This window comes from Lactuca virosa, chromosome 8, assembly GCF_052849685.1.
Source record: "Lactuca virosa cultivar CGN04683 chromosome 8, Lactuca_virosa_CGN04683_v6, whole genome shotgun sequence".
Taxonomy (NCBI): domain Eukaryota; kingdom Viridiplantae; phylum Streptophyta; class Magnoliopsida; order Asterales; family Asteraceae; genus Lactuca; species Lactuca virosa.
Window position 1 is genome coordinate 259,850,063 of NC_136433.1, and position 58,924 is coordinate 259,908,986.

Below are 58,924 nucleotides of genomic sequence, written 5' to 3' on the forward strand. Positions count from 1 at the left end.
CGCGACAATTTTGCCCCTTCCCACCGAATCTACGACGACAACATGTCGTCTGCTTAGCTTTTCCGGTCAAAGAAATAGGGTCAAAGTTGGAAAATACTGTGCTGCCGACGACATGTCGTCTGGATAGCTGGACTTTTGCCGACGACATATGTGGTCGGGATAGGTGTCGTCTGTACATATTGTTAATCTTGTAGTGATAATGAACTTTTTGAGATCAAGCTAAAAACAAACATTACGTATATATGACATTTTTGAATAAAAATATTGTAAAATAAAATATTTTGAGTTAAAATTTGAAAACAAGTTATTGTTGGAAAAATGCTAAAAGAAAATGACACTCTCGTATACGAAAGATGTGGAGTTGGATAGTAAAAGTAAGATTTACAAAAATAAATATGCTCCAAATATTAATAACTCTGGAAGGAAATTTGTGAACCAAATTTGTTGAAATCTGAACCACATTTCTTATTGGCTTAGTATGGCATGGCATGGGTGATGGGTGCATGAGGCTTGATTGATAGAAATAGATACCGCCAAAACTGAAATCTTGAAACTAAGCTTGACCAATAACAGAGATAATATGGATATTATACCCACGTCTCCATATCCATACATAACCTATATAACACTACACTAACTTCCCAATTCCTACACCAACTCTTCTTCTCATTTGCTCAACTACACAAATACAACTCAATCTTTTGTTCATAAATACATGGCTGCTTCAACAATGGCTCTCTCATCTCCTTCATTTGCCGGGCAGGCAATCAAGGTTGCTCCATCTACCTCAGAGTTTTCTGGTGATGGAAGGGTGACAATGAGAAAGACAGCAGCAAAGCCCAAGACCGCTTCATCAGGAAGCCCATGGTACGGACCTGACAGAGTGAAGTACTTGGGGCCATTCTCGGGTGAGGCTCCATCATATCTAACCGGAGAATTCCCTGCAGACTACGGGTGGGACACAGCCGGGCTCTCAGCAGATCCTGAGACTTTTGCCAAGAACCGTGAGCTTGAGGTCATCCATTGTAGGTGGGCCATGCTAGGAGCTTTGGGATGTGTTTTCCCGGAGCTTCTAGCCCGCAATGGCGTCAAGTTCGGTGAAGCTGTGTGGTTCAAGGCAGGATCCCAAATCTTTAGTGAGGGTGGGCTTGACTATCTGGGCAACCCCAACTTGGTCCACGCACAGAGCATATTGGCAATTTGGGCTACACAAGTGATCTTGATGGGTGCTGTTGAAGGTTATAGAGTTGCCGGTGGGCCTCTTGGGGAGATAGTTGACCCATTGTACCCTGGAGGAAGCTTTGACCCGCTGGGATTAGCTGAAGATCCGGAGGCTTTTGCAGAGTTGAAGGTGAAGGAGATTAAGAACGGAAGATTAGCTATGTTTTCAATGTTTGGGTTCTTTGTTCAAGCCATAGTCACCGGAAAAGGTCCATTAGAAAACCTTGCAGACCACATTGCCGATCCAGTTACCAACAACGCATGGGCTTATGCCACCAACTTCGTCCCTGGAAACTAAAACTGGCCGGGAAGAATATAATGTCCATGAAAGAAAAACAGCTTGCGACATTGTAAATTTCACCAGCATAAGGTCGAAAATGAGAGGTCTTGATTCATGGAGTTAAATCCACCATATCCATATTTTTGTAAATTGATTAATTAGCTGTGCAAATATGAATGAACATTTACAAAGCTTACCGGATATAAACGGTCATTTCCACATTCTAATCTTCAGTACCATATTTATAAATAGCTGATCACATCACTTTATTACCACTGAGAGTATGATAATGTAGTTCATTTTTTGAAAGGGGCCCTTCTAATTTCTATAGGATGGAACAACGGATATGTGTACTTAAATAGGAAATCATGCCTCTTGACCGAATCAATTAGTCAATCACCATTATCATTCAAACCACGCTGATATGCATAACTATGTAGGAATTCTACGAATTCATGCCTCATAACAAAAACAATCAATCGTCATTTTCATTCAAACTGCTATGATATGTATAACTTTTAATTTAAAACTTCTAAAATTGGATTTTATGCTTCTAGAGTATTGATCGGAATGTGTATTTTGGATTTTTCGAGATTTCCGTTCATTCCTATTCCAATGGTTGATTTTGAAACATGGTTTGTCTATTATAATTGACACTAGAGAAAAACCTGTCTTATCTATAATATAATGGTTCCATAGAGAAAAAAAAGCGTACAAAATAGCAACGGAAGTCCATTGCAAAACTATCCAAAACTAGCTCGGAAACCCTTCAACCACACACACAAACCAATCCCTAGTCGCCAATCCGTCACGAGCAAAGCGTGTAGCGAATGTTTCGGTAACGTAGCCCATCTTTGGTTCTTGACTAATACTAATGTGACCTTCGAAATAGTATGTTTATATATAAGAATCGAATTATGCTAAAAACCAATATACAAGAATCAAGTGACATATTATTTATTTAAATAATGAAAATCTAAAACAAAATAAAGATATATGCATATACTGAATTCTTTGAATGAAAGTAAACTTCAATATTAACAATATTTAAGGATTAGGAAGGACTAGTTAAAACTCGATTTTACAGATCATGAATAGTTAAGTTCGAACAATACAACCAGGAAGGGCTTGTTAAACCATTACAATGCCTCAATATCCACATGTCATCTATGTATCCTAACCCCCGATCCCACCTACAAGATATTCATGACCTCAACTATGTAACCTATCTCCCACTCCCACATACAAGATATCCGGGACCTCAACTGGCGACATGTTATACATGATGAGTACCATGTTCGTATCTTGAATAGGACATGGACTCTTGTATGACGACTCCAATGGGTTAATATTGTACGCTACATGTGGCTCTTTCATCATAGTTTCAATGTAGGTATCTCTCTTTATAATGTCAACCTTGTAGCCAACAGTCGCTTCCAAAACCGAAGAATTGATTGTGATGAGATATTCAACGCCATTTTGATATGGGACATCATCCGTATAACCCTCAAAATATTATCTATTGATACCGGTCTATTTATCAGCTTATTTTAAACCATGCAAAAATTGACTTTTCTCACGGTCACCTTTAGGTTAGTATACATGCATCAACCACAGGGTTTCTATGATCCCAATTTCAGGGTCACGTCTTCCGTCCTCAAAAATCCTTATAAAACCTCAAGCATGCTCCTAGAAGGTGGTATCACCGATTTTCATAGTACGCCACTACCTAGGGTTCCAAAAGTATAATGTTGTTATTAACAAAAGTATCATAATTGTGTTAATAATAACATCATACTTTAGTTTATTTTCTTTTATAGCATCATACTTTTAATATTATATTACATAATATTATGGTTTAAAAAATATACCATTTAATTTGATTTTATAGTTAATTTATTTTGATTTTATAATTAATTTAATTTGGTTATAAAATTAACTTAATTTGATTTTTTAATTAATTTAATATTTTCTTTTTTTATTAGTTTTTTAAATTAATTTAATTTGATTTTATAATTAATTTTATTTGATTTTAATATTAATATTAATTTGATTTTATAATTAATTTAATTTTATTTTAAACTTAATTTGATTTTATAATTAATTTAATATTTTATTTTTCATTATTAGTTTTTTTAAATTAATTTAATTTGATTTTGTTATAGTTTTAATATTAATTTGATTTTATAATTTATTTTATTATATTTGAATAATTATATTAATTGATGTTATAATTAATTTAATTGTTTTTTAAATTAACTTAATTGGATTTTATAATTAGTTTAATATTTTCTTTTTTGTTAATAGTTTTTTTTTTAATTTTTTTAATTTGATTTTATAATTAATTTAATTTCATTTTAATATTAATATTAATTTGATTTTAAAACTAATTTATTTTGATTTTACCATTAACTTAATATTTCTTTTTCGTTATTGATTTTTTAAAAATTAATTTAACTTTATTTTATAATTAATTTAAAATTACTAATAGTACGTAGCTATTAATAACCTAATTAAGCTAAGTCGTAATGACCAACATTAAGTCACTGCCAAAATTAAGCACTTTGAAACCGTATTAACAAGAAAATAAAAACATAATAAACATATAATACAATCATACATGTAAATACAAACACTTCAACTTATCAAACACTTTAACTTATCAATTAAGCACTTTACAATACAAAGAATAGCATCTAAATACAAAAACCATAACTTATCAATTAAGAACTTTGTCACTTCATCTTAAATACACTCAAACTATTAAACCTAAATATCACATAATCATATATGTATACAATACATTCAATTCTAATTTTCATTTCATTTTATACATACAATACCACTTTCATATTCCAATTTCATACAATTAAGCATACATTACATCCAAATCAAATTTCAATTTCAAACAATTAAGCAATACATCCAATTTCATACAATCATACCTTATAACAGCTAACGTTTTAGACATCTAATTTCAATTTCATACAAATGTATACATCTAAATACAAAATCAAACAAATCATGCCTAATTTCATTTGCATGCCAATACACCACAATACACCACAGTGAGCATAAACATAAATCAATTATACAGTAGGTTGCATAAACACACTTTCATGCCAAAAAATGAAAAAAGAAATCAAAAACTTACCTCAAAAGTGGTGGTGAAGGTAGCCGAATGACCATAAATAAGTTTCTTCGGCGGTGGTGAAGGCTGTTGTCGGAGGATACTTCGACAATGGTGAAGGCTGTGAATTAGGGACTCCAACAATCGGAAAAAAATCCCCCAACATTGGAGTTAAAACTCAAGCTATCACAAATTAAGAAGAAAACAAGGACCAAGAACCATACCTTTTAGTCGCCGATGAACGGGAGTGGCCGGAGGATGGTCTGCATCGCCGACATCGCAAGAAAGAAAACAGAAAAGCATCGACTGCAAAATGAACGCAGGTCCCTCTTTGTTATAACTAAACCCTATGCCGACGACACTTCGTCGGTATAGGCCAACAAAAACTACGTCGTTTCCATTTTATGTCATTAAAAAAAAACAGTTTTACAGACGACATATTGTCTGGAAAGATATTTCACGCGGATCGACCCATCTTTTTGTAGACGGAATGTCGCCGGCATAAGATTACGAAAACGACACCGTTTTTATTTTCCGCGACACCGAATAAAAATAAATCGAAATTGTTTTTTTAATACCTTCTACCGACGACATATCGTCTGTATAAGCTGATGAAAAAGACACCGTTTTTATTTTCTACGACACCGAATATAAGTAAATCGAAATTAATTTTATAATACCCTATACCGACATGTCGTTGGTATAGGTTTTCAAAATACCGCGAAAATTTTGCCCCTTCCCACCGAATCTACGACGACAACATGTCGTCTGCTTAGCTTTTCCGGTCAAAGAAATAGGGTCAAAGTTGGAAAATACTGTGCTGCCGACGACATGTCGTCTGGATAGCTGGACTTTTGCCGACGACATATGTGGTCGGGATAGGTGTCGTCTGTACACATTGTTATTCTTGTAGTGATAATGAACTTTTTGAGATCAAGCTAAAAACAAACATTACGTATATATGACATTTTTGAATAAAAATATTGTAAAATAAAATATTTTGAGTTAAAATTTGAAAACAAGTTATTGTTGGAAAAATGCTAAAAGAAAATGACACTCTCGTATACGAAAGATGTGGAGTTGGATAGTAAAAGTAAGATTTACAAAAATAAATATGCTCCAAATATTAATAACTCTGGAAGGAAATTTGTGAACCAAATTTGTTGAAATCTGAACCACATTTCTTATTGGCTTAGTATGGCATGGCATGGGTGATGGGTGCATGAGGCTTGATTGATAGAAATAGATACCGCCAAAACTGAAATCTTGAAACTAAGCTTGACCAATAACAGAGATAATATGGATATTATACCCACGTCTCCATATCCATACATAACCTATATAACACTACACTAACTTCCCAATTCCTACACCAACTCTTCTTCTCATTTGCTCAACTACACAAATACAACTCAATCTTTTGTTCATAAATACATGGCTGCTTCAACAATGGCTCTCTCATCTCCTTCATTTGCCGGGCAGGCAATCAAGGTTGCTCCATCTACCTCAGAGTTTTCTGGTGATGGAAGGGTGACAATGAGAAAGACAGCAGCAAAGCCCAAGACCGCTTCATCAGGAAGCCCATGGTACGGACCTGACAGAGTGAAGTACTTGGGGCCATTCTCGGGTGAGGCTCCATCATATCTAACCGGAGAATTCCCTGGAGACTACGGGTGGGACACAGCCGGGCTCTCAGCAGATCCTGAGACTTTTGCCAAGAACCGTGAGCTTGAGGTCATCCATTGTAGGTGGGCCATGCTAGGAGCTTTGGGATGTGTTTTCCCGGAGCTTCTAGCCCGCAATGGCGTCAAGTTCGGTGAAGCTGTGTGGTTCAAGGCAGGATCCCAAATCTTTAGTGAGGGTGGGCTTGACTATCTGGGCAACCCCAACTTGGTCCACGCACAGAGCATATTGGCAATTTGGGCTACACAAGTGATCTTGATGGGTGCTGTTGAAGGTTATAGAGTTGCCGGTGGGCCTCTTGGGGAGATAGTTGACCCATTGTACCCTGGAGGAAGCTTTGACCCGCTGGGATTAGCTGAAGATCCGGAGGCTTTTGCAGAGTTGAAGGTGAAGGAGATTAAGAACGGAAGATTAGCTATGTTTTCAATGTTTGGGTTCTTTGTTCAAGCCATAGTCACCGGAAAAGGTCCATTAGAAAACCTTGCAGACCACATTGCCGATCCAGTTACCAACAACGCATGGGCTTATGCCACCAACTTCGTCCCTGGAAACTAAAACTGTCCGGGAAGAATATAATGTCCATGAAAGAAAAACAGCTTGCGACATTGTAAATTTCACCAGCATAAGGTCGAAAATGAGAGGTCTTGATTCATGGAGTTAAATCCACCATATCCATATTTTTGTAAATTGATTAATTAGCTGTGCAAATATGAATGAACATTTACAAAGCTTACCAGATATAAACGGTCATTTCCACATTCTAATCTTCAGTACCATATTTATAAATAGCTGATCACATCACTTTATTACCACTGAGAGTATGATAATGTAGTTCATTTTATGAAAGGGGCCCTTCTAATTTCTATAGGATGGAACAACGGATATGTGTACTTAAATACGAAATCATGCCTCTTGACCGAATCAATTAGTCAATCACCATTATCATTCAAACCACGCTGATATGCATAACTATGTAGGAATTCTACGAATTCATGCCTCATAACAAAAACAATCAATCGTCATTTTCATTCAAACTGCTATGATATGTATAACTTTTAATTTAAAACTTCTAAAATTGGATTTTATGCTTCTAGAGTATTGATCGGAATGTGTATTTTGGATTTTTCGAGATTTCCGTTCATTCCTATTCCAATGGTTGATTTTGAAACATGGTTTGTCTATTATAAGTGACACTAGAGAAAAACCTGTCTTATCTATAATATAATGGTTCCATAGAGAATAAAAAGCGTACAAAATAGCAACGGAAGTCCATTGCAAAACTAGCTCGGAAACCCTTCAACCACACACACACAAACCAATCCCTAGTCGCCAATCCGTCACGAGCAAAGCGTGTAGCGAATGTTTCGGTAACGTAGCCCATCTTTGGTTCTTTACTAATACTAATGTGACCTTCGAAATAGTATGTTTATATATAAGAATCGAATTATGCTAAAAACCAATATACAAGAATCAAGTGACATATTATTTATTTAAATAATGAAAATCTAAAACAAAATAAAGATATATGCATATACTGAATTCTTTGAATGAAAGTAAACTTCAATATTAACAATATTTAAGGATTAGGAAGGACTAGTTAAAACTCGATTTTACAGATCATGAATAGTTAAGTTCGAACAATACAACCAGGAAGGGCTTGTTAAACCATTACAATGCCTCAATATCCACATGTCATCTATGTATCCTAACCCCCGATCCCACCTACAAGATATTCATGACCTCAACTATGTAACCTATCTCCCAATCCCACATACAAGATATCCGGGACCTCAACTGGCGACATGTTATACATGATGAGTACCATGTTCGTATCTTGAATAGGACATGGACTCTTGTATGACGACTCCAATGGGTTAATATTGTACGCTACATGTGGCTCTTTCATCATAGTTTCAATGTAGGTATCTCTCTTTATAATGTCAACCTTGTAGCCAACAGTCGCTTCCAAAACCGAAGAATTGATTGTGATGAGATTTTCAACGCCATTTTCATATGGGACATCATCCGTATAACCCTCAAAATATTATCTATTGATACCGGTCTATTTATCAGCTTATTTTAAACCATGCAAAAATTGACTTTTCTCACGGTCACCTTTAGGTTAGTATACATGCATCAACCACAGGGTTTCTATGATCCCAATTTCAGGGTCACGTCTTCCGTCCTCAAAAATCCTTATAAAACCTCAAGCATGCTCCTAGAAGGTGGTATCACCGATTTTCATAGTACGCCACTACCTAGGGTTCCAAAAGTATAATGTTGTAATTAACAAAAGTATCATAATTGTGTTAATTATAACATCATACTTTAGTTTATTTTCTTTTATAGCATCATACTTTTAATATTATATTACATAATATTATGGTTTAAAAAATATACCGTTTAATTTGATTTTATAGTTATTTTAATTTTGATTTTATAATTAATTTAATTTGATTATAAAATTAACTTAATTTGATTTTTTAATTAATCTAATATTTTCTTTTTTTATTAGTTTTTTAAATTAATTTAATTTTATTTTATAATTAATTTTATTTGATTTTAATATTAATATTAATTTGATTTTATAATCAATTTAATTTTATTTTAAACTTAATTTGATTTTATAATTAATTTAATATTTTATTTTTTGTTATTAGTTTTTTTAAATTAATTTAATTTGATTTTGTTATAGTTTTAATATTAATTTGATTTTGTAATTTATTTTATTATATTTGAATAATTATATTAATTTGATGTTATAATTAATTTAATTTTTTTTAAAATTAACTTAATTGGATTTTATAATTAGTTTAATATTTTCTTTTTTTTAATAGTTTTTTTTAATTTTTTTAATTTGATTTTATAATTAATTTAATTTCATTTTAATATTAATATTAATTTGATTTTTAAACTAATTTATTTTGATTTTACCATTAACTTAATATTTTCTTTTTCGTTATTGATTTTTTAAAAATTAATTTAACTTTATTTTATAATTAATTTAAAATTACTAATAGTACGTAGCTATTAATAACCTAATTAAGCTAAGTCGTAATGACCAACATTAAGTCACTACCAAAATTAAGCACTTTGAAACCGTATTAACAAGAAAATAAAAACATAATAAACATATAATACAATCATACATGTAAATACAAACACTTCAACTTATCAAACACTTTAACTTATCAATTAAGCACTTTACAATACAAAGAATAACATCTAAATACAAAAACCATAACTTATCAATTAAGAACTTTGTCACTTCATCTTAAATACACTCAAACTATTAAACCTAAATATCACATAATCATATATGTATACAATACATTCAATTCTAATTTTCATTTCATTTTAGACATACAATACCACTTTCATATTCCAATTTCATACAATTAAGCATACATTACATCCAAATCAAATTTCAATTTCAAACAATTAAGCAATACATCCAATTTCATACAATCATACCTTATAACAGCTAACGTTTTAGACATCTAATTTCAATTTCATACAAATGTATACATCTAAATACAAAATCAAACAAATCATGCCTAATTTCATTTTCATGCCAATACACCACAATACACCACAGTGAGCATAAACATAAATCAATTATACAGTAGTTTGCATAAACACACTTTCATGCCAAAAAATGAAAAAAGAAATCAAAAACTTACCTCAAAATTGGTGATGAAGGTAGCCGAATCACCATAAATAAGTTTCTTCAGCGGTGGTGAAGGCTGTTGTCGGAGGATACTTCGACAATGGTGAAGGCTGTGAATTAGGGACTCCAACAATCGGAAAAAAATCCCCCAACATTGGAGTTAAAACTCAAGCTATCACAAATTAAGAAGAAAACAAGGACCAAGAACCATACCTTTTAGTCGCCGATGAACGGGAGTGGCCGGAGGATGGTCTGCATCGCCGACATCGCGAGAAAGAAAACAGAAAAGCATCGACTGCAAAATGAACGCAGGTCCCTCTTTGTTATAACTAAACCCTATGCCGACGACACTTCGTCGGTATAGGCCAACAAAAACTACGTCGTTTCCTTTTTATGTCATTAAAAAAAAACAGTTTTACAGACGACATATTGTCTGGAAAGATATTTCACGCGGATCGACCCATCTTTTTGCAGACGGAATGTCGCCGGCATAAGATTACGAAAACGACACCGTTTTTATTTTCCGTGACACGGAATAAAAATAAATCGAAATTATTTTTTTAATACCTTATACCGACGACATATCGTCTGTATAAGCTGATGAAAAAGACACCGTTTTTATTTTCTACGACACCGAATATAAGTAAATCGAAATTAATTTTATAATACCCTATACCGACATGTCGTTGGTATAGGTTTTCAAAATACCGCGAAAATTTTGCCCCTTCCCACCGAATCTACGACGACAACATGTCGTCTGCTTAGCTTTTCCGGTCAAAGAAATAGGGTCAAAGTTGGAAAATACTGTGCTGCCGACGACATGTCGTCTGGATAGCTGGACTTTTGCCGACGACATATGTGGTCGGGATAGGTGTCGTCTGTACACATTGTTATTCTTGTAGTGATAATGAACTTTTTGAGATCAAGCTAAAAACAAACATTACGTATATATGACATTTTTGAATAAAAATATTGTAAAATAAAATATTTTGAGTTAAAATTTGAAAACAAGTTATTGTTGGAAAAATGCTAAAAGAAAATGACACTCTCGTATACGAAAGATGTGGAGTTGGATAGTAAAAGTAAGATTTACAAAAATAAATATGCTCCAAATATTAATAACTCTGGAAGGAAATTTGTGAACCAAATTTGTTGAAATCTGAACCACATTTCTTATTGGCTTAGTATGGCATGGCATGGGTGATGGGTGCATGAGGCTTGATTGATAGAAATAGATACCGCCAAAACTGAAATCTTGAAACTAAGCTTGACCAATAACAGAGATAATATGGATATTATACCCACGTCTCCATATCCATACATAACCTATATAACACTACACTAACTTCCCAATTCCTACACCAACTCTTCTTCTCATTTGCTCAACTACACAAATACAACTCAATCTTTTGTTCATAAATACATGGCTGCTTCAACAATGGCTCTCTCATCTCCTTCATTTGCCGGGCAGGCAATCAAGGTTGCTCCATCTACCTCAGAGTTTTCTGGTGATGGAAGGGTGACAATGAGAAAGACAGCAGCAAAGCCCAAGACCGCTTCATCAGGAAGCCCATGGTACGGACCTGACAGAGTGAAGTACTTGGGGCCATTCTCGGGTGAGGCTCCATCATATCTAACCGGAGAATTCCCTGGAGACTACGGGTGGGACACAGCCGGGCTCTCAGCAGATCCTGAGACTTTTGCCAAGAACCGTGAGCTTGAGGTCATCCATTGTAGGTGGGCCATGCTAGGAGCTTTGGGATGTGTTTTCCCGGAGCTTCTAGCCCGCAATGGCGTCAAGTTCGGTGAAGCTGTGTGGTTCAAGGCAGGATCCCAAATCTTTAGTGAGGGTGGGCTTGACTATCTGGGCAACCCCAACTTGGTCCACGCACAGAGCATATTGGCAATTTGGGCTACACAAGTGATCTTGATGGGTGCTGTTGAAGGTTATAGAGTTGCCGGTGGGCCTCTTGGGGAGATAGTTGACCCATTGTACCCTGGAGGAAGCTTTGACCCGCTGGGATTAGCTGAAGATCCGGAGGCTTTTGCAGAGTTGAAGGTGAAGGAGATTAAGAACGGAAGATTAGCTATGTTTTCAATGTTTGGGTTCTTTGTTCAAGCCATAGTCACCGGAAAAGGTCCATTAGAAAACCTTGCAGACCACATTGCCGATCCAGTTACCAACAACGCATGGGCTTATGCCACCAACTTCGTCCCTGGAAACTAAAACTGGCCGGGAAGAATATAATGTCCACGAAAGAAAAACAGCTTGCGACATTGTAAATTTCACCAGCATAAGGTCGAAAATGAGAGGTCTTGATTCATGGAGTTAAATCCACCATATCCATATTTTTGTAAATTGATTAATTAGCTGTGCAAATATGAATGAATATTTACAAAGCTTACCGGATATAAACGGTCATTTCCACATTCTAATCTTCAGTACCATATTTATAAATAGCTGATCACATCATTTTTGTTACCACTGAGAGTATGATAATGTAGTTCATTTTATGAAAGGGGCCCTTCTAATTTCTATAGGATGGAACAACGGATATGTGTACTTAAATAGGAAATCATGCCTCTTGACCGAATCAATTAGTCAATCACCATTATCATTCAAACCACGCTGATATGCATAACTATGTAGGAATTCTACGAATTCATGCCTCATAACAAAAACAATCAATCGTCATTTTCATTCAAACTGCTATGATATGTATAACTTTTAATTTAAAACTTCTAAAATTGGATTTTATGCTTCTAGAGTATTGATCGGAATGTGTATTTTGGATTTTTCGAGATTTCCGTTCATTCCTATTCCAATGGTTGATTTTGAAACATGGTTTGTCTATTATAATTGACACTAGAGAAAAACCTGTCTTATCTATAATATAATGGTTCCATAGAGAAAAAAAAGCGTACAAAATAGCAACGGAAGTCCATTGCAAAACTATCCAAAACTAGCTCGGAAACCCTTCAACCACACACACACAAACCAATCCCTAGTCGCCAATCCGTCACGAGCAAAGCGTGTAGCGAATGTTTCGGTAACGTAGCCCATCTTTGGTTCTTGACTAATATTAATGTGACCTTCGAAATAGTATGTTTATATATAAGAATCGAATTATGCTAAAAACCAATATACAAGAATCAAGTGACATATTATTTATTTAAATAATGAAAATCTAAAACAAAATAAAGATATATGCATATACTGAATTCTTTGAATGAAAGTAAACTTCAATATTAACAATATTTAAGGATTAGGAAGGGCTAGTTAAAACTCGATTTTACATATCATGAATAGTTAAGTTCGAACAATACAACCAGGAAGGGCTTGTTAAACCATTACAATGCCTCAATATCCACATGTCATCTATGTATCCTAACCCCCGATCCCACCTACAAGATATTCATGACCTCAACTATGTAACCTATCTCCCAATCCCACATACAAGATATCCGGGACCTCAACTGGCGACATGTTATACATGATGAGTACCATGTTCGTATCTTGAATAGGACATGGACTCTTGTATGACGACTCCAATGGGTTAATATTGTACACTACATGTGGCTCTTTCATCATAGTTTCAATGTAGGTATCTCTCTTTATAATGTCAACCTTGTAGCCAACAGTCGCTTCCAAAACCGAAGAATTGATTGTGATGAGATATTCAACGCCATTTTGATATGGGACATCATCCGTATAACCCTCAAAATATTATCTATTGATACCGGTCTATTTATCAGCTTATTTTAAACCATGCAAAAATTGACTTTTCTCACGGTCACCTTTAGGTTAGTATACATGCATCAACCACAAGGTTTCAATGATCCCAATTTCAGGGTCACGTCTTCCGTCCTAAAAAATCCTTATAAAACCTCAAGCATGCTCCTAGAAGGTGGTATCACCGATTTTCATAGTACGCCACTACCTAGGGTTCCAAAAGTATAATGTTGTAATTAACAAAAGTATCATAATTGTGTTAATTATAACATCATACTTTAGTTTATTTTCTTTTATAGCATCATACTTTTAATATTATATTACATAATATTATGGTATAGAAAATATACCGTTTAATTTGATTTTATAGTTATTTTAATTTGATTTTATAATTAATTTAATTTGATTATAAAATTAACTTAATTTGATTTTTTAATTAATCTAATATTTTCTTTTTTTATTAGTTTTTTAAATTAATTTTATTTTATTTTATAATTAATTTTATTTTATTTTAATTTTAATATTAATTTGATTTTATAATCAATTTAATTTTATTTTAAACTTAATTTGATTTTATAATTAATTTAATATTTTATTTTTTGTTATTAGTTTTTTAAAATTAATTTAATTTGATTTTGTTATAGTTTTAATATTAATTTGATTTTGTAATTTATTTTATTATATTTGAATAATTATATTAATTTGATGTTATAATTAATTTAATTTTTTTTTAAATTAACTTAATTGGATTTTATAATTAGTTTAATATTTTCTTTTTTTTAATAGTTTTTTTTAATTTTTTTAATTTGATTTTATAATTAATTTAATTTCATTTTAATATTAATATTAATTTGATTTTTAAACTAATTTATTTTGATTTTACCATTAACTTAATATTTTCTTTTTTGTTATTGATTTTTTAAAAATTAATTTAACTTTATTTTATAATTAATTTAAAATTACTAATAGTACGTAGCTATTAATAACCTAATTAAGCTAAGTCGTAATGACCAACATTAAGTCACTACCAAAATTAAGCACTTTGAAACCGTATTAACAAGAAAATAAAAACATAATAAACATATAATACAATCATACATGTAAATACAAACACTTCAACTTATCAAACACTTTAACTTATGAATTAAGCGCTTTACAATACAAAGAATAACATCTAAATACAAAAACTATAACTTATCAATTAAGAACTTTGTCACTTCATCTTAAATACACTCAAACTATTAAACCTAAATATCACATAATCATATATGTATACAATACATTCAATTCTAATTTTCATTTCATTTTAGACATACAATACCACTTTCATATTCCAATTTCATACAATTAAGCATACATTACATCCAATTCAAATTTCAATTTCAAACAATTAAGCAATACATCCAATTTCATACAATCATACCTTATAACAGCTAACGTTTTAGACATATAATTTCAATTTCATACAAATGTATACATCTAAATACAAAATCAAACAAATCATGCCTAATTTCATTTTTCATGCCAATACACCACAATACACCACAATGAGCATAAACATAAATCAATTATACAATAGGTTGCATAAACACACTTTCATGCCAAAAATGAAAAAAGAAATCAAAAACTTACCTCAAAATTGGTGGTGAAGGTAGCCGAATCACCATAAATAAGTTTCTTCGGCGGTGGTGAAGGCTGTTGTCGGCGGATACTTCTACAATGGTGAAGGCTGTGAATTAGGGACTCCAACAATCGGAAAAAAATCCCCCAACATTGGAGTTAAAACTCAAGCTATCACAAATTAAGAAGAAAACAAGGACCAAGGACCAAGAACCATACCTTTTAGTCGCCGATGAACGGGAGTGGTCGGAGGATGGTCTGCATCGCCGACATCGCGAGAAAGAAAACAGGAAAAGCATCGACTGCAAAATGAACGCATGTCCCTCTTTGTTATAACTAAACCCTATGCCGACGACACTTCGTCGGTATATATTACACCCCAAAACCATGAACGGCGGAAACGTTCTGGGGCGGAGGACGTCATGTATAGTATCACAACAATGAATAGTAGTAAACAAGCAACAACATCATCCATTGCATTAATAATATAATTTTTATACAAGTGTGTTCTGTCAAGTTATATAGACACCAAAATATAAATCAAAATGAAAGATGAGTCTTGAACGAGCTCCATCTTCTCTAAACCTTGCACCGGTATCTGTCTACTGGTGACCTGAGGATACAAGTTATTTTGAAAGAGAGTATCAGCTTTAAAGCTGGTGAGATCATAAGCATTTTAGTATATGTATTTGTAAGAAAGTATTTGTAAGTATGTGAAGCATAAGTATGTAAAAGTTTTGAACCTCCTAGAAAACTCTATGTTTCCTACTAAAAGTAACCTTCTACCAAGGCATCTAGTATCTGTGTGTGTGTCTCTTGTAAGAGTGTGTATTTTCCCAATTCTGACTATCATTAACCAAAAATATAGTTTTTACATTATTGTTTATTGTGTGAATATCACAAAGTAAATGTAATGGGAAAATGAAATAGTACTGTAGTGTTGTATTAAGTAACTACTACTGTACTAACCTTAAACTAATTATAATTTAAAGTACCATGTGATCGGCCTGTATCCTGCTACCGACTATAGTACGCGACAATGTAAGATGTCGGAGAAAAATGACATTTGGCACCCATAGACTTGTAAGTCTTACTGTAGCTAGCAGCGAGGTGTAGGATAGTCAATCCAGTATAGCTATACGCAAACTCATACGCTCCCCAATTAAGGAGATTCTGGATACATGAACGGCCATGGCAGGTAGTGCCATGCCCCGGAACGTGGCTCACATAACTGCAAAACTGTATATGTAATGAATGTGCTAGCTGTAATGTATGTTCTCCCTCTGTCTAGCATGTATTGTAATGTACTGTGTGTGCTAGCTGTAATGTATGTTCTCTCTCTGTCTAGCCTGTATTGTAATGTACCGGGTGTGCTAGCTGTATTGTGTGTTCTCTCCCTATCTAGCAAGTATTGACTCATGTATGAACTGACTCATTGTATGATTCATTGTTCTAGTAATAGTATTAGTAATTCCCTAAGCTACACCTATAGTAGCTTACTAGTAATATGATTTGAGTGTATAAACATCCATGTATGCCTTTGCTACCCAAAGGTATTGAACTGAATGAAAGAAGAAACTTTTATGTCTATATATGTATACATGATATATAACTAATATTTAGACGACATTCGGACGAATAACCGATACCCTAAGGCCACATCCAAACGAGGAAAAGGGAATAGGGCGAGCTAGTCTTCCTAAGTCCTTTAAACATTACTTATATAACTATACATATATAGGCATGCATTTGTCAATATAACAGAATATAAGTTTAAAAGAGTTTAATAAAAGTGTTCGACATGTAAAAGAGTTTGTAAAACAGTTTGAAGTAAAACAGTTTGGTAACATAGTTTGAAAAGTAAGAAAACCACTTGTTTGGTAGTTATTAATCACATGTGATTGATATAATAACTAATATAGATCAACTTGTATCCCCCCCCCCCCGTCCATAAAAGCATTTAAAAACATTTAAAAAGGTTGATTAAGGGGTATGAACTCACCTGTAGTGAGTGGTTTGGATGAACAGATGATATAGGATTGCTAGGTGTCAAGTGAAGACTTAAACACATACAATGATCCTAATAACATATAAAGACATATGTATATATACAATTAGTGATTATAACACTAATTAGACAAGTATAAGCATTCTAAGGCATGGAAAACTCTTTAGTCAAAGTGTTAGGAGGCCATTGGGTTGCAACAAAAGATTGCAAGGCATTGTAAGTGAGTTTATGGTCAATGGACCATACTTAATGGAGTTTACGGCCCAGGGGAGTTTACTCCTGGCCGTAAACTCTCTAATGGGTCTCCATTTGAGGCTTAAAGGTATGATGTCTTAAGTGGTCAAGTGTTCCAAGGCTAAACAAGAGGCTAGGTGAGTTTAAGGTCCAAGAATGACCTTAACTTGTGTTTACGGCCTAGGGACCACTTCCCCATGAGTTTACGGCCGTAAACTCATGATGGGAAGTACCATTTTGATGTTTTGAGGTTCCTAGTTCAATGGTGATTGGTTCTAGGCTAAGTTCTAGTCATTAGGAAGCATTAGGGGCACAATATCACCACCTAATAGAGTTTACGGCCTAAGGACCATTTCCTTATGTGTTTACGGCCATAAACTCTTATGGGGGTATGTTTTATTTGTTGTTTAAGGTCCTAAACACTCCAAGGAAGGATCAAGACTAGCATCCAGGGCTTAGGAAGGGACTAGGGTGCAATTTGCCCCACTTATAGGGGTTTACGGCCCAAGAACATGTCTTGGCCGTAAACTCCTTTGATCTTGTGTTTCCTTGTGATTTCTAAGCTCTAAACATGTTAAACCTAGTGTACAACGAGTTAGAACAAGAGTACTTACGATCCAGGAGCTTGAATGGTCGTTTTTGGCCAAGAACACTAGTGTGTGTTCTTGGTGTTCTTAGTGAAACTTGAAGATCTACACAAATGGAATGATTTCACGGATGAAATCATGTAAGATCACTAGTTCATGTAAGATATCAACTAGTTAGGGCAAGAAACTTACGAGTTTTGAAGATCGGGGACGAAGATCGGGATGATACTTGAGAGGATTTCAGCCAAGGGAAAGAAAGGAATGAACTAATGGCCACCCTTTCATCATATTAGGTGGAGTTTACGGCCCACATGGAGTTTACGGCCGTAAACTCCCATGTGGTGGCCGTGAACTCCAGGTCAAAGTGTTTCAGGCTCGTTCTTTGTACTATAGATTCAGCAGATAAACCCCGACACTTATCCCTTAAGTGTACAAGGCTCAGAACATTCAGACAGGTTCCAAATTGTGCTAAATGATAGCAGGAATGAGTTTGACTTTCAGAGAAGTGTTAGAGAGAAGTGTTAGAGAGAAGTGTTAGACTGAACATGATAGAAAATTTCGGGTTGTCACAGTATAGGCCAACAAAAACTACGTTGTTTCCTTTTTACGTCATTAAAAAAACAGTTTTACAGACGACATATTGTCTGGAAAGATATTTCACGCGGATCGACCCATCTTTTTGCGGACGGAATGTCGTCGGCATAAGATTACGAAAACGACACCGTTTTTTATTTTCCGCGACACGGAATAAAAATAAATCGAAATTATTTTTTTAATGCCTTATACCGACGACATATCGTCTGTATAAGCTGATGAAAAAGACACCGTTTTTATTTTCTACGACACCGAATATAAGTAAATCGAAATTAATTTTATAATACCCTATACCGACATGTCGTTAGTATAGGTTTTCAAAATACCGCGAAAATTTTGCCCCTTCCCACGAATCTACGACGACAACATGTTGTCTGCTTAGCTTTTCCGGTCAAAGAAATAGGGTCAAAGTTGGAAAATACTGCTTAGCTTCCATACATAACCTATATAACACTACACTAACTTCCCAATTCCTACACCAACTCTTCTTCTCATTTGCTCAACTACACAAATACAACTCAATCTTTTGTTCATAAATACATGGCTGCTTCAACAATGGCTCTCTCATCTCCTTCATTTGCCGGGCAGGCAATCAAGGTTGCTCCATCTACCTCAGAGTTTTCTGGTGATGGAAGGGTGACAATGAGAAAGACAGCAGCAAAGCCAAGACCGCTTCATCAGGAAGCCCATGGTACGGACCTGACAGAGTGAAGTACTTGGGGCCATTCTCGGGTGAGGCTCCATCATATCTAACCGGAGAATTCCCTGGAGACTACGGGTGGGACACAGCCGGGCTCTCAGCAGATCCTGAGACTTTTGCCAAGAACCGTGAGCTTGAGGTCATCCATTGTAGGTGGGCCATGCTAGGAGCTTTGGGATGTGTTTTCCCGGAGCTTCTAGCCCGCAATGGCGTCAAGTTCGGTGAAGCTGTGTGGTTCAAGGCAGGATCCCAAATCTTTAGTGAGGGTGGGCTTGACTATCTGGGCAACCCCAACTTGGTCCACGCACAGAGCATATTGGCAATTTGGGCTACACAAGTGATCTTGATGGGTGCTGTTGAAGGTTATAGAGTTGCCGGTGGGCCTCTTGGGGAGATAGTTGACCCATTGTACCCTGGAGGAAGCTTTGACCCGCTGGGATTAGCTGAAGATCCGGAGGCTTTTGCAGAGTTGAAGGTGAAGGAGATTAAGAACGGAAGATTAGCTATGTTTTCAATGTTTGGGTTCTTTGTTCAAGCCATAGTCACCGGAAAAGGTCCATTAGAAAACCTTGCAGACCACATTGCCGATCCAGTTACCAACAACGCATGGGCTAATGCCACCAACTTCGTCCCTGGAAACTAAAACTGGCCGGGAAGAATATAATGTCCATGAAAGAAAAACAGCTTGCGACATTGTAAATTTGACCAGCATAAGGTCGAAAATGAGAGGTCTTGATTCATGGAGTTAAATCCACCATATCCATATTTTTGTAAATTGATTAATTAGCTGTGCAAATATGAATGAACATTTACAAAGCTTACGGGATATAAACGGTCATTTCCACATTCTAATCTTCAGTACCATATTTATAAATAGCTGATCACATCACTTTATTACCACTGAGAGTATGATAATGTAGTTCATTTTATGAAAGGGGCCCTTCTAATTTCTATAGGATGGAACAACGGATATGTGTACTTAAATAGGAAATCATGCCTCTTGACCGAATCAATTAGTCAATTACCATTACCATTCAAACCACGCTGATATGCATAACTATGTAGGAATTCTACGAATTCATGCCTCATAACAAAAACAATCAATCGTCATTTTCATTCAAACTGCTATGATATGTATAACTTTTAATTTAAAACTTCTAAAATTGGATTTTATGCTTCTAGAGTACTGTACGGAATGTGTATTTTGGATTTTTCAAGATTTCTGTTCATTCCTATTCCTATGGTTGATTTTGAAACATGGTTTGTCTCTTATATTTGACACTAGAGAAAAACCTGTCTTATCTATAATATAATGGTTCCATAGTGAAAAAAAAAGCGTACAAAATAGCGACGGAAGTCCATTGCAAAACTATCCAAAACTAGCTCGGAAACCCTTCAACCACACACACACAAACCAATCCCTGACATCACCAGTCGCCAATCCGTCACGAGCAAAGCCTTTAGCGAATGTTTCGGTAACGTAGCCCATCTTTGGTTCTTGACTAATACTAATTGACGTTGAACTGTGACCTTCGAAATAGTATGTTTATATATAAGAATCGAATTATGTTAAAAACCAATATACAAGAATCAAGTGATATATTATTTATTTAAATAATGAAAATCTAAAACAAAATAAAGATATATGCATATATTGAATTCTTTGAATGAAAGTAAACTTCAATATTAACAATATTTAAGGTTAGGAATGACTAGTTAAAACTCGATTTTACAGATCATGAATAGTTAAGTTCGAACAATACAACCAGGAAGGGCTTGTTAAATCATTACAATGCCTCAATATCCACATGTCATCTATGTATCCTAACCCCGATCCCACCTACAATATATTCATGACCTCAACTATGTAACCTATCTCCCAATCCCACATACAAGATATTCGGGACCTCAACTGGCGACATGCTATACATGATGAGTACCGTGTTTGTATCTTGAATAGGACATGGACTCTTGTATGACGACTCCAATGGGTCAATATTGTACGCTACATGTGGCTCTTTCATCATAGTTTCAATGTAGGTATCTCTCTTTATAATGGCAACCTTGTAGCCAACAGTCGCAGCCAAAACCGAGGAATTGATTGTGATGAGATATTCAACGCCGTTTTCATATGGGACATTATCCGTACAACCCTCAAAAAATTGTCTATTGATACCAGTCTATTTATCAGCTTATTTTAAACCTTGCAAAAAGTGACTTTTCTTCACAGTCACCTATAGGACAGTATCTACGATCCTAATTTCGGGGTCACGTCTTCCGTCCTCAAAAATCCTTATAAAAACCTCAAGCATGCTCCTAGAAGGTGGTATCACCGATTTTCATAGTACGCCACTACCTAGGGTTCCAAAAGTATAATGTTGTAATTAACAAAAGTATCATAATTGTGTTAATTATAACATCATACGTTAGTTTATTTTCTTTTATAGCATCATACTTTTAATATTATATTACATAATATTATGGTTTAAAAAATATACCGTTTAATTTGATTTTATAATTAATTTAATTTGATTTTATAATTAATTTAATTTGATTATAAAATTAACCTAATTTGATTTTTTAATTATTTAATATTTCCTTTTTTGATATTAGTTTTTTAAATTAATTTAATTTGATTTTATAATTAATTTTATTTTATTTTAATATTAATATTAATTTTATTTTATAATTAGTTTAATTTGATTTTAAACTTAATTTGATTTTATAATTAATTTAATATTTTATTTTTTGTTATTAGTTTTTTAAAATTAATTTAATTTGATTTTGTTATAGTTTTAATATTAATTTGATTTTATAATTTATTCTATTATATTTGAATATTTATAATAATTTGATGTTATAATTAATTTAATTTTATTTAAATTAACTTAATAGGATTTTATAATTAGTTTAATATTTTCTTTTTTGTTAATAATTTTTTTAAAATTATTTTAATTTGATTTTATAACTAATTTAATTTAATTTTAATATTAATATTAATTTGATTTTAAAACTAATTTAATTTGATTTTACCTTTAACTTAATATTTTCTTTTTCGTTATTGATTTTTTGAAAATTAATTTAACTTTATTTTATAATTAATTTAAAATTTCTAAAAGTACGTAGCTATTAATAACCTAATTAAGCTAAGGTTGTAATGACCAACATTAAGTCACTACCAAAATTAAGCACTTTGAAACCGTATTAACAAGAAAATAAAAACAAAATAAACATATAATACAATCATACATGTAAATACAAACACTTCAGCTTATCAAACACTTTAACTTATCAATTAAGCACTTTACAATAAAAAGAATAGCATCTAAATACAAAAACTATAACTTATCAATTAAGAACCTTGTCACTTCATCTTAAATACACTCAAACTATTAAACCTAAATATCACATAATCATACATGTATACAATATATTCAATTCTAATTTTCATTTCGTTTTAGACATACAATACCACTTTCATATTCCAATTTCATACAATTAAGCATACATTACATCCAATTCAAATTTCAATTTCAAACAATTAAACAATACATCCAATCTCATACAATCATACCTTATAACAGCTAACATTTTAGACATCTAATTTCAATTTTATACAAATGTATACATCTAAATACAAAATCAAACAAATCATACCTAATTTCATTTTCATGCAAATACACCACAGTGAGCATAAACATAAATCAATTATACATTAGGTTGCATAAACACACTTTCATGCCAAAAAAAGAAAAAAGAAATCAAAAACTTACCTCAAAATTGGTGGTGAAGGTAGCCGAATCACCATAAATAAGTTTCTTCGGCGGTGGTGAAGGTTGTTGTCGGAGGATACTTCGACAATAGTGAAGGCTGTGAATTAGGTGCTCCAATAATCGGAAGAAAATCCCCCAACATCGGAGTTAAAACTCGAGCTATCACAAATTAATAAGAAAACGAGGACCAAGAACCATACCTTTTAGTCGCCGATGAACGGGAGTGATCGGAGGATGGTCTTCATCGCCGACATTGCGAGAAAGAAAACAGAAGGGCATCGACTGCAAAATGAACGCAGGTCCCTCTTTCTTATAACTAAACCCTATGCCGACGACACTTTGTCAGTATAGGCCAACAAAAACTACGTCGTTTCCTTTTTATGTCATTTAAAAAAAACAGTTTTACAGACGACATATTTTCTGGAAAGATATTTCTTGCGGATCGACCCATCTTTTTCCAGATGAAATGTCGTCGGCATAAGATTACGAAAACGACACCGTTTTTATTTTTCCCGGCACGGAATAAAAATAAATCGAAATTATTTTTTTAATAACTTATACCGACGACATATCGTCTGTATAAGCTGATGAAAAAGACACCGTTTTTATTTTCTACGACACCGAATATAAGTAAAGCGAAATTAATTTTATAATACCCTATACCGACATGTCGTTGGTATAGGTTTTCAAAATACCGCGAAAATTTTGCCCCTTCCCACCGAATCTACGACGACAACATGTCATCTGCTTAGCTTTTCCGGTCTAAGAAATAGGGTCAAAGTTGGAAAATACTGTGCTGCCGACGACATGTCGTCTGGATAGCTGGACTTTTGCCGACGACATATGTGGTCGGGATAGGTGTCGTCTGTACACATTGTTATTCTTGTAGTGATAATGAACTTTTTGAGATCAAGCTAAAAACAAACATTACGTATATATGACATTTTTGAATAAAAATATTGTAAAATAAAATATTTTGAGTTAAAATTTGAAAACAAGTTATTGTTGGAAAAATGCTAAAAGAAAATGACACTCTCGTATACGAAAGATTTGGAGTTGGATAGTAAAAGTAAGATTTACAAAAGTAAATATGCTCCAAATATTAATAACTCTGGAAGGAAATTTGTGAACCAAATTTGTTGAAATCTGAACCACATTTCTTATTGGCTTAGTATGGCATGGCATGGGTGATGGGTGCATGAGGCTTGATTGATAGAAATAGATACCGCCAAAACTGAAATCTTGAAACTAAGCTTGACCAATAACAGAGATAATATGGATATTATACCCACGTCTCCATATCCATACATAACCTATATATATCACACTAGACTAACTTCCCAATTCCTACACCAACTCTTCTTCTCATTTGCTCAACTACACAAATATAACTCAATCTTTTGTTCATAAATACATGGCTGCTTCAACAATGGCTCTCTCATCTCCTTCATTTGCCGGGCAGGCAATCAAGGTTGCTCCATCTACCTCAGAGTTTTCTGGTGATAGAAGGGTGACAATGAGAAAGACAGCAGCAAAGCCCAAGACCGCTTCATCAGGAAGCCCATGGTACGGACCTGACAGAGTGAAGTACTTGGGGCCATTCTCGGGTGAGGCTCCATCATATCTAACCGGAGAATTCCCTGGAGACTACGGGTGGGACACAGTCGGGCTCTCAGTAGATCCTGAGACTTTTGCCAAGAACCGTGAGCTTGAGGTCATCCATTGTAGGTGGGCCATGCTAGGAGCTTTGGGATGTGTTTTCCCGGAGCTTCTAGCCCGCAATGGCGTCAAGTTCGGTGAAGCTTTGTGGTTCAAGGCAGGATCCCAAATCTTTAGTGAGGATGGGCTTGACTATCTGGGCAACCCCAACTTGGTCCACGCACAGAGCATATTGGCAATTTGGGCTACACAAGTGATCTTGATGGGTGCTGTTGAAGGTTATAGAGTTGCCGGTGGGCCTCTTGGGGAGATAGTTGACCCATTGTATGTTAGGAATCGGACCGGGTACACGCAGCGGAAACACACTGTCACACACTCACAAACTCACGAAAAATAAAGCAATAAAGAACACAAGGATTTTACGTGGTTCGGATTCGGTGTAAATCCTACGTCCACGGGCTACAACTAGATTTTCTTATTAACTTAATAAGATTACAATTTATAACTCTACAAGTTATATTTGATGCACACATACAAAGGGTTACATCGCACATATATATATAGGAGAGAGAGCCGTACTTTTCTTTTGTTTACACAAATTGCCGTCCAAAATTTTCTTCAATTCACATATTGTAAATATAATATTGCAATATTGCGGCCGTCCATTACCGAATGCATAGTCAAAGAAATATTAAATAATTGATTTGCCGACATGTACGTCCATTCAATATTAAACAATTGAATTGTTTAATAATTGTCAAGTTACATTTATGGCCCTTGAACTCTTAGGAACTTGTCAATTTGTTCAAGACTCCATAAATCTTAACAATCTCCTACTTGGAGGCTTGAACAAATTAGTCTTTCTCCGCCATCCAACTCTTAATTACTTCAGTAATCTTAAAAAACAACCAAGTCCTTCAAGCTTCCAGTTCCAAAGAACAAGCTAAAACTTAGTCTGATTTCTCTAGTTGCAGCCGCCCCTCATCATCAATTACTAGAAGGGCCAGTTGAAGCTCCCACTAGCTCCAACTCAGCCGTGGCTAATCCCACCACCAACTCATCCTCTGTCTCAACCGGTTTGGACACTCCACCAGATCCAGAGATACACCGAGGACCAGTAACACTCTCCAAACTTTGTAAACTTCCAACAAGAGAGAATTTTCCAGTCTTAGTCTTCAAAACCCAACGGCTCTTTGTAACTGTACCCGGGACACACCCCGTGCTCCCACTGTCACAGAATCCCCTGAATGGTTTAGAATTTCCGACTCGTTCAGCTAACATCCCCTTGGCTCTAGAATTCATGTTTGCAAAATGAACTCTCTTAGCAGTAGATTTAGCGAACCAGATTTTGTTTTGCTTAATCGGGATGGTCATACTTCCCTCAGCAGGTACCTCAACCATATACAATGACCCACGCTTCAAACCTTGAGCAATCACCGAATTACCATTGACCACCATCCATTTACCACCACCAAACCTTACTTCCAGTCCTTGTTTATCCAGCTGACCAACAGAAATCAATTTTTTCTTCAGCTCCGGAATAACCCTGACATTCTTCAGGCTCCATGTAGTTCCTAATGAAGTAACTAGATCAATATCTCCCATGCCCGTTACTTGAAGCATCTCGTCATTTGCCAATCGTACCTTCCCAAAATCTCCTTCTTTTAGATTCACCATCGTTTCCCCGTTGTCCATGGCGTGAAACGAAGCCCCTGAATCCATGACCCAAGAGTCCACAGAACTTTCCATACTGAGTAACAATGCATCATCCCCAGAAAAATTCTCAGCATCAGCAATGTTCAATTCTTTCTTTGGACATTGACTCTTAACATGTCCCACTTCTTGACAGTTCCAGCATTTCACATTCTTCAAAGTTCTAGAAGAACTTTTTCCCCGACTCCCACTGCTCCTGCTATTCCCTCTACTTCTTCCGACATTTAATAAATCAGAAGAGGAAGATCCACCTTGATTCTTGCGTCTGATATCCTCGCCTAGAACCAAATCTCTAACCCCTTCAAAAGTCATACCACTGGTCCCCACGGAACTCGTAACAGCAGTAACTGTTCCGGACCAGCTATCAAGTAGAGAAGCTAGTAGCAGCGAAGCTTGAGTCTCATTATCAAATTTAATTCCCACAGATGATAATCTGGACAGAATTGAATTTAGATTGTTAATGTGAATCGTAACTGAGCCTTCCTCATTCATCCTTGTAGTGAACAACTCCTTCATCAAGAACACCTTGTTAGCCACCGATGGTTTCTCATACATATTTGACAGAGCCTCCATCATACCACGTGCCGTGGTTTCATTCATGATGTTGAAAGCAACGCTCTTCGTCAACGACAATGTAATAACCGCCTTGGCTTTCTTGTCCTTTGAGTTTCACGCATCTTCAGCAGCTTTTTCAATTTTCTCCGGTTTGTCTCCGAGTACCATGTCCAAGTCTTTCTGACATAGCAATGCTTCTAATTGCATTTTCCACCAGCTAAAGTCAGAACCGTTGAACTTCTCGATTATGACCTTGTCTTCAGCCATTATGACAAACAAGATACAAATCAGGTACACTCGTGCGTGATAAAAAAAACGATCGTACCCTCCAAACCTCGCTAATCTGGCTCTGATACCAGTTGTTAGGAATCGGACCGGGTACACGCAGCGGAAACACACTGTCACACACTCACAAACTCACGAAAAATAAAGCAATAAAGAACACAAGGATTTTACGTGGTTCGGATTCGGTGTAAATTCTACGTCCACGGGCTGCAACTAGATTTTCTTATTAACTTAATAAGATTACAATTTATAACTCTACAAGTTATATTTGATGCACACATACAAAGGGTTACATCGCACATATATATATATATATATATATATATATATATATATATATATATATATATATATATATATATATATATATATATATATATATATATATAGGAGAGAGAGCCGTACTTTTCTTTTGTTTACACAAATTGCCGTCCAAAATTTTCTTAATATAATATTGCAATATTGCGGCCGTCCATTACCGAATGCATAGTCAAAGAAATATTAAATAATTGATTTGCCGACATGTACGTCCATTCAATATTAAACAATTGAATTGTTTAATAATTGTCAAGTTACATTTATGGCCCTTGAACTCTTAGGAACTTGTCAATTTGTTCAAGACTCCATAAATCTTAACATTGTACCCTGGAGGAAGCTTTGACCCGCTGGGATTAGCTGAAGATCCGGAGGCTTTTGCAGAGTTGAAGGTGAAGGAGATTAAGAACGGAAGATTAGCTATGTTTTCAATGTTTGGGTTCTTTGTTCAAGCCATAGTCACCGGAAAAGGTCCATTAGAAAACCTTGCAGACCACATTGCCGATCCAGTTACCAACAACGCATGGGCTTATGCCACCAACTTCGTCCCTGGAAACTAAAACTGGCCGGGAAGAATATAATGTCCATGAAAGAAAAACAGCTTGCAACATTGTAAATTTGACCAGCATAAGGTCGAAAATGAGAGGTCTTGATTCATGGAGTTAAATCCACCATATCCATATTTTTGTAAATTGATTAATTAGCTGTGCAAATTTGAATTGAATGAACATTTACAAAGCTTACTGGATATAAACAGTCATTTCCACATTCTAATCTCCGTTACCATATTTAGTAGCTTATCACATCACCTTATTAATTACCACTAAGAGCACCTTATATTACCACTAAGTGTACGATAATGTAGTTCATTTAATGAAAAGGGCCCCCTTCTAATTTCTATATATAGGATGGAACAAAGGATATGTGTACTTTTTTTATGGAAAAAAGACGGAAATATATTAAGGCCACAGCCTAAAAGAGACAAGGCTGGGCAACGATATGTGTACTTAAATAGGAAATCATGCCTATTGACCGAATAAATTAATCAATCACCACTATCATTCAAACCACGCTGATATGCATAATTACCTAGGAATTCTAGGAATTCATGCTTCTTAACAAAAGCAATGAACCGCCATTTTCATTCAAATTAACTGCTATGATATGTACAACTTTTCATTTAAATCTTATAAAATTGGGTTTTATGATTCTAGAGTATTGTACGGAACGTGTATTTTGGATGTTTCGAGATTTATGTTTATTGCTATGGTTGATATTGAAAGTGGGTTTGTTTCTTATAATTCACACTAGAGAAAAACATGTCTTATCTATTATATAATAGTTCTTTAGAAAAAAAACATATACCCATTGCAATACTATCCAAAACTACCACGAAAACCCTTCAACCATACACACACACACCGATCGCTGACATCACCCGTCGTCAATCCATCACGAGCAAAGCCTATAGCGAATGTTTCGCTAACATAGCCTATCTTTGGTTCTTGACTAATACTAATTGACGTTGAACCGTGACCTTCAAAATAGTATGTTTATATATAAGACTCATTTATGTTAAAAATCAATATACAACAATCAAGTGATATATTAACTATTTAATTAATAAAAATCTAAAACAAAATAAACATATATGCATATATTGAATTCTTTGAATGAAAGTAACCTTTAATATTAATAACATTTAAGGATTAGGAAGGACTATTTAAAACTCGTTTTTACAAATCATGAATAGCTAAGTTCGGACAAAACAAGCAGGAAAGGCTTGTTAAACCATTACATCGCCTCAATAACCACATATCATCCATGTACCCTATCGCCCGTTCCCACTTACAAGATATTCTTGACCTCAACTATGTAACCTGATCCCACCTAAAAGATATAAAAGATATTCAAGGCCTCACCTGGCGACATGTTATGCATGATAAGTACCATGTTCATATCTTGAATAGGACATGGACTCTTGTAAGACGACTCTAGTGGGTCAGTATTCTATGCTACGTGTGGATCTTTCATCATAAATTCAATGCTGGTATCTCTTTTTATAAGGGTCACCTTGTAGCCAACAGTCGCTGTCAAAACCGAGGAATTGATTATGAGATATTCAGCACCATTGTCATATGGGACATTATCCATATAATCCTCAAAAAAAAATTGTTTATCGATACCGGGCAAAAGGAAGCAAACGGAATGACTTTTCGTCAAGGTCACCTTTAGGACATAATGTACATGCATCAACCATAGAGTTTCTACGATCACAATTTCCTGATCACGTCTTCCATCCTCAACAATCCTTATAAAACTTGGTTTGACCAGCTTCAGGGTTCATCTTGGTTTTCCAATATTGATATGCGTTTGGGTTGTCATCAGATGAGAGTGAGAGAGAAAGATATGCAGAAGACGGACTTCCAGACTCGTTATGGTCATTACGAGTTTGTGGTGATGCCCTTCGGGCTCACCAATGCTCCAATCGCATTCATGGATCTCATGAATCGCGTATGCAGGCGTATATTGGATCGGTCTGTGATTGTCTTTATTGATGATATCCATGTCTATTCCAAGACCAAGGAGCAGTATGAGGAGCATCGGAGGGAGGTATTGAAGACCTTGCGGAGGGAGAGGTTGTATGTAAAGTTTTCCAAGTGTGAGTTCTGACAAAGAAGACTATCACATTTTGTTGGGGGCCTAAGCAGCAGGCAGCTTTTGAGACCTTGAGACAGAGATTGTGTGCGGCCCTGATTCCAACCCTACCAGAGGGTGTTGAGGACTTCATGGTATATCGTGATGCGTCGATCATGGGTGTGGGTGCAGTATTGATGCAGTGGGGTCATGTTATCGTTTACGCTTCGAGGAAGTTGAAGCCTCATGAAGAGAATTATCCTACACACAATTTGGAGTTGGAGGTTGTGGTGTTCGCCCTCAAGATTTGGTGAAACTACCTTTATGGGGTTCGTTGTCCTATTTATACGGACCACAAGAGTCTGAGGTATCTGATGGATCAGCCAAATATGAACATAAGGAAGCATAGGTGGTTGGATGTGGTGAAGGATTATGATTGTGAGATCCTTTATCACCCAGGGAAGGCCAACGTGGTGGCCGATGCTCTCAGCCACAAGGTGGTTGCTGCTCCGATCAGGAATTTGTGTTTGAGGATGATAGTGATTACCCCACTCTTGGAGCAGATTCGGGAGGCTCAGGTCGAGGCTATGAAGGAAAAGCACCGGAAGAGCGATCATATAGTGGGTTAGGTGGCTTCCTTTGATTATGATAGCTGGAAATTATTGACCCTTCACCAGAGGGTGTGGATTCCATACTAGGGTGGTGTGCGGAAGGTTCTGATGGGGAGGTGCACAGGTCGAGGTTCTCTATTCATCCTGGAGCGACAAAGATGTATAGGGATCTCCGGCTCGACTATTGGTGACCATGCATGAAGCGAGACGTGGCCTGTTATGTGTAGAGGTGCTTGACTTGTAGGAAAGTCAAGCCCGAGCATCAGTGACCCCATTGCAAAATGGATCTGTTGAGTATTCCCGTTTGGAACTGGGAAGAGATTACTATGGATTTTATTACCAAGTTGCATCGGACGACACGAGGGTGTATTCGATATGGGTCATCGTGGTTCGATTGACCAATAGCATGCATTTCATTCCGAACTAGGAGAGCATTTCGGTGGAGAAGCTAGCAGATATCTATATCCAGGAGGTTGTGGCACAACATGGAGTGTCAGTTTTTGTGGTATCCGACAGGGATGTTCGATTTACTTCCAGGTTTTCGATGAGGTTCTACGAGGATTTGGGTACTCGTCTGCATTTCAGCACGACTTTTCACTCGCAGACTGATGGTCATAGTGATCGGGCGACCCAGACAATAGAGGATATGTTGCAGGGCTGCATTCTGGATTTTGGCGGTAGTTGGGATGCGTATCTTCTGTTAGCGGAATTTTCGTATAACAATAGTGATCATGCCAGCATCGATCGACATCTTTTTGAGATGCTCTACTGGAGGAAATGTAGGACCCCGATATATTGGGGCAAGGTCGTTCAGCGAGTTATGGGGAGTACCAAAGTCGTACTCAAGCCGACCGAGATGATTCAACAGGTCTGTGGTAGACTTTAGACAGCGGATAGTCAACAGAAGAGCTAAGCAGACATACGCCGGTCATACTTGGAGTTCCACGTCAGGGATATGGTACTCCTAAAGGTCTCACCTTGGAAAAGGTTCATCTGATTCAGGAAGCAGGGCAAGCTAGGCCCCAGATATATTGGTCCTTTTAGGGTTTTAGCCCGGGTGGGCAAGGTGGCATATCGTTTGGATCTTCTGGAGGAGCTCAGTTAGATTCACACTACTTTTCATGTCCCTCAGCTATGGAAGTGTTTGGTTGATGATTCCGTCGTGGTTCCGTTGGAGGATATTCAGGTGGATGACCACCTGAACTAGATTGAGTGGCAGGTGGCGATCCTTGATCGAAAGACGAAAACCTTGACGAACAAAGGTCGCTGAATTGGTGAAGGTGCAGTGGTAGCACCGGAAGGGTTCTGAGTGGACATAGGAGCCTGAGGAAGAGATGAGGGAGCATTACCTAGGGTTATTTACGGCAGCGGACTTCGAGGACGAAGTCTGATTCAAGTGGGGGAGAATTGTAACACCCGTTTCGGCAGGTAAAACTCTTTGCAAATTATTTCAATTATCCACGGACTAGACTTGAGTATGTTGGGAGTACACAAGGTACGTACGGCGTACTCCAATGCTTGCTTGAGGCTGGGAGTTCCCCTGGTACACTGGGCTTACCCATGCATATGCAGGGTATACGTCGACAAGGGGAAAACCCAAATTTTTAGGGTTTTCACCCTATTTAAGAACTTTTAGACCTCCCAAGTCCTTCACCTACTCAGCCTCCATTGCCTTTTTGAGCTAACCTCGAAACCCTTATCCATTTTCCAAAGATATTGAGCGTGTGTGTGTGTGTTTTGGGTGTGTGTGGTGCTTAGTGAAGAAGAAGAAGAAGAAGACTTGTGGAGAAGCATTAGGAAATAAGGAGCTTGTAGATCCGGAGGTTATTCACCATTTCTAACTTGAGGTATAAAGCTCCTACCTTGATCACTTCATGTGTTAGATTTATATTAGGGCTCATTTTCATCTTATAACGGTCCTTAAAGTGTTTCTTGTCGGTACAAGTTACTCCAGAAGGTTTTAATGATAGATCGTAGTGTTTCTGATGTCCCTTGAGCATAAAAGTAGTGTCTTGATGGTTTAAGCTCAACCATGCAAGGGTTGAATGTTGTTCCATGAAGTTAGTATAATAAAATCAGATATTTGACCTTTTTAAGCCATGCAACAGCATAAAGGTTGCAACTTTATTGATTAACACATTTTAAGGAGCTTATATTTGAAGTTAGACGTTAGATCTTTTAACTGATTAAGATCTTAAAAGGAGGATTTGGTCAGCTGCAGCGTACGCCGTTCATACCTAGACGTACCTTGCGCGTACTCGCCTGAGGTCCCGTCAATGCGAGGTTCTTGAGTACGTCGGGGGTACTAATGGTACGTTGAGCGTACGAACCAGTGGGGAGATTTTGGGCTTTTAACCTCAGGCCATTTTTACTTAGGAATTTAGGCCTTTGTTGGACAACAAGCTTTTCTATGATAGACCTTCTTGATCTTGGACCCATGGTGGGAATGGAATATCTAATGGGCCTTAGATTTGTTGGATTAGAACTTGATGTGTAGGCCCAGTAAGGGAGGGTTAAAGCAACCTTTTTCCCTTTAAAGTCGGGACTTAGGGTTTGGACTCTCGGGTTGGGTTCTTGACCTAATTTCTAATTAGGGTTTTATTATTTGTGAATTATTGAGAGGATTTCTCGATTCAAGAACTCCAGTGTGATTTGATATCTTCAGTCAGATGTGAGTTTCCTCCACTGTACTCGTGGGTCGAAGGAACCAATGTCGGCCCACTAGATTATGTTAGTATGATGGTAATTGTCTTCGTGACATTTTCATGCAATGTCTGTTTATGCTTGATGTCTTCTTGACTTTCATTGATATGATTGTATGCTTAGTTGTAGGGGTGAAATAGACCCAATACCGGTTGAAAGATACTGAAGGGGGTGCAATAGACCCAGTACCAGTTGAAAGATATCGAAGAGGTTGAAATAGACCCAATACCGGTTGAAAGATAACGGAGGGGGTGAAATAGACCTAGTACCGGTTGAAAGATACCAAAGGGGGTGAAATAGACCCACTATCGGTTGAAAAACACCGAAGGGGGTGAAATAGACCTACTTATGCTTTGATTGTTATGTATGTATGGTACGGGGTATTTTAGGAGAGCTCACTAAGATTTGTGCTTACAGTTTTCAGTTTATGTTTCAGGTACTTCTAGATTGAAAAGGAAGGGTATGGCCTGATCGCACTGCATCCATCTATGTTTTCCGCATCACGTGATTTTGGAAATTTGTATTCTGATATTATTTTATTATGAGATACTTTTGATTGTTTCGGAAATGATTATTGTATGGTTGGAACGAATCTAAAATGAAAATTTTATCTGAAATTTTGGGTTGTTACATGTAACATCCCAAAAATTAAGGGTAAATATTTTATTTTTATTATAGTCCAAACACTAATATAACTTTTGATCAACATTGAAAAGCATTTTGAACAAAACGATTATCAAAGTTCATTCCCAGAAATCACGTTTTGCGGAAATCATGGGTGTACGTGTTGCGATCGTCCCGAGCTCTTTCATTTGAAAACTGAAGTACGTGAAACAAAACTGAAAACCGTAAGCACAAAGATTAGTGAGTTCCCCAGAACATACCAAACATGATACCACATAAGTCATGCATACAACATATAAGGATGCCCTGGAAACCCTCCACGGTCTTACTCCAGTGCCATGGGAACCCTACATGGTCTTAACGAACTGCCATAGGAACCCCCACATGGTCTTAGCCTGGAATGCCATGGGAACCCCCCCAATGGTCTGACATCCAATTGCCTCGGGCACCCCCCCTGGGGTCTTCCATGCAATTATCACAGAGACAACTAGCATACAACATATCACATAATGGGTCGACATTGGTGCCTTCGACCCATGGATATGGTGAGGAGACTCACCTTGATCTACAAAAGCTCACTGAAAGACTCCATTGTTGCTGCTCTAACGGCTTCCCGAACTAGCAATACCCAAACAACATCCAATTAACAACTGAATTCCAAACCAAGATCCATAATCCAAACTTGGGGTAAAATGACCATTTTACCCCTGGCCCATCAAGACCCAAAGCCAAGGCCCAAGCCTAAAACCAACAAGGCCCAAAACTATAAGGTCCACAAAAGCCCACTAATGGCCCAATTTTCCAAATTGGGCCCAATCCCATATGGGTCTTATCCTAAGCCCATATTTTCCTCTAATACAACTCATAATATCTCAAACATCTCTTGGGACAAACTTGGTCAAAATCAAATTCAAAGTCAAAGTCAACATTCCGAGTTGACTCAACTCGTTGAGTTATCCTTCGACTCATAAAGTTTCCATAAATCATAAAATCATGATATTTCGATCCAACTCGCCGAGTTTCCATCAACTCGTCGAGTTCCTCTTTTTTTTAACAGAATCGGGACAATCCCAAACCAACTCGATGAGTTCCCCTATGAACTCGTCGAGTTCATCAGTCTGCCGACCCACTTTATGCATTAAGCCACTAATCTTCAAACCAAACCCTATCTTCCAGAACTAGGCTGAAAACACGACTAGAAAGGTAAAGTTTCCTACTTTAACCATTAAGAACCACCACAACGGCATTAAGCTCAAACCCTAATCCAAAAAGGTTTATGTCTTAATCCAAAAATCACCATATCTTCAAGATAGAGCTCATGAACACATATCTGGACCTTAAAGGCTAAAAGGTCACTTAAAGTCTTCAAATTTACTCACATGTATGGCCAAAAGAAGCTTAAAAGGCCAAAACCAAGGCTAACAGGATGCATGGAGCTCTTAGGACCATAAAGTTGGCACCTTTATGCCATAAAAGATCCCAAGGACCCTAGATATGAAAGGGTTTTCTCAAATGGGACATCCAACTCTCAACAACCACTTAATTTGGACAAAAACAAGAAAAAGAACCCCAAGATGAAGATCTAAGAATTCACAAGACAAGTTTGAGACTTTTTACCAAAAAGATGTCGAAAATAAAGCAAGGATTCTAAATCTAGCAGCTCCTTCTTGTATCTCCCAAGCTTCCCTTTCTCCCAATGGCTTCAAACTCACACAACACACTCAAAAATGGCTCACAAACTCTCAAAAGTGCCTTAGGGTTTCGAGGTTAGGGTTTAGGACAGTGGAGGCTGGAAAATAAGGCCAACCCATGGGGTTAAGTTGTTTAAATAGGGTGCAAAACCCCGAAATTAGGGTTTCCCAAACCATGTCCAACTCGTCCAGTTGGTCTTCGAAAACACGCGCGGCCAACCCTCCCAACACGTCGAATTTCTTCCCCGAACTCGACGAGTTGACCTTTAGAAATGAGGTTTTATTTCCATATTTGACCTTCTAGATTTCAAACATTACATTACAAAATCACTACTTACTTCCGAGAGTATAACTGATTATGGAGGTTTGAGTAAATTAGTACTCGAAAAGTAGGTTCAAAACATGCAAAATGAGAACATAGTAACAAGTTAAATGAAATGACTGATCTATATCATATATTAAGATCACCACTTAATAATCATCAAATCAGATTAAGACTTATACTGCTTAAGTTCTCAAATTTAAAACAGACTATAGAAAGTTTGCTCAAGACAAATCATTTGCAATTCAAATGCCTCATGTAACACTCAAAAAATCATAAAAAATTAATTTTTTTCAAAACAACCATTCACCATCATTGTTTACCAAAAGAACCATTGTTTCAAATGTAAACTCATATCATAGTGTCCCAAAAATCAATATCATGAAAATAGGAAGATGTACGATCAGGCCTTCGCTTTCCCACTGTCTTCTGAAGTAGCTGAAACAATAAACTAAAACTGTAAGCCAAGGCTTAGTGAGTTCCCCCAAAGTACCATCACACAATATAACAAACAAGGCATGAAAATATGAGCCTTCAGCCTGAATGGAGAGCCTCGCAGGGCCTACAGCCTATCTGGACCGCTCTATGGGCCTACGGCCTGACTGGACCGCCTCGCAGGGCTTACAGCCTATCCGGACCGCACCGGGTGTCTTGGCCTTCAGCACAAAGCAAGACTGCCTCAACCCAACCACAATATGTTGACATATGTAACAAACAAACATAAACACAGATCAACAAATACAGATAACCATATAGATCTACTAATCAATCTTCTACTAGCATAACATTATCCTATAACCAAGATACATAACCTAGTGGGCCGACATTGGTGCCTTCGACCCACGAGTACAGTGAGGAAACCTCACCTCTCAGTCCGATCAAAAGTTGAATAAAGCTCTGCTCTGAAAACCGGCTCTACCCGACACCTATTTTTCAAAACATTGTCTAACTTAAAATTAATATCAAATTACCCAAAATACCCTTTGGTCAAAATTCGTCAATCTCAACAAGCCAGCCGAGTCAACCGAGGCAAGTCGACCTAGCCGAGTACACTGGGCGTACTCACATGTACGTGGGGAGTACTCCGTTTGACCGAAGAGTCGGGACACAGTCCACGTATGCACAGTGTATCATTTGGTACACCAGCGTACGCACCTGGTCAGCAACCCTTCCCAAAAAGAGCTTAATACATTAAGACTTTTCGTCCAAAACCAGATATACGCCCAAAATAACGTTATAAGCCATAAAGTTTCCAACTTTATGACTTTGCATGGCTAGAAGTGCTTAATACCAACAAACCATAACTTCTTAATCCATTAGGTGTAACACCCAAATTTTCAAGTAATTTTTCACAAAATTAAAAACACACTTTCATTCATAAATGTTGTAAAAGTATCATTGTATCACATAATCAATTCATAACATCACATCCCAAGATCATAATATGTAAAAGCCCCTCATGTGTGTACTGATCAAGCCGGCGCCTTCCCGCGATCCTCACTGGTACCTGAAACACATAACACAACACTGTAAGCATAAATGCTTAGTGAGTTCCCCAAAATACCACACACAACACATATTAGCCACTCGAGGCTATAACTCTGTTGACCCTCTGGTCAATGTGTCTCAGTGGGACCCTCCAGCCCCATAACTCTGTGGGCCCTCTGGCCCTAACTCTGTGGACCTTCCGGTCCTAACTCTGTAAACTCTGTAACCTACATAACATAAATCACATAGAAATCGCATCATACAAAAGCACACAAAATACTCTGTCACATAACTCTAATTACCACTCTAGGTAAAGTATAGTGAGAAGACTCACCTAGGGTAACTCGGTAATCTCGAACTCTGTAAAATCTGGCGTAGCCTCCGCCTAATCATATGAAATAAATACTCTTAATCAATACATCTCTCAAAGCTAGACTATTTCCTCTCTTGGTACTCTCAGAAGGGTAAAAGACCATTTTACCCCTCTCATGGCTCAAAGACCCTAAAGTTGACCAAACCCTAAAAGTCAACAAAAGTCAACCCTCCGGGTTACGCTGCGCGTACCAAACATGTACGCTGAACGTACCCGGCGTCCTCACAGAAACGGGGTGCGCGACCCCTTACGCCGCGCGTACTGGGATTACGCCCCGCGTAACTCCCAGTTTCAGACTCTTAAGCTCTTGAGGTCTTAAACAGTTAAGACCCACGTCCAACTTCTAGATCTGACCATTTCTAAGCCTCTTAATCCATAAAGTTGGTGACTTTAAGCCTTTGCATGGCTGGACAAGTCACCAACACCCATAACATTCCATTTCCAATCCCTAGAAAGCTCCTAACTCAAGCATGACCTCATAACAACGACCAAGTTGGGATTTTTATGGATCTATAACACAAATATCACTGAAATGGGACAGATCTAGGTCCATGGAGTCCATTACACTCATAAACTCTCCACCTTTGGGACTTTTAACCCTAGAAATGGTCCATGCAACATCAAACCAAATAAAGAGGAAAGTTTTGAACTTTATACCTCTAGATGAAGCTCCTTTCTCTGAAGATCTCAGATCCAAACTTGCACTTCAAGCCCTAGCCTCCACAAGCTCCTCTCCTTCTTCTTTACTAACACACCAAGACACTTTTAGCTCCAAAACACACACACTCAAGCTAAGGACGATGGAAGGCTCTGTTAGGGTTTCACTCTCTGATATGGAGGCTGAGAAATGAGCCTTAGCATCCTTTAAATAGTGCACAAGCCAAAAATTAGGGTTTGCCTCTGGACCCGTTACGCCCAGCTTAACCCTGGGTACGCCCAGCGTACCCAGGCGAGTCCGCGTCCAAATTAAGCGCATGAGTACGCGCACCGTACTTCCCAGTACGCCCAGCGTACTCATTTGCTACAAGAATTCACCCAGGAACTAATCTTGACAACTTGACAAAATAGAAAGGTTAAATAGCTTTAACTGAATTTCGGGATGTTACAATTCTCCCCCACTAGAACCAGACTTCGCCCTCGAAGTCTCATGCCGAAAACAACTCCGGATGCTGCTCCCGCATTTCCGACTCCGGCTCCCAAGTCAGCTCGGACCCCTTCCGATGCTGCCGTTGGACCTGAACCAGAGGCACCTCCTTGTTCCTCAGAACCTTGACCTTCCAGTCCATGATCGCGATCGGTCTCTCGACATAATTCAGACTCGCGTCCACCTGGATATCCTCCAATGGTACCACTGCCGACTCGTCGGCTATACACTTCCTCAGCTGAGACACGTGGAAGGTATCATGGATCTGGCGCAGCTCTGCAGGTAGCTCCAAACGATATGCTACCCATCCTACCCTCGCAATCACCCTAAACGGTCCAATGTATCGGGGCCCCAACTTTCCCCTTTTCCTGAATCGAATCACTCCTTTCCAAGGAGACACTTTCAGGAGTACAAAATCTCCAACCTGAAACTCGAGCTCGGATCGACGCCTATCCGCGTAACTCTTCTGGCGACTCTGGGCCGCCAGCAACCTCTGTCTAACCTGTTGTATCTGCTCTGTCGTCCGAAGCACTATCTCAGTGCTGCCCATCACTCGCTGCCCTACCTCTCCCCAACAGATGGGAGTCCGACACCTCCTCCCATACAACAACTCAAAGGGAGGCATACCAATGCTCAAATGGTGGCTGTTGTTATAGGAAAACTCAGCCAAAGGAAGATACGTGTCCCAACTCCCTCCGAAGTCCAACATACATGCCCGAAGCATGTCCTCGAGCGTCTGAATCGTCCGCTCACTCTGTCCGTCCGTCTGTGGGTGGTAAGCGGTACTGAAATGCAGCCTAGTACCCAACTCCTCATGGAACTTCTTCCAGAACCTGGAAGTGAAACGCACATCTCGATCTGACACGATCGAGATCGGTACACCATGCCGCGATACCACCTCCCTCACATACACCTCTGCCAGCCTCTCTGCGGAAGAGCTCTCACTGATAGCAAGAAAACGAGGGCTCTTTGTCAGCCGATCGACGATCACCCAAATTGCATCGACGCCTCGCGCAGTCCTTGGCAATTTGGTGATAAAATCCATGGAAATCTGTTCCCACTTCCACTGGGGAACCTCAAGTGGCTGCAACTTGCCATGAGGGCACTGGTGCTCGGCCTTAACCCTGCGACAGGTCAAGCACCTCTCTACAAACCACGCCACATCCCTCTTCATACAGGGCCACCAATAGTCTCTTTTCAGGTCCAAATACATCTTAGTGGCCCCTGGATGGATCGAAAACCTCGACCTGTGCGCCTCCTCCATCAGAATGGCACGTGCCCCGCCCTCAAATGGCACCCAAATCCGGCCCTGGAAGGTCATAAGCCCCCGACTATCGGCAATGAACTCAGATATCTGACCGATCACCCGCTCTCGCTTGCGGTTCTCCGGTCTCACGGCCTCTATCTGGGCCTCCCGAATGGTGTCCAACACCGGAGTCATCACTGTCAACCTCAAACAAACATCTCGCAATGGGGCACTCTCTGCCCTGCGACTCAAGGCATCGGCTACCACGTTAGCCTTGCCTGGATGGTACAGGATCTCACACTCATAATCCTTTACCACGTCCAACCATCTCCTCTGACGCATGTTCAGGTTGGGCTGATCCATCAGATACTTCAAGCTCTTGAGGTCCGTCTATATGGTACACCGAACCCCATACAAGTAGTGATGCCAGATCTTGAGGGCAAAAACCACAGCCCCCAACTCCAGATCGTGGGTAGGATACCTCGTCTCATGAGGCTTTATCTGCCTCGATGTGTATGCTATCACATGCCCTCTCTGCATCAGCACCGCACCCAGTCCCGATATCGACGCATCACAAAATACCACAAAGTCCTCCATTCCCTCCGGAAGGGCCAACACTGGGGCTTCGCACAATCTCTGGCGAAGTGTCTCGAATGAGGCCTGCTGCTCTGGGCCCCAACTGAAAGCCACGCCCTTCCGGGTCAGTCTGGTGAGAGGAACAGCAATCCTAGAGAAATTCTGGATGAATCTCCGATAATAACCGGCCAACCCCAGGAAACTCCTGATCTCCGAAGGGGATCTCGGCGCCTCCCAACTCATCACCGCCTCAATCTTGGCCGGGTTAACCAATATCCCATTCTGGTTGACGAGGTGTCCTAGAAACTGGACCTCTCGTAACTAGAAATCGCACTTGGAGAATTTGGCGTAAAGCCTCTCCGATCTCAGAACTCCAAGGATTTCCCTCAAATGCTCTTCATGCTGCTCTCTGGATCTCGAATACACCAATATATAATTAATGAACACGATCACCGAACGATCCAACATCGGCATGCACACCCTGTTCATGAGATCCATGAACGCTGCCGGTGCATTGGTGAGCCCGAAAGGCATCACCACGAACTCGTAATGCCCGTAACGAGTCCTGAACATTGTCTTCTGGATATCCTCATCACGCACCCTCATCTGATGATATCCATACCTCAAATCAATCTTGGAGAACCAAGACGCTCCCTGCAACTGATCGAACAAATCGTCGATCCTCGGTAAGGGGTAACGGTTCTTGACCGTCAGCTTGTTCAACTCCCGGTAATCAATGCACATCCGTTGTGAACCATCCTTTTTCTTGACAAAAAGGATCGGCGCTCCCCACGGCAAGCTACTCGGCCGTATAAACCCCTTCCCCAGCAGCTCCTGAAGCTGCAAGGATAACTCCTGCATCTCTGGAGGTGCAAGGCGATAGGGCGCCTTGGCGATAGGCGCTGCCCCCGGAACCAAATCGATACGGAACTCCACCTGCCTCTCGGGAGGCACTCCCGGCAACTCCTCGAGAAAAACATCCGGGAACTCACGCACTATCGGGACCTCATCGACCGACCTCGGTCTCTCTGCACCTGCTCTCGTATCCACCATATAAGCCACAAACCCACTACAGTCCTGCTGTAGACTCTGCCTCGCTCTCGCGGCTGAACAAAAGGCTGACCCAGAACGGGTACCCTCGCCATAAACTGTAAGAACTCCCCCACTAGGATCTCGTATGGTCACCAGCTGTCGCTCGTAGTCGATAACCGCTCCAAATCTACTCAACCAGTCCATGCCCACAATGACATAGACATCTCCCATAGCAATCGGGACCAAATCAATCGGAAACTCAACGCCGAAGATCTCAAGTACACATCCTCGAATCACATCAGTGGCATACACTGCTCTCTCGTCAGCTATGGAAACCCGCAAAGGTGGACTCAACGCCTCACGATGAATATTGATGTGCTGACTAAAGGCTAACGACACAAAAGACCGACTCGCACCCGAGTCAAATAACACCAAAGCAGGTACAGAACTCACAAGAAATGTACCTACGCATATCATAATATAAGCATAACACCACAAACTCAAAATAAACATAAGAAAGAATACATACCAGCCGCAACATCTGGCGCTACACAGACCTCCTCCGCTGTCAACTGGAAGGCTCTCCCGCGAGCCTTTGGCGCCTCGGCCTTCACTGGCCGACTCTCGGTAGCTCGAACAGCAGCAGGGGCAGATCCCTGCGATGCTCCCTGGGGTGACCCCCGTAATTGCGGACACTCGGCCTTCCGGTGTCCGGTCTGGTTGCAGTGAAAATAGACTGCAAACCCCTTGGGGCAATCCTTGGCCATGTGCCCCTCCTTGCCACACTTGTAGCAAGACCCTGCTCTACAAACCCCATCATGACCCTTGCCGCACTTGCCACAAGTGCGGCCCTTCTAGTTCCCTGATCTCGAATCAGCGGGCTTAGCGCGCTTGGCAGCCGGCTGGGACTGTGCCGGTCGTCGATCCCTCCCCTGAGACTCCGCCTCCTCCCTGGCCTGAGTCTCTAGCTCAATCTCCCTCTTCCGGGCATTTGCCTGAAGCTCGGCAAATGTCCGGTACGTCGAGTTCGCCACGAACTCGTGGATGTCTCTCCTCAAAATACTCAAATATCTGCTCATGCGTGCCTGCTCGGAAGGCACGTGCTCAGGGCAGAACATCGCCCTCTCTTGAAACATCCTGGTGAGCACCGTAACAGACTCGGTACCCTGCTTGAGGGTCAGAAACTCCTGGGCCAAACGTTCCCTTTCCACCGGGGGAACGTACTCATCTCGAAACATAGTGGTGAACCTCTCCCAGGTCACCGCAGCGAGCTCTGCAGAAGTGAAGTGTGCTGTCACAAACTTCCACCAGTCCTTCGCTCCCAAGCGAAGCTGGTTCAAAGCGAACCGTTCCCTCAGATGCTCCGTACATGAACATGTGTAGAAGCACCCCTCAATGTCAGAGATCTATCTCATCGCGGCTATCGGATCCTGAGTCCCATCAAACTCTGGTGGCTTCGTGTTGCTGAACTCCCGGTACAGCAACGCGTCACCCCCCCTACGGCCTGGCAGCAGCAACGGTTGCAGCAACAGCATCATCAGTAAGAGCAGCATACCGCTCATCAAAAGTCTCAATCAGTGTGGTCTTGATAGACCCGAACATCTCTGTAATCTCAACGCGGATGGCAGCAGCCACCTCATCATGAATCATCTGGCGGAGCTCCTCATCGCTCACACCCCCCTCGCTAGTCTCTGGCATGTGGAGTGTCCCAACCATGATGTCTCTCTGAAATACAACACAAAATATCAGAGAGTCGCCCGAGTGTACACAGACTCGATATCCCATTCCTACTTGATCCCTGGTACCCTAAGGATTCTTACTTGGGCTGCGCACTGGTCCGGTGCCTTCGGTAGTATGGGCCCAATACTACCGTCCACACCGCATCAATATTCACCCCAAGTCCTCCTCCTAGGATCCCAAGTCCCAAGTACTCTACTCTCTCTATACATAGTCTACTCTCTAGCAGATCTCTCATAAGCTCCTCACTGCTATCTATTCACTCTCAAGCATCTCCTAGCAGCAAAACCCCTAGGCTAAGGCATCACAAATCAGGCCACTCTAGTCCTAATAAGAATACCTGGCCTACTCTAGCATGCATAACATATCATAACATATCTCTTAACTCATAATGTAAGGGTATTTTGGGAAATCACCGTTCGGGCGCTGGCTGATCGTACACACTGCTCTGCTCTGTTCTTTCAAAAACTTTTTGCTCTTGAGAAAATTTTGTGAATTTTATTTTGAAAATCTCTCAAATCCTCAGTTTGAGTTCAGATAAGCCCGAAGGTGCACCCGAATCCCTCAAACCAAGGCTCTGATACCAACTTGTAACACCCAAATTTTCAAGTAATTTTTCACAAAATTAAAAACACACTTTCATTCATAAATGTTGTAAAAGTATCATTGTATCACATAATCAATTCATAACATCACATCCCAAGATCATAATATGTAAAAGCTCCTCATGTGTGTACTGATCAAGCCGGCGCCTTCCCGCGATCCTCACTGGTACCTGAAACACATAACACAACACTGTAAGCATAAATGCTTAGTGAGTTCCCCAAAATACCACACACAACACATATTAGCCACTCGAGGCTATAACTCTGTTGACCCTCTGGTCAATGTGTCTCAGTGGGACCCTCCAGCCCCATAACTCTGTGGGCCCTCTGGCCCTAACTCTGTGGACCTTCCGGTCCTAACTCTGTAAACTCTGTAACATACATAACATAAATCACATAGAAATCGCATCATACAAAAGCACACAAAATACTCTGTCACATAACTCTAATTACCACTCTAGGTAAAGTATAGTGAGAAGACTCACCTAGGGTAACTCGCTAATCTCGTCTAACTTCTAGATCTGACCATTTATAAGCCTCTTAATCCATAAAGTTGGTGACTTTAAGCCTTTGCATGGCTGGACAAGTCACCAACACCCATAACATTCCATTTCCAATCCCTAGAAAGCTCCTAACTCAAGCATGACCTCATAACAACGACCAAGTTGGGATTTTTATGGATCTATAACACAAATATCACTGAAATGGGACAGATCTAGGTCCATGGAGTCCATTACACTCATAAACTCTCCACCTTTGGGACTTTTAACCCTAGAAATGGTCCATGCAACATCAAACCAAATAAAGAGGAAAGTTTTGAACTTTATACCTCTAGATGAAGCTCCTTTCTCTGAAGATCTCAGATCCAAACTTACACTTCAAGCCCTAGCCTACACAAGCTCCTCTCCTTCTTCTTTACTAACACACCAAGACACTTTTAGCTCCAAAACACACACACTCAAGCTAAGGATGATGGAAGGCTCTCTTAGGGTTTCACTCTCTGATATGGAGGCTGAGAAATGAGCCTTAGCATCCTTTAAATAGTGCACAAGCCAAAAATTAGGGTTTGCCTCTGGACCCGTTACGCCCAGCGTAACCCTAGGTACGCCCAGCGTACCCAGGCGAGTCCGCGTCCAAATTAAGCGCATGAGTACGCGCAGCGTACTTCCCAGTACGCCCAGCGTACTCATTTGCTACAAGAATTCACTCAGGGACTAATCTTGACAACTTGACAAAATAGAAGGGTTAAATAGCTTTACCTGAATTTCGGGATGTTACATTAGGACATCGTAGAACATGCATGGGGAAGAACTAAGAGCCAAGATCACATTTTTATTCTTCTATACATCTCAAAACGTCTAAAAGGATAACTTATATGGGCTAGAGCATGCCATACTCATAAAGGCAAGACTTGGGACCAAAATGCTTCATGAATCTAAAGTAACAAGATATAAGGAAATGCAAGACAGGTCCAAACTTTATACCTCTTAGAGGTTGCTAGATAGATGAAGATTCCAAATCCAAAGCTTCTTCATTCTTCCAAGGTGGTTTCACTTCCTTCCTTCTTCTTCAAAGCAATAAAAATGCACACCAAAGGTCAAGAATGCCCAAACAAGGAACTAGGATTTGCTAAGGTTGAATGGGGGTGATGGAGACTAATGAGATAAGAGGTTTGGAGGCCATAAGAATGATTAAATAGGGTCCAAAACCTAAAATTTAGGGTTTGGGACTTCACCATGTACGCCCAACGTACATGTCCACGCCCCAATATTACAAAAATGCCACTATCGGCCATTTTGCAACATTTTTCACACACAAGAGCTATAATGCAATTAATCTTCAAACTAAGGGTTAAATTTGAAAATACCTCCTCATCAGAATGTTACACCTCATGACCAAGTCTCACTACCATACTTGTTCGTTGATATTGACTTAGCGAATGGATGGACAATATTATTTCGATATGATTTTATTGACTATGATGTATTCACATTCGAATAAATATCGAATATTATGATACTTACTAAGTGGACGTCATGTGAGCTTGCATGACTTTAGAATCCATACATGAGGTAAGTTTACCTTTACAATCACAAGAACTTTCAAAAGGACCATCAATGATTGATCTACAACAATGATGTCACTAATGAATCTCTTTTAGTAACATAGATTACAATTGGATGCAATATACTCTTAGTTTGTTCTCAAATCCACTATGGTGTATTATTTGGTACTCATCAAAGCTAACACCTAACCATTTAAAAAACAAGAATTGCGATTCTGAATGAAATTTTCTTTATTAGTGTGGAAATTAGCATCAGTGTAACCTTTACATTGATCTTTTCCAAACTAAGATCATCTATTTTGTCCTCCTCGCACACTAAGGAATATACTCGATTTTGATTTGTCGATTCCTGCCAAGTTGATTTGATCCAACATGTCATGCTCAAGGGATATGAGTCATCTGGTCTAGTATTTGTCATGTCATACATGATCGATCAAGAAGAAGCATATAGTACACCACTCATTTCTTCTAGCTCAATAACAGAACTAGGACATTATCCTTTCTCAATGTCAGATCTATCTCAATATAGCCTTACATTCTATACTTTTGTTGCTTCACATATATGTTTTCAAAGCTAAACAATTCCTAAAAAAAAGACAAGCTTTTACACTTGATATGTTAGAACATTGTTTCCTATTAATTGTATATTATGCATATACAGTACAAGGGTGACAATAGTGCTCCCACTAGCATTGACACACATATGGCTCATCTTTATTTCTCAAAATGCAAACTCTGAATTATTTCATTGAGAAAAGGATCCCAATTACTCTCATTAGCTTTGACATACTTCTAGTCCACTTCCGTTTCTCGGAATTCAAGCTCCTTGAATTATATCATTGAAGCAAAGATTTCATTTTGCGAGATGCTTGTTTCAGTTCATAAATGACCTTCATAATCTTACACATCATTCACAACCTATCTTGGTTTGAATATTTGTTTGTTCACATCCATGTGTTTTATCTTCTTAAAGATGCACTAACACTTATGGTTTTAAGGTCAAGTGTTTGATCAACTAAGTTTTCAAACATCCATAGATTGAATTTCACTTTCCATGTCCTCCTTCCATCTTGTAGCCTTATAGGGCCTGACATAGCTTCTGATGGCTAGCATACTCCGATTGTTATCTACCAGTGACTCATTTTCCTCAGTTATATAGATTCTATATAACTAGGCCTATGACGACCTCTATCAAGTCTATTAGGAAGATTTGGAGGGATGTTAGTTTCCTTAATAGCTCTTTTAATCTCAAATTAAATGCTTGGACCAACATTAGGTTCTTCGTTGGTGGACTTTTGAACCTTATCAAGATCAGTATGGCGCCCACTAGCTCTTTTGGATATCAGCTCCTTCTCTTGGAATACTTCCCTTCAAGCAAAAACATTTTGTTCTCATAAGGTTTGTAAAACAATTACCCAAAAGTCTTGTTGGGATGTCTAACACACATCTATTTTAAGTCCTAGATTGTCTAGCGTAAGCCTCATAATCTTATACTTGAAATATGTGCTAGTTGTTGGGTTTTTATTCAAAAATAGTCTAATTATAGTGACAAATTTTGATGTAATTAGCAACGTAAGTATTTTAGATTTGAATAACTAAACCATTTTAACCCACCAATTATCATTTTTCAAAGCAAGGAAAGATTAAACGGCCATAGAAAAAAAAGATTGCAACCTTTGAAGTCTTTGGTTCCTTTTGGCAATTAAGAAGTTAATGAAGATGGCAACAAGATTCAAAGTAGAAGCTCTTTAGATATATCCACCAAGCAAGAGTATACCATCAAAGACGTTAGTCTTCACTTGTAAATATGTTACTCTTAAGCTATTAATACATATCCGAATAAATCTTAAAAGAAAACAAATTATAAGCCTCCATTTCTAGCACGATTTGCAAGAAGGAAGATGAGAGGGAGAGGGAGATAACTCTTGGCAATTGGCAGCCCAAAGGAGAGGTTTTTCATACAAAAAGAACCAACACTTTCATGCTTATAATGCCTTTCTTTTATACATCCAAGTATATGCAAAAGTCAAGAAAATCAAGTGGAAGTGTAAGGTTTTTCTTACAAGCATGGAGGAAAGTATTAAACAATTAAACACACCATGTCCCCTCTCTTCAAGCATGTTACAGTTTTGGTAGAGAAAGACAAGACCAAAGAGTGTAGTTTACACAATCCCATGACTAGTGGTTAGTATGTAACTAAATGGTTACTCTAAGTGCCCAAAAAGTTTGTGCACAACATTAAAATCATACCATATGATAGTTCACTAGTTTTTGTTCTCTTTATTATTATTTCCTTGAAACAATAATTCCTAATATATTGGTAAAATATTATTTTCATAAAATAATTTTTTTCCAATTAAATACAAGAGTTGATATTTATTAATAATCAAAATTACTCTAATAAATAATCAATTAGTAGTAACTTGCTATAAGGTGTGACCCTATAAAATCATATGTCATTAGCAATATCATTCTATAATGACTCTTGAGCATATAAGATCTTTCACTAGTGAGGGATGGACCCTTACTCCACATCTCAGAGAGTGTCTCATAAACCTTCCTAGTTGCTGCAAGACCAAGGACGCTTGTAGCACTATTCATGGTACAATCCATAAATTTTTTGTTAATCATATTACGACTCATCAAGTATCAAATCAAACACTGATTTGTTTTCTCTTTCCAACTACACTCCTTGTGATAGTGTTTCAGGAAGAGACAACATAAGAAACCTTTTTCATAATTCCTTAAATAATCTACATGGTTTTGACTAAGATGCCTGTTAATCCTTATGAGGTCCGACTATCACATCCCTTTTACCCGGTTGATTCTAAACTTTCATTTTATGAAAGCTCAGAACACTTGAAAGGTTCCACAATCAATGTTTGTTCAGATAAAAATGTTCACATGAATTTTTTCTTGCTATGTATTGTGGTTTATCTGAACGGTCCATTAGTAGGAACTAATTCCCATAGAAATTTACATTACCAAGTAATGTATTCATCATCTATCTTAATAAACAAGATTTACATTGATCATAAGACTTGTGGTCAATTGATTTCCAAAATCCGATCCAAATGGATACTTGGTAATGCATTTTATTGTTTATTTTTTCAAGAAAATGATCCCAAAAATACATTTTATCCAAATTTATGTATGTATTCGAATTAGTACGTATTGTGGACAATCTGAACAGGCCATTAGTTAAAACTAATTCCAACATATATTCATCTATCTTGACAAATAAGGATTACATTTATCACAAGACTCGTAGTCAAATGAATTCTAAAATCCTATCCAACTGGATCTTTGGCAATGTAATTCTTATTTTCCAAGAAAATTATTTCGCATTAATACATCTGATTCAAATATTTGAATCAAACTTTTGAGCTATTATTACTATACTAATTTTATAAATTTCATGACTTTCTTTTAAACACGTTAAAAGTTTTCTAAATAAGTCATAAAAATCTTATTAAATTTGTATAAACAATTTTTTGAATCATAAGACCATAGACAAAACATTTAGAAGAATGATGTCTTTTGATCTTACGAATAGTAGCAAAAAAAAGATATTCGTGATCAAAATTTCTTCTCCATTTTTCAATATTCTTACTTCCTTTTAGTAACTGCACATTCTTGAAAATGTCAGTATTTTATCCTTAATAAAACACTCAAAGTACTGGAAGTAATATTCCAATAGGAGTGCGATGAAAGTGGGGCTTGGAACAGAGAATACGCATGTGCACACATGTAATGTCCCTAATTCCATAATAAAATTTTTCATTTTTGAAATAGAATAAACATCCACTTTTATGAAGTTACATTAATAGTCAAAACATTTGTTCCTAAACCATAATTCAAATAAGAGTTATAAGGAAAACAATACAGAATCTCGAATCGTAAAACATTGAAGTGACTGTGTACAGTCCCGCCTCCACAAACCAATGAGTACCTGCAAAACATTTGAATCCACAACTGTAAGCCAAAGCTTAGTGAGTTCCCCCAAAATATCCCACACAACAATACATATATAATGTATGCACACCAGGGCCACAGTATAAAACTGGATTGCCCCCGGGCTCACAGTCATCGGACTGGATTGCCCCGGGTTTGTTAGCCTACAACACAAAGTCGTAACGCCTCAACCTAACTAAACAATAATCAATAATCAGTAAGTACAGGTAATCACACATATTTACCAATCTAACAGATCATTAGGGTATACCAACATCCTACACACAAGGACACATACTACAGTGCAAAGTATAGTAAGAAAATCCACCTAAAGCAACAAACATATAATAAAACCACTGGAGTGACTAAGATGGTTGATCAGCTCCTTAAACACCAACATCTCATATCAATAATCTCTACTTAGCTCATATTTCAAGTATCACTTAACAATACTTCATAATATTCTTTTATCATTCACTATAATTACCTTTATAAATGTAACGTCCCAAAAATACCAGCTAAAAATTTCATTTTTAAATTAGGTTAATACATAAAACATCGTTATAAAACGTTCATAACAAAATATTCAGAGTACATCCCAGAAAATCCACAGTGCGGAAAACATGAGAGTGTGTGATATGCCGCTACCGCGCCGGCTCCTGTCCCCTAGCTGAAGAGGTACCTGAAAACAAAACTATAAAACGTAAGCACGAAGCTTAGTGAGTTCCCCCATAATGCCACATACCATGCAATCATATAATGAACAGCTAAGAGATACGGGCCTCGCCCACACCCATAGAGATACGGGCCTCGCCCACACTCTACTAACTAGGAGATACGGGCCTCGCCCACACTCTACTTTCTGAGAGATACGGGCCTCGCCCACGCTCTGCTATCCATGGAGATACGGGCCTCGCCCACACTCCGCTACTAATCCATAACATACAAGTATCACACAGACAACAAGTATAAGCAATTCTATCATACTGGCATATATCACAATCAAACTCAGCTATGAGATACGGGCTCCGCCCACACTCCGATACTAACATATCTTCTATACGGGCCGGCCTTGGTGCCTTAGACCCGTCCCTACTGGAAGGAAACTCACCTCAAGAGTAGCTGCCGAAAACCTGCTCAGACTACGCCTGGCTACCGCACCGGTAATCCCTCCGGCTATAAATCTGTAAACATGGATTAGGTACTCATAAATACCCCTAAGGTCAAATGACCGGTCAAAGTCAACTCCTTGGTCAAAGTCAACCTTCTGATTGACTGGACTCGCCGAGTCCATATGGCGACTCGCCGAGTCCTTCTATGTCTAGCCCGACTCTGACTCATCGGGTCCCTGTTCCCACTCACTGAGTCAGCCTGACTCGCTAGACGGGGACAACTAACAAACCCGCGACTGGACTCGCCGAGTCCAAGGGGGTGACTCGCCGAGTCCGACGAACAGATCTCACAAATCGCTCCAATCTTCCATCAGAACATCAACCTTGGAGATTTGGAGATTCTGGGACTATAGCTACACGTTAAATTGCTAATTCCACGTGCGACTACGGAGGGTTGGACCTCCTACACTTAAACCCTTCTTATCCTAGTGACTGATCATATGACTCGCCGAGTTGGAAGAACAACTCGTCGAGTTCAAGGCTATATTCAAGGGACTCTCCGAGTTTGAAGAACGACTCGCCGAGTACCAGGCAATCTTCATAGGACTCGCCGAGTTGTTATCCAACTCGCCGAGTCTAAGGCCATCTTCATGGAACTCGCCGAGTGCACTTTGGCACTCGCCGAGTACCCTTCGACTCTTCACCCATTCTGGCCAAAACTGAGACATGCAATGGTTCCAAACCATAAATCTAAGCTCCTAGGGCATAATAACACGGAGTTTGGGAGGTTTAAGGTCTTGAAATCCACATATAAGGGACAAAAAGGGAATCTATTATACTAAAGATTAAGAAGGAGCTTTCTTACCTGGTTAGGAGCTTCTCCCAGGGTAGATTTCGGATCTACCACACTTCCTTGCACCCTCCAACTTCCTCCTTCTTCTCTTAAGCTTCAAACTTCCTTCACCAAGCCAAAATCACTCTCAAGGATCAAAATGGGCTAGGGTTTCGCTCTCCAGTTCTTCTGGAAGAGAATGGGACGAAATGGGTGTTTTAGAATGGGTAAAATAGGGTGCAATATCTGAAAATAGAGTTTCATCCAGACAGGTGGACTCGCCGAGTCCATGCATCGACTCGCCGAGTTCACCGCTCAAATCCCGTGTCCACCCTGCTGCTACTCGGCGAGTCGGGACGCAGACTCGCCGAGTTCGTGGCAAAATTAAGATAAAAACTTAAATAAAATCATACCATGAACCCGGTGTTACAAATCTCCCCCACTTATTTTAGACTTCGTCCTCGAAGTCTGCCGCTCCCTTCCGGAACAGCTCCGGATAATGCTCCATCATCTCATCCGCGGGCTCCCAAGTCTATTCCGAGCCCTTCCGATGCTGCCATTGCACCTTCACCAGCTCCACCCTTTTGTTCCTCAGTTCCTTCGACTTCCGGTCTAGGATGGCCACAGGCCGCTCGATATAATTTAGGCTGTCATCAACCTGGATGTCCTCCAAAGGTACCACTGCTGAATCATCCACCATGCACTTCCGCAGCTGGGAGACGTGGAAAGTGTTGTGGATCTGACTGAGTTCGGCTGGCAGGTCCAGCTGATATGCCACCTTGCCCACCCGGGCTGCAACCCTAAACGGTCCAATATACCTGGGACCCAACTTGCCCCGTTTCCTGAATCGGATGACGCCCTTCCACGGTGACACTTTCAGGAGAACCATATCCCCGACCTGGAACTCCAGGTCTGATCGGCGTCTATCGGCATGACTCTTCTGCCGACTCTGAGCAGTCTGAAGCCTGCTCCGGACCTGCTGAATCTTCTCTGTCGTCTTGAGCACTACTTCGGTGCTCCCCATGACTCTCTGTCCAACCTCGCCCCAACATATCGGGGTCCTGCACTTCCTCCCGTACAACATCTCGAAGGGAGGACAGTCAATACTCGTGTGATAGCTGTTATTGTATGAAAACTCAGCTAAAGGAAGATAGGTATCCCAGCTACCACCGAAGTCTAAAACACACGCCCGCAGCATGTCCTCCAGAGTCTGGATGGTCCGCTCACTCTGGCCATCCGTCTGCGGGTGAAAGGCTGTACTAAAATGCCGACGAGTACCCAGCTCGTCATGAAACTTCTTCCAGAACCTGGAAGTGAACCACACATCCCTATCCGAAATCACTGAAACTGGCACCCCGTGCCCTGCCACCACCTCTCTGATGTAGATATCGGCCAATTTCTCGGCCGAGATGCTCTCCTGAATCGGGATAAAGTGGGCGCTCTTGGTCAATCGATCGACGATGACCCATATCGAATCCACTCCCCGTGCGGTCCTGGGAAGCTTGGTGATGAAATCCATCGTGATGTCTTCCCATTTCCACAGCGGGATATCCAACGGCTGCATCTTGCCGTGTGGTCTCTGGTGTTCGGCCTTGACCTTCCTGCAGGTCAGGCACCGCTCAACGTACCATGCTACATCCCGCTTCATGCAGGGCCACCAATAGTCCAGACGAAGATCCCTATACATCTTCGTTGCCCCTGGATGAATGGAGAATCGGGATTTGTGCGCCTCCTCCATCAGAACCTGGCGCACGCCTCCGAGGTATGGAACCCACACCCTGCGGTGTAATGTCAATAATCCCCTGCTGTCATGGTCGAAGGAGGAAACCTGTCCCACAATCCGCTCACTCTTCCGATGTTCCTCCTTTATAGCCTCCTGCTGAGCCTCCCGGATCCGCTCCAAAAGCGGAGTCACCACTGTCATCCGCATACAAATATCCCTGATCGGCGCCGCCTTGCGGCTAAGCGCATCGGCCACCACGTTGGCCTTTCCCGGATGATAAAGGATTTCACAATCATAATCCTTTACCACATCAAGCCACCGACGCTGCCTCATATTCAGATTTGGCTGGTCCATGAGGTACCTCAAACTCTTGTGGTCCGTGTAAATCGTACAGTGAACCTCATAGAGGTAATGACGCCAAATCTTGAGGGCGAACACAACAGCCCCCAACTCCAAATCATGCGTCGAGTAGTTCGCCTCGTGAGGCTTCAGCTGCCTCGACGCGTAGGCGATGACATGTCCTCTCTGCATCAATACCGCGCCCAAACCTAAGATGGACGCATCGCAGTATACAACAAAATCCTCCATACCCTCTGGCAAGGCTAAGATTGGCGCCTCGCACAATCTCTGTCTCAGTGTCTCGAATGCTGCCTGCTTCTCAGGCCCCCAACGAAAGACCACAGCCTTCCTCGTTAACCTGGTCAGGGGTAATGCTATCTTGGAGAAATCCTGAATGAATCTCCGATAGTAGCCAGCTAATCCTAGGAAACTCCGAATCTCATATGGAGACTTCAGAACCTCCCATCTCATCACGGCCTCCACCTTGGCCGGATCCACCGAAATCCCGTTCTGGTTGACAAGGTGCCCAAGAAACTGCACCTCGCGCAACCAGAACTCACACTTGGAGAACTTAGCGTACAAGTTCTCCCTTCTCAAGGTCTCCAAAACCTCCCGCAAATGCTCCTCATGCTGCTCTCGCGTCTTGGAGTAAACCAAGATATCATCAATAAATACTATCACCGACCGGTCTAACATCGGTCTACACACGCGGTTCATGAGATCCATGAACGCGGCAGGAGCATTGGTGAGCCCGAAAGGCATCACCACGAACTTATAGTGGCCATAACGTATCCGAAATGCCGTCTTCTGCACATCCTCCTCTCTGACCCTCACCTGGTGATACCCTGAACGCAAGTCTATCTTGGAGAACCAAGATGCTCCCTGAAGCTGGTCAAAGAGGTCGTCAATCCTCGGGAGTGGGTAGCGGTTCTTCACCGTTACCTTATTCAGCTCCCTATAATCGATACACATCCGATGCGACCCGTCCTTCTTCTTCACAAACAGAATCGGGGCTCCCCAGGGTGAACTGCTCGGTCTAATGAAACCCTTGTCTAACAGCTCCTGAAGCTGTGTAGACAACTCCTGCATCTCAGGAGGAGCCAACCGATACGGTGCCTTGGCTATCGGAGCCGCACCAGGGACTAGGTCGATCCTGAACTCCACCTGTCGCTCTGGAGGTATCCCAGGCAGCTCCTCGGGGAATACATTCGCGAACTCTCGTACTACGGGCACATCGCCCACCGTCGCCTTACCCGCCTCCCGGGTGTCCATGACATATGCGACATATCCTGCGCAACCCTGCTGAAGGTAACGCCTTGCCCTCGCTGCCGAACAGAAGGCTGGCCCTCGCTGTGATCTCTCACCCTGAATTACTAACTCTCCCCTACTTGGGGCTCTGACTCGTACTAACTGTTGCGCGCAATCTATCACTGCCCCATTGGGACTCAGCCAATCCATACCAATAATGACCTTGTTTCCCCACAATGGAATGGGAACTAGGTCAACCAAAAAAACCCCTCTTCGAACAACCTCAATACACAATCTCGGAAGACCTCTGATGCTCGCACCGACCGGTCATCCGCAATCTCGACCTCTAAAGGGCAATCCAACATGCTCGAGGACTCAGGAAACTTCTTGCTAAGTGCAAGAGAAACAAAGGATCGGGTAGCCCCCGAATCAAACAACACCTGGACTGGAATACCGTTCACATGGAACGATCCTAAACGTATATACACAGAGCACATATCAATATCATAAATCTCATATAAATAGGTCAGAGGGAAAGAATCATACCCGTCACCACATCGGGTGCGGCGCGTGCCTCCTCGGCTGTCAGCTGAAATGCCCGGCTCCTCACCACCGGAGCCTCTGCCTTGCCCTGCCGGCCATCTGTAATCCGCAGAGTCGCTGGAGCTGGCGCCTGTACTGGCGTTGCTGCTGTCAACTGGGGGCAGTTGGCCCTCTTGTGGCCCCTCTGGTTGCAGTGGAAACACAGCAACTCAGATGTCTGAATAACCGGAGCAGGGGCAGTACAATCCCTGCTGAAGTGTCCCGTCTTGCCGCACCTGTAGCAGCCTGTCGATCCTAATCTACACGCTCCCTCGTGCGACCTGCCGCACTTCCTGCAGCGGCCCGGTCCTGAATGGCCTTTCGGCCTACCATCTGATCCCTTGGGCTTCTTTCCCGAAGCCCCTATCGCATGTCCCTCCTCTGCCTTCCTCTTCCGGATGTGCTCCAGATCTATCTCCCTCTCCCTCGCCCTAGCAATCATAGAATCCAGGGTAGGGCAAGCTGAAAAACTGACATGCTCCCGAATGTCGGCTCGCAGCATGTCATGGTAGCGGGTCCTCCTCATATCCTCTTCACCTGCATACTGGGGCACCAGTAACGCCCTCTCCCGGAACTTGGCGGTGATCTCCGCCACAGTCTCCGTCGTCTGTCTCATATCCAAAAACTCTCTGGCTAACTGCTGGAGTTCCACTGCAGGTGCGAACTCCGCTCTGAACCGGGTCACAAAGTCCGGCCACGTCATAGCCTCAACAGCCGATGCTCCCAATGAGTCACCAACAGACTTCCACCAATCCCTAGCTCGGTCTCTCAAACATCCTGCTGCATACCTCACCTTCGACCCCTCGGGGCAGAAGCTGGTCAGCTGCGCAGACTCAATGTCTGCGATCCATCGTCTGGCCACAATGGGGTCCTTCGCCCCATGGAAATCCGTCGCACCGCTGCTCCTGAAGTCCTTGAAGGACAGTGTGCGAGATCCTGACTGGCTAGCCGCCATATCACTCCTGAACGCCCTGAGGCGATCCTCCATCAACTCAACAATACCCTCCTTGATCGACCCGAAGATGAGGGGAGTCGACTCAAGGATGCCCCTGGTAATCTCTGACGCGATGAACTCACGTAGACCCTCATCAATTGGTTCGGACCCTGAACCCGAACCCGAACCCGATCCCGATCCTGAGCCTCCCGCTCCCTGTCGTGTGGTCACCATACTGAAAAACATAGCATAACCACCATCAAACGATATTCCACTAACGAGGCTCACATACATACCACTAGTCCCCGGTCTCGCCTCGACCCTTTTTGAATCGAGTACGGATCCTCCGCTTTCAGTAGTACGGGCCCATACTACCTTCCACGTCTATCCGTACTTTCCTCAAGAATTGCCTCAACTCAACCAAGTCCTTTCTACTAATACTGCGCTTCTCGTGCTACTCTCGCCCTAGGCTTGCCCTAAGTAATCGCCATCCCACTCTCTGCCATCAGCTACACAAGAAGTCCCTGCTTTCTTTTCCTAACTAGCTCGCGAATACTATTACATATTACTCAGACTAGATAATTATTCGAATGAGAGGTCCTTCCCTACAACGGTTGGACTCAAACGAGAGCTGCGAAATAGGGCTAGACCCAACCTTCTGAAATTATTTAATCCTTGCAATATGTAACTTAGCATATTCGTTCACTAGTTAGTGAAAGACGACTAGAACTCCTAATAGCACAAAGCAAGCAGCATTCGGGCATTGAGTACACATAATCAAGTATATACTACTCTGGCTATCATACTGACTGATCTGTACTAGCATGTAATTCTCAAAAAGCCGAAACGCATAAAGCAGGCACATAAGGCATCATTCCTAGATCCTTAGTCCTATTCTAGCATGCTGCTCTACTGAAACTGAAACTGATAATCATAACGTAAACTTGTATGGGTACTTTGGGGAAAACTTACTTGAGCTCGGCCGGTCGCGCACATCACACACCTTTTTCTTTTTTTAGAAACCCCTTTTACTTAGTCTTTAGAAAATCATTTCTTTATAAAAATCTTTTAATCCCTCGATTTGAGTCCAGACACCCCCGAAGGTGTGTCCGAATCCCTCAAACCAGGGCTCTGATACCAACTTGTAACGTCCCAAAAATACCAGCTAAAAATTTCATTTTTAAATTAGGTTAATACATAAAACATCGTTATAAAACGTTCATAACAAAATATTCAGAGTACATCCCAGAAAATCCACAGTGCGGAAAACATGAGAGTGTGTGATATGCCGCTACCGCGCCGGCTCCTGTCCCCTAGCTGAAGAGGTACCTGAAAACAAAACTATAAAACGTAAGCACGAAGCTTAGTGAGTTCCCCCATAATGCCACATACCATGCAATCATATAATGAACAGCTAAGAGATACGGGCCTCGCCCACACCCATAGAGATACGGGCCTCGCCCACACTCTACTAACTAGGAGATACGGGCCTCGCCCACACTCTACTTTCTGAGAGATACGGGCCTCGCCCATGCTCTGCTATCCATGGAGATACGGGCCTCGCCCACACTCCGCTACTAATCCAT

General features: G+C 39.8%; 4 protein-coding genes and 1 pseudogene across 4 annotated transcripts; all 5 read left to right on the plus strand.

Moving 5' to 3' along the window:
* Positions 1-668: 668 nt before the first annotated feature.
* LOC145134204 (chlorophyll a-b binding protein 40, chloroplastic-like) lies at positions 669-1,692 on the plus strand. The gene has a single exon (XM_079069083.1). The coding sequence runs from the start codon at positions 716-718 to the stop codon at positions 1,517-1,519; it is 804 nt and encodes a 267-aa protein (XP_078925209.1). The 5' UTR covers positions 669-715; the 3' UTR covers positions 1,520-1,692.
* Positions 1,693-6,019: 4,327 nt separating this feature from the next.
* Positions 6,020-7,042, plus strand: LOC145132499 (chlorophyll a-b binding protein 40, chloroplastic). The gene has a single exon (XM_079067296.1). The coding sequence runs from the start codon at positions 6,066-6,068 to the stop codon at positions 6,867-6,869; it is 804 nt and encodes a 267-aa protein (XP_078923422.1). The 5' UTR covers positions 6,020-6,065; the 3' UTR covers positions 6,870-7,042.
* Positions 7,043-11,361: 4,319 nt separating this feature from the next.
* LOC145132505 (chlorophyll a-b binding protein 40, chloroplastic) lies at positions 11,362-12,466 on the plus strand. The gene has a single exon (XM_079067303.1). The coding sequence runs from the start codon at positions 11,408-11,410 to the stop codon at positions 12,209-12,211; it is 804 nt and encodes a 267-aa protein (XP_078923429.1). The 5' UTR covers positions 11,362-11,407; the 3' UTR covers positions 12,212-12,466.
* Positions 12,467-19,255: 6,789 nt separating this feature from the next.
* Positions 19,256-20,118, plus strand: LOC145132287 (chlorophyll a-b binding protein 40, chloroplastic-like; annotated as a pseudogene).
* A 4,492-nt stretch (positions 20,119-24,610) lies between these two features.
* LOC145132848 (chlorophyll a-b binding protein 40, chloroplastic-like) lies at positions 24,611-28,468 on the plus strand. The gene is made up of 2 exons (XM_079067787.1): positions 24,611-25,213; positions 28,083-28,468. Exons 1-2 carry the CDS (start codon positions 24,648-24,650, stop codon positions 28,318-28,320), a joined length of 804 nt encoding a protein of 267 aa, XP_078923913.1. The 5' UTR covers positions 24,611-24,647; the 3' UTR covers positions 28,321-28,468.
* The last annotated feature ends 30,456 nt before the right edge of the window (positions 28,469-58,924 follow it).

Excerpts from the sequence above, each read along its gene's own strand:
- LOC145134204 (XM_079069083.1), top strand. The coding sequence starts at position 716 with ATGGCTGCTTCAACAATGGCTCTCTCATCTCCTTCATTTGCCGGGCAG.
- LOC145132499 (XM_079067296.1), top strand. The coding sequence starts at position 6,066 with ATGGCTGCTTCAACAATGGCTCTCTCATCTCCTTCATTTGCCGGGCAG.
- LOC145132505 (XM_079067303.1), top strand. The coding sequence starts at position 11,408 with ATGGCTGCTTCAACAATGGCTCTCTCATCTCCTTCATTTGCCGGGCAG.
- LOC145132848 (XM_079067787.1), top strand. The coding sequence starts at position 24,648 with ATGGCTGCTTCAACAATGGCTCTCTCATCTCCTTCATTTGCCGGGCAG. Across the intron at positions 25,214-28,082 it reads CTTGGGGAGATAGTTGACCC|ATTGTACCCTGGAGGAAGCT; the intron begins ATTGTATGTTAG and ends ATAAATCTTAAC.